Genomic DNA, 72,089 nt, shown 5'->3' with positions numbered 1-72,089 from the left:
ATAGCAGACCAGCTTTTTCTTTTTCCCAGACCATATGGCATAAAAATGGTTGCTGCCAACAGCTCTGAAGTGTACACTACTCAGCATAAGAAAGCAGCCAGAGTGGGCTGAAATCTCTTAGTCTTGATTCCAATTTTCTGAGGAAGGACTATGATAGACCGTGGGTCTAAGGGGGTCATATAACCTGAACACTCTACAGTAACACTGGGATAAACTGATAGGAAGAGAAACTCCCAGGAGAAGGAGGATGTTTTTCAAAGGAGAATTGCAAGTACTATATTTCTGTGCATGAACTGGAATGCAGAGAATGGTAGGAGATAAGGTTGGAGAAGAGACAGGTTATAAAGAGTATTATGTAGCTTGGAGTGTATTCAATAGGCTCTGAGGGTAGGTTTGAAATGATTTTAAGCAGGCAGGAATTTAGTAAGGTTTGCATTTTAAGATAACTCATTCAAGAAGCAGTGTGGAAGATGGTTTGGAGGAGAAGTAAGAGTGAAGGCAAGGAGCCCAATTAGAAAGTTGTTGAAATAGTTCTAAAAAAAGATCAGGCCTAAACTAAGGCAAAATTGGTGGCAGTGCAAGTGTAAAGGAAAGATGGATATGAGCGGTATTTAGGAGATAGAATCAACAGGGTTTATTAACGTAATTAGATGTGGTGGAGGTTGGGAGGTAAAAGAGTCTAAAGTGACTTCTAAGTTTCTGGCTCATGAGACAAGGCAAAGAGTTTCACGTGCTCTTTATTCACCATTTAATATATAACGCCAAACAAGATCCAGGTATTACCCACTATCCTTCCAACCTTTTTGGAGTGGAGCTGGCATTGTTCACTCAGAGACTGGAGATAAACCTCCTCGGAGTTTTGTCTATAGCAGACATCTGAGCCCCTGGAAAAACTAACTGCCAATTGACTGTTCCAAGTGATAGATGAAGTGTTTTTATCCTTCCTGATCCTTTTTCTTTACTTCCCATGGACAGAAATCTGGGTGAAATGCAGCTACAATTTCCTTTCACTTTATTTTAAATACAAAAAGGACACATTCTTTTCTAATCTATCGACATATATATTCTGCTACAGTCTAGCAGAATTCCTAAATGAAGGCTCTTTAAGCAGGGGATATGTGTATTCATTCATTTATTGAGGGATTACTATGCCCCAGGTACTATTCTAAGTACTGGAGATACAGCAGTAAACAAAACAGACAAAAATCCCTGACCTCATGGAGCTTACTTTTGAGTAATACAACTTATTATTCCTTGGTGCATATATGCAGTATATTTTTCAGGAAAAGGTACAGCAGTCTTGACATAATGCACATAAAATGGCCATAATCTAGTCATTTCATCTGTTTCTGCAAGAAGGTAAACTTATTGTGCTATAATAACACAATAACAGGGTTTCCCTTTGGCGAGTTATTTTGGGATCTCCCTTAACAAGGAAGAAGAATATATTAGCATGGGAAGATGATGAATTCAGTTATGGACAAAATGAATTTGAATTGTTTGGGGGTCATCCAGGTGAGGATGTCTAGTAGACAGTTGGATCAGGAGGGAGGTCTGAACTAACAATATAGATTTGAAAGTCAGCCATGTATAGGTAATAGAGTGTGGAGAGTAGAACAAAAGAAATAGGCCATAGACAGAACCATAGAAGAACATAAACATTTAAGAGATAGGTAGAAAAAGAGGAATCCATGAAACTTACATCAGTGAGAAAGCTAAAGAGGAAGAATAAGAACAAGGAGAATGTGTGTTTGGAAGTCAAGTGAGTAGATAACTTCAAGCAAATCGAAGTAATCAACACAATCAATGTGGCAGTGAGGTTCAAAAGAAAGGGGCTTAAAAGTGCCCATTGCATAGAGAAAGTTATCAGTAATTCACAAAAGAGGTTTCAGTGGAGACATATAGGTGAGATCAATGGTTTAAAGGTGAGTTGGAAATGAAGGAATGGAGGCAGTAAATGTAAACCACTTTTGAGACCTCTGGGTCATAAGGAAAGGTGATAGGATAACAGGAGACACTTCAAGAATACTAGAGGAAGCTCTGGGTAAAAGGAAAGTGTTTCTTTTAAGGATGAAAGAGGCTTGAGTACGTTTATCGGCTGAGGAGAATGTCAGAGAGGGAGAGGTGTAAGGTACTGAAGACAGAAAAAGTGATAAAGCAAGATCTCTGAGGAACTGGGTGAGACAGGATCAGGAGCTCAGATGGAAGATGTAGTTTTACACAGTCTATGTGAGGCTGAAGGGATTGAAGTGTAATATGGGAGCAGATGCAGGTGAGAAAAACACCTAATAGCTTCCATTTTTTAAGGAAGGTTGGTGGGTGGGTTTGACAGGTGGGTGAAGTGTGTCAGTCATAGTGGAGAACGGTTAGGGTTTGGAATGACAGCTGAGGAGAACTGGAGAGGGACTGACCAAGAAAAAGTGAAAGATTGCCAAGTGGTGCCAAGTATTGAGATGAGAAACTAAATCTGTGACAACATCAATTTACACTAAAAGGTCAGAGTGATTTTCTTCAGAAAAGCTGGAATGGAAACAGGGAACAGAGGTGGGGGGGTGTAGAACTACAGCACTGGTTACACAGAGTTCAAGTATTTGGAATTACAGGTGCTACTCCAATAAAGGACACCCCTTATGTTTTAGTTCAAGAAGGAGTTTCCAAGGAGCTTTCTCAGAAACTTCATCCAGTTTCCAAGGAGCTTTCTCAGAAACTTCGTCCAAAGACTATTATTCCTAATCTATTCCCTAAAATATATCTATTCCCCTAAAATACATCTGTCAACTTATGGTATTTCATTTATGCTAATTGTTTTCTTGCCTTCTTGCATCCATTAGATTATAAGCTCTTTGGGGCTGGAGCACTATCTAATATTTGTGCCGGACCCCCAAGCAAGTATTAGTACATGGCCCTATTTTAGCCATCAGATATAGACCTTTTCCAAACTCTCTGGCATGGCATTAAAGGCATTTCACAATCTGTCTCCAACCTACTTCTCTATACTCAACTCCATTACAGTCTTATGCTGCTCAACCGCTAAATACAGACATATAGTATGTGTAAGTCAAACTTTTCTACTTTCACTGAACATACCATGCACTTTCACATTTTCTGGATCTTTGAATATACTTCTTCCTTTGCATGGACTATTCTTATCCCCTTCTGGAAAACTCCTACTCATTCGTCAACATCCAGAGAAATGCTACCTCTTCTGTGACTTTCTTATTTATTTAAGAAAGACTTCCTCGGGCTTCCCTGGTGACGCAGTGGTTGAGAATCCGCCTGCCAATGCAGGGGACATGGGTTCGAGTCCTGATCCGGGAAGATCCCACATGCCGCGGAGCAACTAAGCCCGTGTGCTACAACTACTGAAGTCTGCGCGCCTAGAGCCTGTGCTCTGCAACAAGAGAAGCCACCACAGTGAGAAGCCCGCACACCGCAAGGAAGACACAACACAGCCAAAAATAAATAAATAAATATATTAAAAAAAAAAGACTTCCTCATAATCTACTAGGTGCCATCTACCTTACCAACACAGAGCTCTGTTTTTGAATTGTAAATAAAGGTGAGTAAAGGACAAAGAGGTTATTTTCCTCCTCTTCACTTCTTAGAGTGTCTTTTGTGGGGACATAGTGGATCTGAATCCTCTCTCTAACTTTTGGAATGTAAATAAATCTCTCCAGGGACTAGAAAGTCTCAGTCTCCAGTTTTATAATGTAGAAATGTTTCCAAGGTCATGAGCCATATTCCCTTTGGAAATGTAAAGACAGTGTTAATGTGGGAGCGCATCTGCAGGTGTAACCATTTGCCTTCCAGGAAGATTCAAGGTGTCTTTTGGGGAGATAAGAGAAGTTTTATTATTCTTTTGGAGGAAGTCAATTAACTAAACAAATAGCTGCCTCAATTCCCAATTAAACTTTGTATTTGCTTTACTATGTAAGCTGTGTGGAACTTTATCCTGACTTTGCAGTCTCTTAAGGGTTACTGTGTTGTGCTTACTCAATAATAAATGTTTTATTTCTTTCCATATTGATGTGGATAGGTCTCTCTTTGTTGATAGTCAAGTTTTTACTTCACCAGCATAACAGAGACAGATATAGTGCTGTGCGCGAGAGCTCAGATTTTATATTGAAACCCCAGGAAAACTATTGAAGGAGCTTAACTGCAGCAGTAACACAGTTCTGTATCTAGAAAGGTATATGGGAGAATTAAAGGTGATTATTTATTCATCTGTTTCACTGTAAGCATAATAAATGTGTGCTATAGAATATTATGAGTTCAATAAGTGAATAGAGAATAAAGATTTTATGTGACTAAATACAGATTTTAGAAGATCGAAGCAAGTTCTCTTAGAAGTCTGCTTCTGCGACTTGTTGACGGCCCTTGCAAAAGGCGGAACGCTAAGCAGTTGTCTTCCTTTGAACCTGAAAGGCACGTCTGTATCATACAAAAGTAAAGGTATGATCTGTGTGAGAACTCCATCCAAGCTCACTGCCATATTCACATTTGTAATACATATTCCCTGTTATGATCTTCCCTGTTGATTAGTTTGTTGATTATTTCCATTATTTCCACTCTTTGTCACCTTTCCAACTGTTCTTCTATTTCTTCAGTATTTTCTGGCTGTCTGGTCCTCATAAAGTTTCATTTTAATCTTATATTCTGTTTGAGATTACACTAATGTTTCATTAGCAATTCTTCTGGGGTCTCTCAAACTTCTTACACATGTTACAGCTATTTTTACACTTACTAAAATGTTTCAAACTTTTATTAAATAAACATCCAGAAGGGCACAGGATGTTTGTAAATACGTTTATGCATTGTATTGATATTAAGTTCAAAATTGGTGATATTTCTGTCATTACACATTACAGAAACTCTAAGCCTAATTTCAAAAAGATCAAGTAAATAAGCCCCCAGAAAACCACACAATTTTTGTAAAGAGTCACTATCTACATGTCAATTCTCAGTGTCAATATTTTAACATTAACATGTGTAATTTGGGAAGGACCACTGGATACTTACACGTTCACTAACTGGAGGGTTTGCATAGAATTCTTCCCTAGATGAACCTTTAGAAAATATATATAAGCACTTCATAGATCTAGATGTATCTCAAAAACTGCAAGGATTAGTCTGTTGCTGGGTGCCCAAGGGGGATTGAAAAGTAGCTAGGGCTAGAAAAATAGAGGCAGGATCTTAGAAGACCTTGAATGCTAAGCTAGGGAGTTCGTATTTTATTATAGGCAACAAGACCTACTGAAAAATAGCTCTAATTTTTATTGAATGCTTACTCTGTGACAGAGTAAGTTATGTATGTTAAGTGCTTTACATGTACTCTCTTAGTTAATCCTCAAAACCAGTCTATAGGTGCTATAATTAACTCCATGAGGAAACATATTCAAAGAAGTTAAGCACCCTAGCTCAAGGAAACATAGCTACTCGGTTTTGAGGCAGAATTTTAAAACTGGCTCTAACTCCAAAGCCCATTCTCTAAACCAGAGGGAAGTGAGAGTAGATTTATGTTTTACAAAAATCAATCCGGTAGAAATATAAGAACGGATTTCAGGGAGACAAGCCTAAAAGCAGGGAGACCAGAGAGGATGCTGTTGCAATAGTGAAGAACGGTTAGGCCCTATTAAGGGGTCTGTCCCTTAACCACTGGAGTTATGCAGATGAGTGACATGGTCAGAGAAGTTATTTAGAAAATTCCTCTGGAAGCCCTTGTGAAGTATTGGATTGGAGGAAGCGAGTCTGAAGAATAAGTTAGGAGATTGTCGGGAGTGTTAGTCTCAATCATCAGTGAGCCTGTGGGGGGGCCGGGAGACGGTCATAACCTAAATTCTCCGGCCTCTTTCGATTTGCAGAATATCCTGCCCCTCTCCCCACCTCACCCCTACCTTGATGTCGCTCTATCCAGGCCCTAGGAAATGGGCTTTTGCGCACTTTTCTAGGTTGCTGACTGAGCCCCGACAGCGGCGCCAGCAGTGACGGCGGTCGCCAGCGGGGGCGGGGCGCATGCGCGCGGTTGCTAGGCGACAGCGGTCGGGGCGCCGAGGCTGTGTGTGTAGGCAGCGGCGCCAGGGAAGGAGGAGCACGAGGATGCCGCTGCGACCGCGGCCCCGAGAGGGAGCCGCCGCTGCTCTGTGGCCACGGTGGCTGAGGGACGGGAATTAGGCCTGGGGATCGCGTCCCTGAGGGGGCCGGGGGCGGCGGTCCCACCCGAACTCGGGCCTAGTACCCCGGGAGGGTCCGAGCCGCTGGGCGAGGGCCTCCCCCCCATTGCCTCCCCTCGCCCCTCCACGTCGATGGTGGTGAAGTTGGCGGCGCCAGGGAGCGCAAGGCACCAGACTACCTCCCTTGCACCCAGCTCCTCGTGGGGCGCGTCTCTAGTCCCGGCTCACGGACACCTGCTCCGCCGCTTCCTCTAGCCCGCTGAGCCCACCCCTGGCGGCGGGCGGGGGAGGGGCTCCCCCTGCAGGGGCTGTGTCGAGCTGGGCGACGACGGGGACCGTAGGAGAGTAGGGGTGAGTAGTGGCACCGCACTCGCCCGGTGCTGGGGAGCCTTTCCGGCCTCCGGGGCCCCGGGAGGCGACTGAAGCGCTGCTTTCTCCTGCAGAGATGCCACTCCTACATATCTGCTCGCGGTTCCCTATTCCCTTCGAGGTAGTTTTCCTTCTAAAAACATCACTTTCTGGTCTAAACCCGGGCGTCCAGGAACGAGGGGTCGGTGCTTAAGGCCTGGCTTTGCTTCTTAGATGCCATGGATGCTGATAATTCTACATACAATCATGTAGCCTGGTCCCTAATTCGGGGACAGACGTTTCCAGTGCAGTGCTCGCCCCTTTTTTCCCTCGCTCTCGCTCTCGGGAGGCTCAGCCTAACCGCAGGCTTCTCTAGAGCCAATTCTCAGGCTGCTGTGGCTCCATGCCTCAAGGCTTGAACAGGCAGCTGGCATGGCCCCTTACTTTACAGTTTTCTTGTTACTTATGTGCTGAGAGCTTCTGAAAGCCATGTGCCTGGTTTCTGACTCCTGAGGAAGTGTACAAGTTAGGAAGACAGTACTTATATTAAATAATACTAATAAAACAAACTAGCAAACACACACTCCACTTGACTTAGCAGAGTGGCATCAAACTTGAAGAGAAGTAGGAGAAGAGTGGCTGACTGATAACAGGACAAACAGGTTTTAGGAACTTATCCAGAATGACATACCTTAAAAAAAATAAGTATGATGAGGAAACCTAAAATGTCCCTAATAAAAGCGAGGATATGTTATGATCTGTGTGTTCATCCTAGGGTAGCCTGCAGTTGAGAATAGTTGCTCCAAACAGCATTGGCATGAAGAACCTGAAGTGATATTTTGCACAGGGTAATTACATGACGATCTAAAGTTGTAGGTACTTTTTTTTTAAATTAGCAATATTATCTTTGAGGAGTGAAGTTGTTTCTTTAAGAGCAAATGGTTGAAAAAAATTACAGTTCACAGTTGACCCCTTTCAAAAGCAGACAGAATTTAGATTAACTAGTAATTTTGATTGTAAGGTACTTCTGTGTGCAAACAATGAAAGATGGGTTCCTTCTTTTATTTGGCTCTCTTCCCTCCCTACTGGTTTTTAAGCAATTTCAGGCTTCTTTTTTTCAAAAAAGAAGAAATAAGTGAAAAAGAAGTGCAGTAATGGAAAAGCTAAATTTAGTTCTAGGTAAGCACTTTTAAGCTAAAGTTTTTTAAAAGGATATAGATGCCATTTGTGATTAGATAACTTTATCTAGTGAATCAGTCGACTGACAACTCCGATAGTTTTGGGTAAAATGCTTTGCTTTGGAAGCTTTCATGTTGTTTGAGGTTCTCTTGGGTATGATTTAAAGCACAATATAATTCTGGGTATCACTGCAAAATAATCTTGGACCTCAGCTAGTATTGTTTGTTTTGTGAACTGGCAAACTAATGTGTTTCTCCGTGCTAGATTCCAAAGTTAGAAATGTTTTTGTTTTGGAAAAGTTCTTGATGAATTCAAGTCTGAATTATTTGAAATAATAATGTACCATGTGGATACTTGCTGTTCACCTTCACATACTTTTAGAAACAGGCAGTAAGTTTAGAAAATGGCAGTAATTTGGATCCAATTTAAAATTCTATTGTAATGACTATGGCTATGAAGGGGCCACATACTCAAGAGTATCTATCTAGATTGTCATAGCCAAATTATAAGATAATATTAATAGTTCATTTTCGAGGCATTTGACCAGTGAACTCTGGAATGAGTTAGGTTTTTATTTTTTAAATAGACTTTAAACAAGCTTTTATTTTCTAGTTTCACTGAGTGCCCATTACTATACTAGGTACTGTGGAGAATAGACAGAAACAGGTTCCAGGAGTTAAATTGCTTACCCATTGGATAAAGAAAATACATACATGAGACATCATGGTCAACAAATGGAACATAGAATAGTACAGAATAAGAACTAAAAGAATTAAGAGTAAAAGGAGATCTTTGGAGGCTAGTGTTTGTCTAAGAAGGCATTAAAGAGAAGGTCAGACTTGATTTGGTTTTTGACAGAAGTATAGACTTTGTTGGAAGGGGAGGAGTTCAGCACAGCATGATTTCGAATATTTGTGAAAATTACTCTCTTGGATAAACCTAAAGGGGGAGAGGACTGTCAGTGGCAATTAACTACATTGCACTGGGCATAATTTATTTTATGACAAATTACATACCTTTATTAAATGTCAATAATTTTTCAAATGTAGATACTGTAGAAGTCAGACTTAAAATAATCCTATTTCCTGGGGCAAGTAAGAATGTTTTCTGAGCACATGTAGATAGAGTATTAGTTTCACATATTTTTATAACCTGTACATTTTTCACTGTCTCCTAAGACAGTTAAAATCTAAGTGTTTTGTACAAGACTGATCTGATTAGTACAACTTTAGATTATTAATATGCTCCAAAGACTAATTTTTAAAGTAAATTAGGGAAATTCTATAAACAACATGAATTTTGGTCCATTAAAATACATGATAGCTTAGTTTTTAGTACTGCTAATTAGTACTACTATTTCTGTTGTTTTCTGAAAACAAAGGGGGATATGTTAGAGTCCTGCAAATTGATGTCTGTCAAAGTTCTAAAATAATGTTATTAATAGCACATGTGTTAATAATGGGCAACTAACATCAGTGTTTAAACTGCAATTACAAACCTCTGCAGAACTTATAGTGCTTTTACAACAACTGTCTGCTGTGTTGAGAATCAGTTACATGACTAGTCTTCTGGGTTTTTGTCATCCATTGTAATTTGATGTCTGTATATAAAAAAATAACAACAAGAAAATATACTGCAAAATATGTAATAGTGTAAAATATACTTTTACATCAAAAAAGTCATGCCCGCTCCCAAAGAAACTTGCATATTTGAATTCCAAATACAAAGAATTTTCAAGTTAATTCACAGATTTACTCTAAGGAATAACATACCCAAGCTTAAATTTTTTTGAGGCTTCTATATATCATCTTATATCTTTCATTTAGTATCTTTCGCTTTCAGCAATAGTCTTCTCTGATTATAGTTATTACTGATAAACTTTAATTCAAAGTAGCTAATAATTGCAACAAATATAATTGTTTTGAGCATCCTTTACTTAGGATATCAGCTGTTAGTTAAATAACAATAGTTTATTAGTTCTAAATAGTTATTAGAGAACAGAATGGTCCACACAGACACAGTCAATGAATATCTGCTCATTGTTGGAAATTAACCAGTTAACAGGTAGCAAAATATTTTCAGAAGGCATTGGGGTTTCCTTTGCTAAGCATTATGGCACATTTCTGTTCTTAGCTGCTTATGCTGGTATCAAAAGGGAAGATCTTTGGAAAGAGAACTGGTGAATTTAAATGATAGAGAAACTGTTGAGGAAGTTAGAATTACCTTATATGTCAAGTTCTAAGTACTATGGTGGTATAAGGCAGGTACACATCTTAGGTGTATTGCTAAATCTCAGTGGCAGCAGCATGTGAAATAGGGTAAGGAATTGTTAGTTTTGTTACCGTATAAGAGATAACTCTCAATATTTTGACCACTGTGTGAAGGTAGAGCACTGAGTACCAATGATGTATCCATAAGTTATAATTTTCTTTAAATATGTAGTTTTAAAAGTGTTATCATATTCTTAAGTATGATCTTTATTATGTCAATTGATTGAAAAATTTCCCAGCTGAGTTCATCTCTAGATTTTATTATGGAAGCTTATGGGAAAAATGACTTTTACCCAACAATTATTTTTGGAGCATATTTTCTGGAACATAACATTTTTAACTAAGTGAAAAATACCCACAGCCAATTCAGTATAGGAAGAAAAGTGGAGAGTTGAGTTCCTTCTTAAAGTATGGTACCTACAAACAAAATAAAACATAAACCTTCATATATAAGATATAAACTAATATTCACAGGAACTGTCTCACACATAGTTATCATTCTTTTAGTATCATATCTTATATTATGAATTATTAACTCTCTTTGGACTGTTGGTACCCAAAAGTTTCCCTGTGGTCAGATTGATTCCTATTTTCTTAAGGACTAATGCACCTCAGGGATTTGATGGTGAGACTTTGTTACTGAAAGAGAAGCTTTTCGTAGCAATTTTAAAATGCAATAAATGTTAACTGAAAACCTGAAATTGAATTTTGATATGATTAATAATGAGAAAAATGGATGTTTTCTAACACTCTTCATTAAGCTACTTTGTACAGTATAATTTCTCCATAACCTTTCACAGTCCTGAATTATATGGCTCCTCATCATGTTCACTTTTTGTACCTCATTTCCACTTTTCCTAACCACTGTGGATATTGGTTTGTTTTCACTGTCAATTATGAGCTATTTCTGTGGCCCCAAAGTGAGTTTTACAAAATACATTTATATTTTTAAAAAGATATTCAGGAAAGATTTTCTGTCATAGTCTCAAAAGCTAGATCCATATCAGATAAGCTGCATTTGAAACTGGGTGATTTGACTGGAAGTAGCACCATGAAGAAGACTAGCCCAAGTTATTTTAAAACTAGCCCTGAGTTTACTGTGTCTAACTCAGGCAATTTTTGAATCACTAGATTTTTACTTCAAAAATAATTTTCTTTATTTTACGAAGGAAAAAGTCAGAAGTTAGTTACTTCTAGATTAAAAGTATGGATCCTTTCATTCAGATGATGATTCAGAGTTCTTCATTACATTTTTATCATCTAAACTGTGTGTGTGTGTGTGTGTGTGTGTGTGTGTGAATATAGGTTTTCCAAAATTTAGAATAAAAAGGAATATCTTCTCTATTTTTCCATTCTGTCTTATTGCTAGACTTTGTGTTTATACAGCATCTTTCAACTGAGGAATTCAAAGCATTCTTTTTACATTCTGTGACATTTCTTATCATCCACCTGGAATAACTTTTATTTTTCTTTCAAATTGAAAACTAGTTGATATATCAGGTGTGACACAAGTAATAAGTTTGATTCCACAGGTCATACATAAGCTAGTCTCATTACTTATTGCTGTTTGCCTTTTGCAGGGCTGGGCATATATCATATAGTAATTCATTTAATTGGTCTTGCTGAATTTAATCTCTAAATGTGCACACAGACTCTTATATTGTTTCTTTTCCTGTGTACTTTCAAGGCTATCATTATTATCTGGGTTGTTTTTGCTTATTATCAATAGTTTTAATTTATCATCGATTGTATTGTTATTGCTACCATATTGGTACAGATACTTGTGATTCTACAGAAGAAGGAAAAGAGTAGGGGTATAAGAAAATGGGTATTAGATTCCATATGTTTCAAATTTTTCTTAATTTGTAATAACTTTGGAACAATAGGTCTAAAATGGTTGAAGTTTTGAATTTTAGAATATTTTTTATGAACTGCAGTTTTTATGGCTTCTTTGTGCATGTAGTAACCAGGACTAGGTTAAACAAAGTACTACCCTTAGGAATTTTGCTTTAATAAACAGATGGGAATGATTTGTAGTTAGTATATCAATGAATTACGTGTAATGAGATATTTATAAAGTATTTAAAGGCGCTTGGAAGCACTTTTTCTTTTAAGTAGTTTAGTATCTTCTCTACTATCTTGTTTACACTATTAGTTTGCTTATCAAACTCTTCTTAAATAATACTGAGGTCGATTTAATCTCAGCTCCTGTCTGAATTATCACAAATTCTGAATCATTGGGGTCCAAACTATAGTAAAATAAAATTTCCTTAATTCAGATCCCCCAATCAAAAACTTGTTATAGCCTGGATATAGTAGTCATGCTAAAAATAGCTTTGTTTACTGGCTATTAAAGCACTGATATTTAATTAAAATAAGTGCTAAGATGGGTGAATGTAGGAACATCTAGGTTTTATGTATTTTAAAGTATCTTCTAAGTGCTCTATTGAATATATGAGAGTTAGGATATTAATTGAATTGGGCTCTTTACAAGAAAAGGGATTTGAATCTCTGTTAATAGTTTAAACAAAATTAGGGCAATAGTTGTGGTGAACTGCTTTCAAATGTTTTAAAAACTGCAGTAGCAATATTATTTGCATGTAAATTATGTGATTTTACAAATTTTTCTTATTAATTCATCAGAGTAAGAAAGTAAAGTGTTCATTAAAAATTATACCGAGCATTCTTGATATGTTAATCGCATTGCAACAGCTCTGAAAATAGTAAAACTTCAGGAACTCCTTCACCAGTTCTGAATTAATAATCGTATAATGCATACATGCAAATGTATGATGCAGATTTGTTCTGTTTATATTATGATGCAATAGGCTCTAAGAAACAGCATTTCTTGTGTTAAGAAATGAAATTCTTCTAACGAGAAGCTGTAATGAATGTCAAAGTTAACCAAGGCAGAGCACAACTATACCCAATAACAGGGTTGCTAGAGGCTTCTTATTTACTATTGATTCTCTTTGGGAAGGGGAAAAAAAGCTAGTTTTCTGCTTCAATGCCTTTTACAATAATGATAATTTGTCTCTATTATGTAACTCATTGCTCTTCACTTATAGATCTTAGATTTTAGGAGTAAGAGCAAAGGAGGCAATAACACAGAGGTTATTGGATCAACTAGAATAAAAAATTAGCTCTCTGGAATTTTTTAACTAATTAGAACTCTCTCCATCTCCTGTTCCCTTTACCATTATGGATGAGACGAATAGAGACTGAGCATTCATGTAACACTTTTCTCATAGCCAAACATCCAATGCACAATAGAAACTAGTGAAATCTGTTTAATTATTAGTAGTCTGCACTAACAGAAGGGGGCAGAAGCTTAGAACAAATTTTAAAACCATTTGATTTTGGAAGGTAATTGTTGTATTTCCGTTGGATTATGAATGTTTTTAATCCAGGTAGTCCCAGAGACTTCAGTTAACTAAAGGCTATTGAATAAAATATCTTGGTTAATGAATTTTCTAATTAACTAAGGATTAATTCAAGTATGTAATGAAACTGGGGCAAGGATACTTTGCATAACATGTCTAGAGCTTTAAGTTGTGCATAATTTTGTTTGTTGATCACTGACCCAATTGTGTCCATCTTGATTAAGGATTGTTGGTTGTAAATAACAAAGATGTACATCAAACTAAGTGAAAACAAAAAAGGAATTTATATTAAAGATACAAGAGTCCAGGCACATGAGGGAGTATAACTAGGAATGAAAAGCTGTCAATGGCTATGGGAGCTTTCCACCCTCTTTCTCTCCTCCCTCCCCATCCCTGGAACCTAAGGGTCTCCTGTTTATCTCTGTTTCTTTCAGCTTGTATGCTTTATTCTTCTCACTCCCTCAGCACCTAGCCAAACAGGGCTTACCCTAGAGCTCCCAAATTTACATGTTCTAAATGCAGGCAATCAGCAGAGACACATTAGCATTTCTGAATCCCAGTTCCCATTTTTGATTGACCCAGTTTGGACCAGATGTCAACCCAGGATTTGATTATCTACAGCTGTAGGGGCAAGATCATGTGGTATACACATGGCTATTTGGCCCCAACCCTATGAAGGGACATAAAGTTCCTATAGAAAGGGAGGTTGTGGGGCTAAACAGAATCTCAAATGGAATCTACCATGGAGTATAATCAGAAATAGAGAACATTTGCCATATGCTTATCTTCATTCATAGAACAAGAAGGAACATTAGATATATTACCTAGTCTCTTCATATTAAGGAGAAGAAAACTGAGGCCCAGGGATGATTTTAAAAAATTATTGAAGGTCATATGCGAAGCTATGACTGAATCCTAGGTTTCTGGTTTCTAGTTGTTCCTAAATGTTACCAGCCAGGTAACCAGAGTATCCAATAAAATTTTAATACACTTAGAAAAACTCATAAAATATAAAGTAATATTTGATTTAATATTTTTGTCTAAGCGAAGTAAATATAGAGGAAAATCAAAATAATTCTCCCATGTCATTACAATGAAGCAGAAAACACCAGAAGTCCATGGGTTACACCCTTTTTTTTTTTTTCAAAAGTAACTTTTTAAAAGAAGCATAAAAACAGAGGGTGGTTTGGAAGAGTAAATAATTGGACTATATGGTTTAATGTTATTAGGCTTAAAGAAACAGTCATATAAATATGATATTTTGTCTGTGGAGAAATCTAGATTATAAACTGAATCTGTTTTTCCCCTTTTGATCTATTCATTCACTTAATGTTTATTTATTGAATATCTGCTATGTACTCAGCTCTGTTTTAGGCACTGGGGATATAGTGATGGACAGAACAAAGTTCCTACACTCAGTGGAGTTTGCATTCTAGAGGATGATGCAGGCAGTGAAAACAAATAATATATAATATATAACATCAGAGTAATAAGGACTGTGAGGTTGATAAACCAAGATAAATAAGGAGATAAAGAATACTAAATAATACTGTTTTAAATAACACTGGTCAGGGAAGGTGCGAGACATGAATGAAGCAGGACATGTGAATATCAAGAAGAAGAGCATTTCAGGCAGAGAGAACAGAATTTGCAAAGGCCCTGATGTGGGAGCTTGCTTGACATGTTCAAGAAACAGCAAGGAGACCAGTGTAATGTGTGTATGTGTGTGTGTGTGTACACACATGTGTACATATACACATATTTTTGAAATACTTTTAGATGCATAGGAAGTTGCAATAAATGTAAAAGGAGACCCTGTGTACCCTTCACCCAGCCTCCCCCAGTGCTATGGTGCATAATTATAGTACAATATCAAAACCCAGAAAACTGACATTGATCTTATTCATATTTCTCCACTTATATAAGCACTTGTTTGTGTATGTGTATGTGCAGCTTAATGTAATCACTGCCACATCAAAATACTTAACTGTAGCATCACAAGGCTCTCTCATTCTAACCCTTTACAAAGCCACACTCACCTCCTTTGCCCTTTTCCCTAACCCTGACCTCTAATCTGTTCTCTATCTCTATAATTATGTTATTTCATGAATGCGGTATAATGTTCCTTTTTATTCCTACTAATTTTCCTTGCTCTGATGTCTACTTTATGCAAAAGTGCTTTCTTAAACAGTCATGCTTCAATAGTATACCTTTTTTTCCCATCCATTTACTTTCAACCTACACATGTCTTTGTTTGAAGTGAATTTCTTGCAGACAGCATATACTGGACCATGTTTTTTTTAATCCACTTTGCCAATCTCTGTATTTTAATTGGTGAATTTAAGTTTTTTATATGTTAAAATAATTATTGATATGTTAGGACTACTTCTTCAATTTTTAAAAATTGTGGTAAGATACACATAACATGAGATCTACCCTCCCAACAAAATTTTAAGAGTTCAGTATTATACAGGCTATCTCTAGAACTTTCTCATCTTGTATGACTGAAACTCTGTACTCATTTAACAGTAACTCCCTATTTTCCCCACCTCCGAGCTGTTGGCAACCACCATTCTACTTTTTGTTTCTGTGAGTCTGACTACTTTGGACTACTTTAGATACCCTATATAGGTAGAAACATGCACTATTTGTCTTTCTGTGACTGGTTTATTTCATTTAGCATAATGTCCTTAAGATTTGTCAATGTTGTAGCACATAACAGGGTTTCCTTATTTTTTAAGGCCAAATAATATTCCACTGTATGTATTTACCATATTTTCTTTATCTGTGTATTCATCAATGGACATTTAGGTTGTTGCCACCTCTTGAATATTGTAAATAATGCAGCAGTGAACATGGGAGTGCAAATATCTCTTAGTGATCCCATTTTCACTACTTTTGGACAAATACCCGGAAGTGGGATTGTTAGATCATATGGTAGTATTCAAAAAAAGTTTTAGGGAACCTCCATGCTGTTTTCCTTAGTAACTGTACTGTTTTACATTCCCATCAACATGGTACAAGGGTTCTAAACATTCTCTCCAACAATTGTTATTTTCCTTTTTTTTTCTTTTATTATGATGGCCATCCAAACAGGTGTGAGGTAATATCTTCATGTGGTTTTGGTTTGCATTTCCTTGATAATTAGCAATGCTTGACCATCTTTTCATATACATCTTGGCCACTTGTATGTCTTCTTTGGGAAAAATGTTTATTCGGGTCATTTCTTTGTTTTTTAATTAAGATTAATTGATGGATTGATTACTATTGAGTTGTAGGAGTTTTTTATATATTTTGGAAATTAACCCCTTATCAGAAATATGTCTTGCAAATATTTTCTCCCATTCCATATGTTGATTTTTCACTCTGTTGATCATCTGTTTTTCTGTGAATCTGCTTTTTAGTTTGACATACTCCCATTTGTCTATTTTTGCTTTTGTTGCCCTGTACTTTTGGTGTCATATCCAAGAAATCATTTATAAGATCAATATTATGAAGCTTTTCCTCTATGTTTCCTTTTAGGAGTTTTATGGTTTCAGGTCTTACATTTAAGTCTTTAATCCATTTTGAGTTGATTTTTGTGTATGATATGTGATAAGTGTCCAGTTTCATTCTTTTGAATATGGACATTAAGTTTTCCAATATCATTTATTGAAGAGACTGTCCTTTCCCCATTGTGTGTTCTTACTACCCTGTCAAAGACGGTTGACAGTATATAGGTGAGTTTGTTCCTGGGCTCTCTGTACTCTTCCATAGGTCTATATGTTTGTCTTTATGCTATACTGTTTTAATTAGTGTAGCTTTGTAATATGTTTTGAAAACAGGAAATGTGAGGCCTTCAATTTTGTTCTGTTTGCTGTAAAAATGCCACTGGGATTTTGATAGGTATTGTATTCAATCTGTAGATTGCTTTGGGTAGTGTGGACATTTAAACTATATTAAGCCTTCCAATCCATGAACATAAGATGTCTTTCCAATTATTTATGTAATCTTTAATTTCTTCCAGCAATGTTTTTTGTTTTCAGTGTACAAGTCTTATGCTCCTTGATTAAATTTTTCCTAATTATTTTATTCTTTTTGATGCTGTTGTAATTGCAATTATGTTCTTAATTTTCTATCAGATTGTTCATTGTTAGTGTATGGAAATACAGCTGATTTTTTAATGTTGATTTTGTGTCCTGAACTGATAAATTTAAATTTTAAATTTCTTTTCCTTGCCTAATTGATCTAGCTAGTAGTAGTCTTCAATACTATGTTGAATTTACGTGGTGAACGCGGGCATCCTTGCCTTGTTCCTAAACTTCGAAAAAAAGCTTTCAGTTTTTTTACTCTTGAGTGTGATGTTACTGTGGGATTTTTATATACAACCTTTATTATGTTGAGGTAATTTCCTTCCATTCCTAATTTGTTGAGTATTTTTATAATAAAAGAGTGTTGAAATTTGTCAAATGCTTTTTCTGCATCTATGAGATAATCATATTTTTTTCCTTTGTTCTGTTAATGTGATATATCACATTGATTTTCCTCTGTTGAACTATCCTTGAATCCCAGGGATAAATTCCACTTGTTTATGGTGTATGATCCTTTTAATGTTCTATTGAATTCAGTTTGCTAATACTTTGTTTAGGATTTTTGCATCTGTATTCATCAGGGATATTGGTTTTCTTTCTTCTAGTATCTTTTTATGCCTGTGGTATCATGGTAATGCTGGCCTCATAAATTGCGTTTGCAAGTGTTTCCTCCTTTTTGATTTTTTGAAAGAGTTTGAAAAGGACTGGTGTTCTTTAATGTTTGGTAGAGTTCATCCATGAAACCATCTGGTCCTAAGCTTTTCATTGTTGGAACATTTTTGATTACTCATTTACTCTCCTTACTAGTTATAGGTATGTTCAGATTATCAATATATTCCTGATTTAGTCTTGGTAGGTTGTATGTTTTTAGCAATTTATCCATTTCTTCCAGGTTATCCAGTTTGTTGGCATGTTATTATTTATAATAGTCTGCTGTGATCTCTTGTAATACTTTTAATTTATGTGATATCAGTTTTGGTTGTAATGTCACCTCTTGAATTTCTTTTTTTATTTATTTGATTCTTCTTTCTATTTTCCTTAGTTACTCTAGCTGAAGGTTTTAAAATTTTGTTTTCATTTCAAAAGAACCAACTCTTAATTTTTTTCTATTCTCTGTTTCATTTATTTCTGCTTTGATATTTATTATTTACTTCCTTCTTCTAACTTTGGGCATAGTTTGCTCTTTTTATGGTTCCATGAGATGTAAAGTTATGCCGATTATTTGAAATCTTTCTTCTTTTTTAGTGTCGGTGAATACTGGTATAAAATTCTCTCTTAGTACTGCTTTTACTGAATCTCACGTTTTACTATGTTGTGTTTTCATTTTCATTTGTCTTAAGATACTTTCTTATTTCCCTTTTTTCACTCTTAAAACCATCTTAAGTTTGTTTTTTTAATTGAAATATAATTGGCATATAACACTGTGTAAGTTTCAGTTGTACAACATGTTGATTTGATAGATTTATATGTTCAATATGATTATTACCATAGGGTTAGCTAACACCTATATCATGTCACATAATTACCATTTTTGTGTGTGTGTGTGTGGTGGGAACAATTAAGATCTAGTCTCTTAGAAACCTTGAAGTTTATAATATAATATTGTTGATTATAATCACTATGCTATATATTGGCACTCTAGGACTTATTTATTCACTTGTTCCCAGTTTGTACCCTTAATAAATGTATCCCCAACTTGCCTACTGCTAGCCTCTGGGACCCATGATTCTACTCTGTTTCTATGAGGTGGCTTCTTTAGATTCTACATGTAGGTGATATCATACAGTATTTGTCTTTCTCTGTCTGACTTATCTCACTTAGCATAATGTCCTCAATGTCCATTCATGTTGCTGCAAATGGCAGGATTTCCTCCTTTCTCATGGCTGAATAATGTTTCAATGTGTGTGTGTGTGTGTGTGTGTGTGTGTGTGTGTGTGTGTGTGTGTGAGTATATGTGTGTATGTATTGATATATATTTATAGCTTCTATATCCAGTAACCTGTTAACAGATACTTAGGTTGTCTCCATATCTTGTCTATTGTGAATAATGCTGTAGTAAACATGGGAGTGCATATATTTCTTTAACATCTTGTTTTCATTTCCTTTGGATATATACTCATTAGTGGACTTGAAATGGTAGTGCGATTTTTAATTTTTTGAGAAATCTCCATATTACTTTCCATAGTAGCTGAAATAAATTATGTTCCTACCAACAGCGTACAAAGGTGCCCTTTTTACCACATCCTCGCCAACATCTCTTATCTTCTTGATGGTAACCATTTTATTAGGTGTGAGGTGATATCTCATGGTTTGGATTTGCATTTCCCTGATGATTAGTGATGTTGAACATCTTTTCTTGTACCTGTTAGCCATTTGTATGTCTTCTTTGGAAAAATGTCCATTTAGTTCCTTTGCTCATTTTGTATTGCATTTTTTTACACTGAGTTGTATGAATTATTTATATACTTTAGATGTTAACTCCTTATTTGGTATATGCTTTGTAAATATTTCTCCCACTCCTTAGGTTGCCTTTTCATTTTTTTGATTGTTACTTTTGTTGTGTAGCTTTTATATTTGATGTAATTCTATTTGTTGATTTCTGCTTTTGTTGCTTGTGCTTTTGGTGTAATACCAAAAAACATTGACCAGTCCAATGTTAAGGAGTTTCCTTCCTATGCTTTCTTCTAGGAGTTTTATGGCATCAGGTCTTATGTTTAAATTTTTATCCCATTTTGAGTTAATTTTTGTGAGTGGTGTAAGATAGGGATCCAGTTTAATTTTTCTGCATCTGATTATCCAGTGTTCCTAATACCATTTGTTGAAGAGACCATCCTTTCATCATTGAGTGTTCTTGGCACCCTTGTCAAATATTGGTTGAACATATATGTGGGGTTTATTTCTGGGCTCTCAATTGTATTCAGTTGCTCTGTGTGTCTATTTTATGCCTGTCAGTCCCATACTGTTTTGATTATTATAACTTTGTAGTATAGTTTGAAATCAGGAAGTGTGATGATTCCAACTTTGTTCTTTTTTCTTATGATTGCTTTGGCTATTTGGAGTCTTGTGGTTCCATGCAAATTTTACGATTGTTTACATTTTCTTTCTGGTTAAAAAATGCCGTTGGAATTTTGATAAGGATTCCATTTAATCTACAGAAGGCTTTGGATAGTTGGGCATTTTAATGATATTAATTCTTCGGATCCATGAACACAGGATGTCTTTCCATTTGGTTGTGTCTTTTCAATTGTTTTCATCAAGGACTTGTAATTTTCATTGTACAGATATCTTCTAAAGACAGTTGACCCTTGAACAACATGTGTTTGAATTGTGCTGGTCCACTTATACATGGATTTTTTTTCAATAGTAAATACTACAGTATTACATAATCCACAATTGGTTGAATCTGTGGATGTGGAATGGGGGGTACAGGGAAACCACATACATGGAGGGCATATAACTATAAGTTATATGCAGATTTTTGGCTGCACAGAGCATCAGCTCCCCAACCCCCACTTTGTTCAAGGGTCAACTGTATTTTATTGTTTTTGATGATGTTGTGAATGGCTTAGTTATCTTTTTTCCAGATGTTTTGTTGTTAAAGAAAAAAAAAACTGATTTCTGTATGTTGATTTTATATCCTGCAACTTTACTGAGTTTGTTGATTAGTTCCAATATTTTTATGGTTGACTCATTAGACTTTTTCTTAGTATCAGATCATATCATCTGCAGATAATGACAATTTTCCTTTTTCCTTTCCAATTTGGATGTTTATTATTTATTTATTTTTCTATTCATTTATTTATTTTTGTCTTGCTAAATTGCTCTCTAGTGAGGACTGACAGTACTATGTTGAATAAGAGTGGTCTGAGTGGGAATCCTTGGCTTTTTCCTGATCTTAGAGGAAAAGCTTTCAAATTTTCACTGTTGAGTATAATGTTAGCTGTGGGTTTGTCATATGGCCTTTATTATATTGAAGTATGTTCCTTCTATACCCAGTTCATTGAGGGTTTTAGTTTTGAACACATATTGTATATTGACAAATGCTTTTTCTGCATCTTCAGGGATAATCATATATTTTTTTCTTTTCTGCTAATATGGTGTATCACCTTTATTGCTTTGCATAATTGAACCATCCTTGCATTACAGGGATAAATCCCACTTGCTTATGATGTATAATCCTTTTAATGTATTGTTGACATCAGTTTGCTAATATTTTGTTTAGAATTGTTGTGTCTGTATTCATCAGGGATATTGGTCTATAGTTTTATTTACATGTAGACTCCTAATCTAGCTTTGGTATCAGCATAATGCTGGCCTTGTAAAATGAATTTAAAAGTGTTCCTTCCTCTTCAATTTTTTGGAAGAGTCTGAGAAGGATTGGTATTAATTTTTCTTTTAACATTTGGTAGAATTAACCAATGAAACCATCTGGTCCTGGGGTTTTCTATGCTGGGCAGCTTTTGATTACTGATTCAGTCTCCTTAATAATTATTGGTCTGATCACATTATCTGTTTCCTCCTGAGTCAATCTTGGTAGGTTGTATATTTGGGGAAATTTATTTGTTTCTTATATGTTATCCAATTGTTTGGCATATACTGTTCCTAGTAGTATCTTATGATCCTATGTATTTCTTTTTTTTTTAACATCTTTATTGGAGTATAATTGTTTTCCAATGTTGTGTTAGTTTCTGCCATATAACAAAGTGAATCAGCTATACATATACATATATCCCCATATCCCCCCACGCTTGCATCTCCCTCCCAACCTCCGCATCCCACCCCTTTAGGTGGTCACAAAGTACCGAGCTAATCTCCCTGTGCTATACAGCTGCTTCCGACTAGCTATCAATTTTACATTTGGTAAGGTATATATGTCAGTGCTACTCTCTCACTTCATCCCAGTTTACCTTCCCCCTCCCCATGTCCTCAAGTCCATTCTCTACATCTGTGTCTTTATTCCTGTCTTGCCCCTAGGTTCTTCAGATCCATTTTTTTTGATTCCATATATATGTTTTAGCATACAGTATTTGTTTTTGTCTTTCTGAATTAACTCACTCTTTATGGCAGTATCTAGGTCCATCCAACTCACTAAAAATGACTCAATTTCATTTTCTTTTATGGCTGAGTAATATTCCATTGTATATATGTGCCACATCTTCTTTATCCATTCATCTGTTGATGGACATTTAGGTTCCTTCCATTTCCTATGTATTCTAAATACAGCTGCCATGAACATTGTGGTATATGACTCTTTTTTAATTATGGTTTTCTCAGGGTATATGCCAAAGAGTGGGATTGCTGAGTCATATGGTAGCTCTATTTTAGTATTTTAAGGAACCTCCATACTGGTCTCTATAGTGGCTGTATCAATATACATTCCCACCAACAGTGCAAGAGGGTTCCCTTTTCTCAACACCCTCTCCAGAAATTATTGTTTGTAGATTTTTTGATGATGGCCATTTTGAACAGTGTGAGATGATATCTCATTGTAGTTTTGATTTTCATTTCTCTAATGATTAGTGATGTTGATCATCCTTTTATATGTTTGTTGGCCAGCTGTATATCTTCTTTGGAGAAATGTATATTTAGGGCTTCTGCCCATTTTCGGATTGGGTGGTTTGTTTTTTGGATATTGAGCTGCATGAGCTGTTTGTATACTTTGGAGATTAATCCATTTTCAGTTGCTTCATTTGCAAATATTTTCTCCCATTCTGAGGATTCTCTTTTCATATTGTTTATGGTTTCTTTTGCTCTGCAAAAGCTTTGAAGTTTCATTAGGTCCCATTTGTTTATTTTTGTTTTTATTTCCATTTCTCAAGGTGGTGGGTCAGAAAGGATCTTGCTGTCATTTATGTCTAAGAGTGTTCTTCCTATGTTTTCCGCTAAGAGTTTTATGGTGTCTGGCCTTCCATTTAGGTCTTTAAACAATTTTGAGTTTATTTCTTGTATGGTGTTAGGGAGTGTTGTGATTTCATTCTTTTACACGTAACTCTCCAATTTTCCCAGCACCACTTATTGAGGAGACTGTCTTTTCTCCATTGCATATTCTTGCCTACTTTATCAAAGATAAGGTAACCATATGGCATTGGTTTACCTCTGGGCTTTCTATTCTGTTCCAATGATCTGTATTGCTGTTTTTGTTCCAGGACCATACTGTCTTGATTACTGTAGCTTTGTAGTACAGTCGGAAGTAAGGGAGTCTGATTCCTCCAGCTCCGTTTTTCTTTCTCAAGATTGCTTTGGCTATTCAGGGTCTTTTGTGTTTCCATAAAATTGTGAAATATTTTGTTCTGGTTCTGCGAAAAATGCCACTGGTAGTTTGATAGGGATTGCATTGAATCTGTAGATTGCTTTGGTTAATATAGCCATGTTTACAATGTTGATTCTTCTAATGCAAGAACATGGTATAATCTCCATCTGTTCGTATCTTTTTTTTTTTTTTTTTTTGCGATACACGGGCCTCTCACTGTTGTGACCTCTCCCATTGCAGAGCACAAGCTCCAGACACACAGGCTCAGCAGCCATGGCTCATGGGCCCAGCTGCTCCACGACATGTGGGATCTTCCCAGACCGGGGCACAAACCAGTGTCCCCTGCATTGGCAGGCGGACTCTCAACCACTGTTCGTATCATTTTTAATTTCTTGCATCAGTGTCTTTTAATTTTCTGCATACAGGTCTTTTGTCTCCTTAGGTAGGTTTTTTCCTAGGTATTATATTCTTTTTGTTGCATGGTAAATGGGAGTGTGTCCTTAATTTTTCTTTCAGAGTTTTCATCATTAGTGTATAGTAATGCAAGAGATTTATGTACATTAATTTTGTATCCTGCTACTCTACCAGATTCATTGATTAGCTCTAGTAGTTTTCTGGTAGCATCTTTAGGATTCTCTAAATATAGTATCATGTCATCTGCAAACAGTGACAGATTTACTTCTTCTTTTCAGATTTGGATTCCTTGTATTTCCTTTTCTTCTCTGATTGCTGTGGCTAAAACATCCAAAACTATGTTGATAAATAGCGGTTAGAGTGGGCAACCTTGTCTTGTTCCTGATTGTAGAGGAAATGCTTTCAGTTTTTCACCCTTGGGAATGAAGTTGGTTGTGGGTTTGCCATATATGGCCTTTATTATGTTGACATATGTTTCCTCTGTGCCTTCTTTGTGGAGGGATTTATCATAAATGGGTGCTGAATTTTGTCAAAAGGTTTTTCTGAACCTATTGAGATGATCATATGGTGTTTATCATTCCATTTGTTAATATGGTGTATCACATTGATTGATTTGCATATATTGAAGAATCCTTGCGTTCCTGGGATAAACCACACTTGATCATGGTGTATGATCATTTTAATGTTATGCTGGATTCTGCTTCCTAGTATTTTGAGGATTTTTGTATCAACGTTCATCAGTGATACTTGCCTCCAGTTTTCTTTTCTTGTGACATCTTTTTCTGGTTTTGCTATCAGGGTTATGGTGGCCTCATAGAATGAGTTTGGGAGTGTTTCTCCCTCTGCTATATTTTGGAAGAGTTTCAGAAGGATAGGTGTTAGCTCTTCTCTAAATGTTTGATAGAATTTGCCTGAGAAGCCATCTAGACCTGGGCTTTTGTTTGCTGGAAGATTTTCATCACAGTTTCAATTTCAGTGCTTGTGATTGGTCTGTTTATATTTTCTATTTCTTCCTGGTTCAGTCTCAGAAGGTTGTGCTTTTCTAAGAATTTGTCCATTTCTTCCTGGTTGTCCATTTTATTGGCATAGAGTTGCTTGTAGTAATCTCTCATGATCCTTTGTATTTCTGCAGTGTCAGTTGTTACTTCTCCTTTTTCATTTTTAATTATATTGATTTGAGTCATCTCCCTTTTTTCTTGATGAGTCTGGCTATCAATTTTATCTTCTCAAAGAACCAGCTTTTAGTTTATTGATCTTTGCTATCATTTCCTTCATTTCTTTTATTTCTGATCTGATCTTTATGATATCTTTCCTTCTGCTAACTTTGGGTTTTTTTGTTCTTCTTTATCTAACTGCTTTTGGTGTCAGGTTAGGTTGTTCATTTGAGATGTTTCTTGTTTCTTAAGGTGGGATTGTATTGCTGTAAACTTCCCTGTTAGAACTGCTTTTCCTGCATCCCATAGGATTTGGGTCATCGTGTTTTCATTATTTGTTTCTAGATATTTTTTGATTTCCTCTTTGATTTCTTCAGTGATCTCTTGGTTATCAAGTAGTGTATTGTTTAGCTTCCATGTGTTTGTATTTTTTACAGATCTTTCCTGTAATTGATATCTAGTCTCATAGCGTTGTGGTCGGAAAAGATACTTGATATGATTTCAATTTTCTTAAATTTACAAGGCTTGAGTTTTGACCCAAGATATGATCTATCCTGGAGAATCTTCCATGAGCACTTGAGAAGAAAGTGTATTCTGTTGTTTTTGGATGGAATGTCCTATAAATATCAGTTAAAACCATCTTGTTTAATGTATCATTTAAAGCTTGTGTTTCTTTATTTATTTCCATTTTGGATGATCTGTTCATTGGTGAAAGTTGGGGGTTAAAATCCCCTACTAGGATTGTGTTACTGTCGGTTTCCCCTTTTATGGCTGTTAGCATTTTCCTTATGTATTGAGGTGCTCCTTTGTTGGGTGCATACATATTTACAATTGTTATATCTTCTTCTTGGATCGATCCCTTGATCATTATGTAGTGTCCTTCTTTGTCTCTTGTAATAGTCTTTATCTTAAAGTCTATTTTGTCTGATATGAGAATTGGTACTCAAGCTTTCTTTTGATTTCTATTTGCATGGAATATCTTTTTCCATCCCATCATTTTCCGTTTGTATGTGTCCCTGTGTCTGAAGTGGGTCTCTTGTAGACAGCATATATATGGGTCATGTTTTTGTATCCATTCAGCCAGTCTATATCTTTTGGTTGGAGCTTTTAATCCATTTACATTTAAGGTAATTATCGATATGTATGTTCCCATTCCCATTTTCTTAATTGTTTTGGGCTTGTTATTGTAGGTCTTTTCCTTCTCTTGTTTTTCCTGCCTAGAAGAGTTTCTTTAGCGTTTGTTGTAAAGCTGGCTTGGTGGTGCTGAATTCTCTTAGCTTTTGCTTGTCTGTAAATGTTTTAATTTCTCTGTCAAATCTGAATGAGGTTCTTGCTGGGTAGAGTAATCTTGGTTGTAGGTTTTTCTCCTTCATCACTTTAAATATGTCCTGCCTCTCCCTTCTGTTTTGCAGATTTTCTGTTGTAAGATCGGCTGTTAACCTTAAGGGGATTTCCTTGTGTGTCTTTTGATGTTTTTCCCTTGCTGCTTTTAATATGTTTTCTTTGTATTTAATTTTTGATAGTTTGATTAATATGTGTCTTGGCGTGTTTCTCCTTGGACTTATCTTGTATGGGACTCTCTGCGCTTTCTGGACTTGATTAACCATTTCCTTTTCCATATTAGGGAATTTTTCACCAATAATCTCTTAAAATATTTTCTCAGTCCCTTTCTTTTTCTCTTCTTCTTCTGGGACCCCTATAATTTGAATGTTGGTGTGTTTAATGTTCTCCCAGAGGTCTCTGAAACTGTCCTCAGTTCTTTTCATTCTTTTTTCTTTATTCGGCTCTACACTAATTATTTCCACTATTTTATCTTCCACGTCACTTATCCGTTCTTGTGCCTCAGTTATTCTGCTCTTGATTACTTCTAGATTAATTTTAATTTCATTTATTGTGTTGTTCATCACAGTTTGTTTCCTCTTTAGTTCTTCTAGGTCTTGGTTAAACGTTTCTTGTATTTTCTCCATTCTATTTCCAAGATTTTGGATCATCTTTACTATCATTATCCTGAACTCTTTTTCAGGTAGACTGGCCATTTCCTCTTCATTTGTTAGGTCTGGTGTGTTTTTCCCTTGCTCCTTCATCTTCTGTGTGTTTCTCTATCTTCTCATTTTGTTTAACTTACTGTGTTTTGCCGTCTCCTTTTCCCACACTGCAGGTTCGTAGTTCCCGTTGTTTTTGGTGTATGTCCCCAGTGGCTAAGTTTTGTTCAGTGGGTTGTGTAGGCTTCCTGGTTGAGGGGAATAGTGCCTTTGTTATGGTGGATGAGGCTGGATCTTGTCTTCTGGTGGGCAGGTCCACATCTGGTAGTGTGTTTTGGGGTGTCTGTGGCCTTATTATGATTTTAGGCAGCCTCTCTGCTAATGGATGTGGTTGTGTTCCTGTCTTGGTAGTTGTTTGGCATAGGGTGTCCAGCACTGTAGCTTGCTGGTCATTTAGTGCAGCTGGGTCTTGGACTTGAGATGGAGATCCCTGGGAGATTTTTTTCTGCTTGATGTTACATGTAGCTGGGAGGTCTCTTGTGGACCAGTGTCCTGAACTTGGCTCTCCCATCTCAGCAGCACTGCCCTGACCCCTAGCTGGAGCACCAAGAGCCTGTCATCTACATGACTCAGAATAAAATGGAGAAAAGAAAGAAAGAAAGAATGAACGAAAGAGGAAGATAAAATAAAGTAAAAGTTATTAAAATAGAAAATAAAAAATAATTATTTTAAAACAATTTTAAAAAGTAATAAAAAATAAAGAAAGAAAGAAAAGAGCAACCAAACCGAAACACAAATCCACCAATGATAACAAGTGCTAAAAACTATACTAAAAACAAACAAACAAACAAAAAATGGACATAGAGAACCCGAGGACAAATGGTGAAAGCAAAGCTATACAGACAAAATCACAAACAGAAGCATACACAGACGCACTCACAAAACGAGAAAAAGGGAAAAATATATATACATCGTTGCTCCCAAAGTCCACCTCCTCAATTTGGGTGATTTGTTGTCAACTCCGGTGTTCCACAGATGCAGGGTACATCAAGTTGATTGTGGAGATTTAATCTGCTTCTCCTGATTCTGCTGGGAGACATTTCCCTTTCTCTTCTTTGTTCGCACAGCTCCTGGGGCTCAGCTTGGGATTTGCACCCGCCTCTGCATGTAGGTCACGTGAGGGCATCTGTTCTTCACTGAGACAGGACAGGGTTAAAGGAGCAGCTGATTCAGGGGCTCTGGCTCACTCAGGCCAGGGTGAGGGAGGGGCACGGGATGTGGGGCAAGCCTGCGGCAGCAGAGGCAGGGGTGACATTGCACCACCCTGAGGCATGCCGTGTGTTCTCCCGGGGAAGTTGTCCCTGGATCACGGGACCCTGGCAGTGGCGGGCTGCACATGCTCCCAGGAGGGGAGGTGTGGATATTGACCTGTGCTTGCACACAGGCTTCTTGGTGGCTGCAGCAGCAGCCTTAGCATCTCATGCCCACCTCTGGGGTCCATGCTGATAGCCGTGGTTTGCACCCGTCTCTGGAGCTCTTTTAAGCAGCGCTCTTAATCCCCTCTCCTCACACACCTGGAAACAAAGAGGCAAGAAAAAGTCTCTTGCCTCTTCGGCTGCTCTAGACTTTTTCCCAGACTTCCTCCTGGCTAGCTGTGGTGCACTAACCCCTTCAGGCTGTGTTCACGCAGCCAACCCCATTCTCTCCCTGGGATCCTATGGTAGTCGGAGCCTGAGTTCCCAGCCCCCACTCTTCCCAGAGGGTAAGCAGACAAGCCTCTCGGGCTGGTGAGTGCTGGTCAGCACCGATCCTCTGTGTGGGAATCCCTCCACTTTGCCCTCCACACCCCTGTGTTGCGCTCTCCTCTGTGGCTCTGAAGTTTCCCCCTCCACCACCCCCAATCTCCGCCCATGAAGTGCCTTCCTAGTGTGTGGAAACCTTTCTTCCTTCACAGCTCCCTCCCACTGGTGCAGGTCCCCTCCCTATTCTTTTGTGTCTCTTTTTTCTTTTTTTTTTGCTCTACCCAGTTACGTGGGAGAGTTTCTTGCCTTTTGGGAGGTCTGAGTTCTGCCAGCGTTCAGTAGGTTTTCTGTAGGAGTTGTTCCACATGTAGATGTATTTCTGTTGTATTTGTCGGGAGGAAGGTGATCTCCACATCTTACTCTTCCACCATCTTGAAGCTCCTCTGAATGTTCTTAATGGCGTCTAGAATCGTGAATCCTTTCCAGAGGGCTTTCAATTTGCATTTCTTAGTTCCATCAGAGGAATCGCTATTTATGGCAGCTATAGCCTTATGAAATGTATTTCTTACATAACAAGACTTGAAAGTTGAAATTACTCTTTAATCCTCGGGCTGCAGAAGAGATATTGTGTTAGCAGGCATGAAAACAATGTAAATCTCATTGTACATCTCCAGCAGAGCTCTTGGGTGACCAGGTGTATTGTCAATGAGCAGTAATATTTTGAAAGGAATCTTTTTTCTGATTAGTATGTCTCAATATTGGGCTTAAAGTATTTAGTAAACCATATTGTAAACAGATGTGCTGTCATCCAGACTTCGTTGTTCTGTTTATAGAGCACAGGCAGAGTATATTTAGCATAATTCTTAAGGGCCCTAGGATTTGGGGTATGGTTTCAACTTAAAGTCACCAGCTGCATTACCCCTTATGACAGTCAGCCTGTTCTTTGAATCTTTGAAGTCAGGCATTGACATCTCCTATGTAGCTATGAAAGTCCTAGATGACATCTTCCAATATAGAGCTGTTTTGTCTACATTGAAAATCTGTTGCTTAGGGTAGGTAACCACCTTCATTCAGTATTTTAGCTAGATCTTCTGGGTAACTTGCTGCAGCTTCTCCATCAGCACTTGCAGCTTCACCTTGCATTTTGATGTTATGTGGATGACTTCTTTCCTTAAACCTCATGAACCTCTGCCAGCCTCAAATTTTCTTCTGCAGCTTCCTTACCTCTCTCAGCATTCATAGAATTTTAGAGAGTTAGGGCGTTGTGCTGGATTAGGCTGTGGCTTAAGGAAGCTTTCTTCACATCAACAATAAGGTTATTTCACTTATCCATGTGTTTACTGGAGTAGCACTTTTTAATTTGCTTCAGGAATTTTTCCTTCACATTCACAACTTGGCTAACTGTTTGTCACAAAAGGCCTAGCTTTTGGCCTATCTCAGTTTTCAACATGCCTTCCTCACTAAGCTTAATCATTTCTAGCTTTTGATTTATAGTGAGAGATGTGCAAGTCTTCCTTTCACTTAGAGGCCATTGTAGGGTTATTAATTGGCCTAATTTAAATATTGATATGTCTCAAAGAAGAGGGAGGCATGAGGAGAGGAAGAGAAATGGAGGAACAGCTGGATGGTAGAGCAGTCAGAACACACACATTTACCAGTTAACTTCTCTGCCTTATGTGGGTGCAGTTTGTAGTGCTCCAAAACAATTACAATAGAAACAATCAAAGATCACTAATCACAGATCACTGTAAAAAATACAGTAATCATGAAAAACTTTGAAATATTGCAAGAATTACCAAAATGTGGCACAGAGAAACAAAGTGAGCAAATGCTGCTGGGAAAGTGACACCAATAGGCCTGCTCAATGCAAGGTTGCCACAAACCTTCAGTTTGTAAAATACACAGTATCTGCAAAGTGTCATAAAGTGAAGCACAATAAAATGAGGTATGCCTGTATTCGTTTTATGTATTTGGATGTCCAGTTCTCTCCCCAGGTTTGGGAAGTTCTTGACTATTACTTCTTTAAATAAGTTTTCTGCCCCCTTCTTCCTCTCTTCTTAGGATTCTTGATTATTCTAATATTTGTTCTTTTACTGGAATCCAATATACCATGTAGGCTTTCCTTGGTCTTTTTCATTCTCTTTTTCTTTGTTCACCTCTAACTGGGTAAATTAAAAATTCCTATCCTCTAACTAACTTATTCAGGATTCCATTTGCTCTACTGTAATGCAGATGCTCTCTATTGCATTTTTAATTTCATTTATTGTGTACTTCAGCAGCAGAATTTCTATATGGTTCTTTTATATGTTTCCCATTTCATTTTGATCAAGTATGTTTTCAACACCTTGTTGAATTGTTTTTCTGAGTTTTCTTGTAGCTCATTTTTTTAAATTAAAAAAATATTATTATTTAACATCTTTATTGGAGTATAATTGCTTTACAATGGTCTGTTAGTTTCTGCTTTATAACAAAGTGAATCAGTTATACATATACATATGTTGCCATATCTCTTCCCTCTTGCATCTCCCTCCCTCCCACCCTCCCTATCCCACCCCTCTAGGTGATCACAAACCACCGAGTGGATCTCCCTGTCCTATGCGGCTGCTTCCCACTAGCTATCTATTTTACGTTTCGTAGTGTATATATGTCCATGCCACTCTCTCACTTTGTCACAGCTTACCCTTCCCCCTCCCCATATCCTCAAGTCCATTCTCTAGTAGGTCTGTGTCTTTATTCCCGTCTTACCTCCAGGTTCTTCATGACCTTTATTTTTTCTTAGATTCCATATATATGTGTTAGCATACGGTATTTGATTTTCTCTTTCTGACTTACTTCACTCTGTATGACAGACTCTAGGTCCATCCACCTCACTACAAATATCTCAATTTCATTTCTTTTTATGGCTGGGTAATATTCCATTGTATATATGTGCCACATCTTCTTTATCCATTCATCTGATGATGGACACTTAGGTTGTTTCCATGTCCTGGCTATTGTAAATAGAGCTGCAATGAACATTTTGGTACATGACTCATTTTGAATTATGGTTTTCTCAGGGTATATGCCCAGTAGTGGGATTGCTGGGTCGTATGGTAGTTCTATTTTTAGTATTTTAAGGAACCTCCATACTGTTCTCTATAGTGGCTGTATCAATTTACATTCCCACCAAAAGTGCAAGAGTGTTCCCTTTTCTCCACACCCTCTCCAGCATTTACTGTTTCTAGATTTTTGATGATGGCCATTCTGACCGAGTGAGATGATATCTCATTGTAGTTTTGATTTGCATTTCTCTAATGATTAATGATGTTGAGCATTCTTTCATGTGTTTGTTGGCAATCTTTATATCTTCTTTGGAGAAATGTCTATTTAGGTTTTCTGCCCATTTTTGGATTGGGTTGTTTGTTTTTTTGTTATTGAGCTGCATAAGCTACTTGTAAATCTTGGAGATTAATCCTTTGTCAGTTGCTTCATTTGCAAATATTTTCTCCCATTCTGAGGGTTGTCTTTTGGTCTTGTTTGTGGTTTCCTTTGTTGTGCCAAAGCTTTTAAGTTTCATTAGGTCCCATTTGTTTATTTTTCATTTTATTTCCATTTGTCTAGGAGGTAGGTCAAAAAGGATCTTGCTGTGATTTATGTCATAGAGTGTCCTGCCTATGTTTTCCTCTAAGAGTTTCATAGTGTCTGCCCTTATATTTAGGTCCTTAATCCATTCTGAATTTATTGTCGTGTATGGTGTTAGGGAGAGTTCTAACTTCATTCTTTTACATGTAACTGTCCAGTTTTCCCAGCACCACTTATTGAAGAGGCTGTCTTTTCTCCACTTTTCTCCACTTGCCTCCTTTATCAAAGACAAGGTGACCATATGTGCGTGGGTTTATCTCTGGGCTTTCTATCCTGTTCCATTGTTCTATATTTCTGTTTTTGTGCCAGTACCATACTGTCTTGATTACTGTAGCTTTGTAATATAGTCTGAAGTCAGGGATCCTGATTCCTCCAGCTCCATTTTTCTTTCTCAAGTTTGCTTTGGCTATTCGGGGTCTTTGGTGTTTCCATACAAATTGTGAATTTTTTTGTTCTAGTTCTGTGAAAAATGCCAGTGGTAGTTTGATAGGGATTGCATTGAATCTTTAGATTGCTTTGGGTAGTAGAGTCATTTTCACAATGTTGATTCTTCCAATCTAAGAACATGGTATATCTCTCCATCTATTTGTATCACCTTTAATTTCTTTCATCAGTGTCTTATAATTTTCTACATACAGTTCTTTTGTCTCCTTAAGTAGGTTTATTCCTAGATATTTTATTCTTTTTGTTGCAGTGGTAAATGGAAGTGTTTTCTTAATTTCACTTTCATATTTTTCATCATTAGTGTATAGGAATGCCAGAGATTTCTGTGCATTAATTTTGTATCCTGCTACTTTACCAAATTCATTGATTAGCTCTAGTAGTTTTCTGATAGCATCTTTAGGATTCTCTATGTATAGTATCATGTCATCTGCAAACAGTGACAGCTTTACTTCTTCTTTTCCGATTTGGAATCCTTTTATTTCTTTTTCTTCTCTGATTTCTATGGCTAAAACTTCCAAAACTATGTTGAATAATAGTGGTGAGAGTGGGCAACCTTGTCTTGTTCCTGATCTTAGTGAAAATGGTTTCAGTTTTTCATCATTGAGGATGATGTTGGCTGTGGGTTTGTCATATATGGCCTTTATTATGTTGAGGAAAGTTCCCTCTATGCCTACTTTCTGCAGGGTTTTTATCATAAATCGGTGTTGAATTTTGTCGAAAGCTTTCTCTGCATCTATTGAGATAATCATATGGTTTGTAGAATATTGAGTTTCTTAAAGAAGCAGCACTTTTGAATTCTTTATCAGCTAGATCACAAAATTTCATGCCTTTAACTCTGTTATTGGGGAATTATTACTTTCCTTTTGTGATGTTATATTTCCTTGATTTTTCACATTCCTTGTACTTTTGTTTTGCTGCTTTTGCATTTAAAATAGAAGATATATCCTTAAATCTTTACTAGTTACTTTCAGGGTGCAGTATTCTGTTTGATGGTGTTGTTATTATCTTGGGTTTTCTCCCTCTTTGTATCAGTACACCTGCTCCACTCTTCTTGCGCCCTCTTGTGGCAGCATCTTAAGTTTTATGTCTTCTCTGACTCTTGCAACTCATCAGGCTGGCTACTGGAAACCTGTCTTTAATTTTCCAGAAAGTGACACTATACCTCAAGTTTGTGCTTTCTCCCTTGCCCATAGACTGGGGCCTGTTTTCTGTTGTGCTCCCTTGTTTTTTGGAGCTCTCTATCATGCACCACACATGGAGGCACACACAGGAATTGACCTCAGAGTGGGAAGAGGTGTGGGTTTAGCACTCTGCATGTTGGGGGCCTGAGGATCCAGAAGAGAGATCCCTGGGTGTGGTACTCCCAAAGGCTCATGGGCGGGCTTGCTGCTGAGCTTCCTTTTATGCCCTTTGAAATTCTTATTTGCCTCTTTCCCAATATCCTTCCTCCCCCCCAGTCTCACCTCAGTACTTTGCGTGCTCTTGGAGAAAAATGAGTTTCACCAGCTGCATCCCACAAAACTGGGGAAGCCAGTCACTCACTCACTGTTCTCCTTTTCCCCTGAGGGAGAAATCACTGCAGCCAGATAAATCAGCCCCATGCAGTATATCTTTGGTGGGGGGAACATTTTTTTTCCTCCAATGACATGCTAGAATCTCCCCTCAGGAAGGATGGACTTCTGCAAATTCTCTCTTGTGAGTGGGAATCTGTCCAGTTCAGCATCTCCAGGTTTTTTCCTAAACATGGTGAGAGTAACCTGGGCAGGTTTGCTGTTTTCTGGCTCTGCAGGTTCCAAAGTCTGTACCAAGGTCTGTCTGCCTATTACCAGATGCACAGGTGGGTGAGACTCCTCCTGGGTCAATTGGTATATGGTGCTAGATCCTACAACAATTCTTTTATTCATGGATAGGTGTCTAATTCATTGTCAGAAAGGGGGGTTAATAAGCGAAACTTCTTACACCACATGATGCTCTAATTTCCCTTTTGATTTATTCTTTGACACATTGATTGCTCAAGAATGTGTTGATTAATGTCTACATATTTGTGAATTTTCCAACTTTCTTTCCGCTATTCATCTCTTATTTCATTCCATTGTGGTAAGAATAGATACTTGATATGTTTTCAATCTTCTTAAACTTATTAAGACGTGTTTTGTCACTTAACATGTGATTTACCCCAGAGAATGTTCCATGTGGGTTTTATATATGTCTGACAGGTCCACAGTGTTCTAAAGTGGCCTATAGTGTTGTTCAGGTTCTGTGTTTCCTTATTGGTCTTCTGTATGGATGTTCTATTTATTAGTGTTGAAAAATCCTAGTATTGTTGTGTTGCTATCTATTTCTCCTTTCAATTCTGTCAATATTTGCTTAATATATTTGGGTGCTCTGATGTTGGGTCCATATATATTTATAATTGTTGTATATTTCTATAGAATTGACCCTTTTACCATTATAAATGTCCTTCTTTGTCTCTTATGACGGTTCTTAACTTAAAGTCTGTTTTGTTTGATACAAATATGGCTACCTCTACTCTTTTTGTTACCATTTGGATGGAACATATTTTTGCATTCTTTCACTTTCAGCCTGTATGTAGCCTTAAATATAAAATGAGTCACTTGTAGACAGTATATATTGGATTGGGGGTTTTTTAAAATGCATTCAGCCACTCTGTTATTTTGATTGTAGAGTTAAATTCATATATATTTAAAATAATTATTGATAGGGAAGGACTTACAATTGCTGTTTTGTTCACTGTTTTCTGTCTACTTTGTAGCGCTTTTGTCCCTCTTTCCTCTTGCTATTTTGCTTTGTGTTTACTTGACTTTTTATAGCGACATGATTTCATTCTTTTCCCATTTTCTTTTGTGCATTTTTATAGTTATTTTTTTGTGATTTCCATTGGGATTATATAAAATATCTTATGGCTATAGCAATCTATTTTAAGTCAAAAACAATTTCAATTGCATCCACAACCTCTACACTTTTACTTCTTCTCCCCCTACACTTTATGTTATTGATGTCACAAATTACATAATTTGTATTCTGTATCCATTAACACATTTTTATAGTTATATTTTTTATACTTTGATCTTTTAAATTCTATACCAGAATTAAGTGATTTACATACCACCATTAGAGTATTATAATATTCTGTTTTGTTTTTATATTTACCTTTGCCAGTGAACTTTATGCTTTCATGTTCCTTTCTAGTATTCTTATGTTTCATATTGAAGGACTCCCTTTAGCAATTATTCTAAAGCAAGTCTAGTGGTAATGAACTCCCTCTGCCTTTGTTTATACAGGAAAGTCTTTATTTATCCTTCATTTTTGAAGGACAGTTTCTCCAGAAGTAGTATTCTTGGTTGGCAATTTTTGCCTTTCAGCACTTTGAATATATCATCCCACTGCCTCTTGTCCATCAAGGTTTCTGCTGACAAATCCACTGATGGTTTTATAAGAGCTCCCATTGCCTAGGTTTCTTTTCTCTTGATGGTTTCAAAATATTTGTCTTTTTGATATTTGAAAATTTGATTATAATTTGTCTCAGGGTGATTACATTGACTTCATCATAATTGGAATTCACCAGGTTTCTGACTGTAGATGTCCATTTCCTTCCTTAGATTTGAGAAATTTTGCCATTCTTTCTTTTTTTAAACATCTTTATTAGAGTATAGTTGCTTTACAATGGTGTGTTAGTTTCTGCTTTAAAACAATGTGCATCAGCTATACATATACATATATACCCATATCTCCTCCCTCTTGCATCTCCCTCCCATCCTCCCTATCTCACCCCTCTAGATGGTCACAAAACACCGAGCTGATCTCCCTGTGATATGCAGCTGCTTCCCACTAGCTATCTATTTTACGTTTGGTAGTGTATATATATCCATGCCACTCTCTCACTTCACCCCAGGTTACCCTTCCCCCTCCCCATGTCCTCAAGTCCATTCTTTACGTCTGCATCTTTATTCCTGTCTTGCCCCTAGGTTCTTCAGAACCATTTTGGTTTTTTTAGATTCCATATATATGTGTTAGCATATGGTATTTGTTTTTTCTTTCTGACTTACTACTTCACTCTGTATGACAGACTCTAGGTCCATCCACCTCACGACAAATAACTCAATTTCATTTCTTTTTATGGCTGAGTAATATTCCATTGTATATATGTGCCACACCTTCTCTATCCATTCCTCTGTCGATGGATACTTAGGTTGCTTCCATGTCCTGGCTGTGGTAAATAGAGCTGCAATGAATATTTTGGTACATGACTCCTTTTGAATTATGGTCTTCTCAGGTTATATGCTCAGTAGTGGGATGGCTGGGTCTTATGGTAGTTCTATTTTTAGTTTTTTAAGGAACCTCCATACTGTTCTCCACAGTGGCTGTATCAATTTACGTTCTCACCAACAGTGCAAGAGGGTTCCCTTTTCTCCACACTCTCTCCAGCATTTATTGTTTGTAGATATTTTTTTTCCTGTGGTACGCAGGCCTCTCACTGTTGTGGCCTCTCCCAGTGTGGAGCATAGGCTCCAGATGTGCAGGTTCAGCGGCCATGGCTCACAGGCCTAGCCGCTCTGTGGCATGTGGGATCTTCCCAGACTGGGGCACAAACCCGTGTCCCCTGCATCGGCAGGTGGACTCTCAACTACTGGGCCACCAGGGAAGCCCTGTTTGTAGATTTTTTGATGATGGCCATTCTGACTGGTGTGAGGTGATACCTCATTGTAGTTTTGACTTGCATTTCGGTAGTGATTAGTGATGTTGAGTATCCTTTCATGTGTCCGTTGGCAATCTTTATATCTTCTTTGGAGAAATGTCTATTTAGGTCTTCTGCCATTTTTGGATTGGGTTGTTTGTATCTTTGATATTGAGCTGCATGAGCTGCTTGAAAATTTTGGAGATTAATCCTTTGTCAGTTGCTTCATTTGCAAATATTTTCTCCCATTCTGAGGGTTGCCTTTCCATCTTGTTTATGGTTTCCTTTGCTGTGAAAAAGCTTTTAAGTTTCATTAGGTCCCATTTGTTTACATTTGTTTTTATTTCCATTTCCTGGACATGGGTCAAAAAGGATCTTGCTGTGATTTATGTTATAGAGTGTTCTGCCTATGTTTTCCTCTAAGAGTTTTATAGTGTCTGGCCTTACATTTAGGCCTGTAATTTATTTTGAGTTTATTTTTGTGTATGGTGTTAGGGAGTGTTCTAATTTCATACTTTTACATGTAGCTGTCCAGTTTTCCCAGCACCACTTATTGAAGACGTTGTCTTTTCTCCACTGTATAATCTTGCCTCCTGTATTAAAGGTAAGGTGACCATATGTGCATGGGTTTATCTCTGGGCTTTCTCTCCTGTTCCATTGATCTATCTTTCTGTTTTTGTGCCGGTACCATACTGGCTTGATTACTGTACTTTGTAGTATAGTCTGAAGTCAGGGAGCCTGATTCCTCCAGCTCCATTTTTCTTTCTCAAGATTGCTTTGGCTGTTCGGGGTCTTTGGTGTTTCCATACAAATTGTGAAACTTTTTGTTCTAGTTCTGTGAAAAATGTCAGTGGTAATTTTAGAGGGCTTGCATTGAATCTTTAGATTGCTTTGGGTAGTAGAGTCATTTACACAGTGTTGATTCTTCCAATCCAAAAACATGATATATCTCTCCATCTATTTGTATCATCTTTAATTCCTTTCATCAGTGTCTTATAATTTTCTGAATACAGGTCTTTTGTCTCCTTAGGTAGGTTTATTCCTAGATATTTTATTCTTTTTATTGCAATGGTATATGGAAGTGCTTTCTTAATTTCACTTTCAGATTTTTTATCATTAGTGTATAGGAATGCCAGAGATTTCTGTGCATTAATTTTGTATCCTGCTACTTTACCAAATTCATTGATTAGTTCTAGTAGTTTTCTGATAGCATCTTTAGGATTCTCTATGTATAGTATCATGTCATCTGTAAACAGTGACAACTTTACTTCTTCTTTTCCGATTTGGAATCCTTTTATTTCTTTTTCTTCTCTGATTGCTGTGGCTAAAATTTCCAAAACTATGTTGAATAATAGTTGTAAGAGTGGGCAACCTTGTCTTGTTCCTGATCTAACTGGAAATGGTTTCAGTTTTTCACCATTGAGGACAATGTTGGCTGTGAGTTTGTCATATATGGCCTTTATTATGTTGAGGAAAGTTCCCTCTATTCCTACTTTCTGCAGGGCTTTTATCATAAATGGGTGTTGAATATTGTCAAAAGCTTGCACTGCATCTCTTGAAATGATCATATGTTTTTTCTCCTTCAATTGGTTACTATGGTGTATCATGTTCATTGATTTGCATATATTGAAGAATCCTTGCATTCCTGGAATAAACCCCACATGATCATGGTGTATGATCCTTTTAATGTGCTGTTATATTCGGTTTGCTAGTATTTTTTTGAGGATTTTTGCATCTATGTTCATCAGTGAAATTGGCCTGTAGTTTTCTTTCTTTGTGACATCTTTGTCTGGTTTTGGTGATGGTGGCCTCGTAGAATGAGTTTGGGAGTGTTCCTCCCTCTGCTATATTTTGCAAGAGTTTGAGAATGATAGGTGTTAGCTCCTCTCTAAATGTTTTATAGAATTCGCCTGTGAAGCCATTTGCTCCTGGGCTTTTGTTTGTTGGAAGATTTTTAATCACAGTTTCAATTTCCGTGCTTGTGATTGGTCTGTTCATATTTTCTGTTTCTTGGTGGTTCAGACTTGACAGGTTGTGCATTTTTGAGAATTTGTCCATTTCTTCCAGGTTGTCCATTTTATTGGCATAGAGTTCCTTGTACTAATTTCTCATGATCCTTTGTATTTCTGCAGTGTCAGTTGTTACTTCTCCCTTTTCATTTCTAATTCTATTGATTTGAGTCTTCCCCGTTTTTTCTTTTTTGATGAGTCTGGGTAATGGGTTATCAATATTGTTTATCTTCTCAAAGAATCAGCTTTTAGTTTTATTGATCTGTGCTCTCATTTCCTTCCTTTGACATTTTTTTGAGATCTGGTCTTTATGACTTCTTTCCTTCTGCTAACTTTGGGGGTTTTTTTGTTCTTCTTTCCTAATTGCTTTAGGTGCAAGATTAGGTTGTTTATTTGAGATGTTTCTTGTTTCTTAATGTATGCCTATATAGCTATAAAGTTCCCTGTTAGAACTGCATTTGCTACATCCCATAGGTTTTGGGTCATTGTGTTTTCATTGTCATTTTTTTCTAGGTATTTTTTGATTTCTTCTTTGGTTTCTTCAGTGATCTCTTGGTTATTAAGTAGTGTGTTGTTTAACCTCCATGTGTTTGTATTTCTTACAGATTTTTCCCAGTAATTGATATCTCATTTCATAGCGTTGTGGTCGGAAAAGTTACTTGATACAATTTCAGTTTTCTTAAATTTACCAAGGCTTGATTTGTGACCCAAGATATGACCTATCCTGGAGAATGTTCCATGAGCACTTTGGAAGAATGTATTTTCTGTTGTATTGGGGTGGATTGTCTTATACATATCAATTATGTCCATCCTGTTTAATGTATCATTTAAAGCTTATGTTTCCTTATTTATTTTCATTTTGGATGATCTGTCCATTGGTAAAAGTGGGGTGTTAAAGTTCCCTACTATGATTGTGTTACTGTCGATTTCCCCTTTTATGGCTGTTAGTATTTGCCTTATGTGTTGAGGTGTTCCTTTGTTGGGTGCATTAATATTTACAACTGTTATATTGTCCTCTTGGTTCGATCCCTTGATCATTATGTAGTGTCCTTCTTTGTCTCTTGTAATAGTCTTTAAAGCCTATTTTGTCTGATATGAGAATTGGTACTCGAGCTTTCTTTTGATTTCTATTTGCATGGAATATCATTTTCCATCCCCCCACTTTCAGTCTGTATGTGTCTCTAGGCCTGAAGTGGATCTCTTGTAGACAAGCATATATATGGGTCTTGTTTTTGTATCCCTTCAGGCAGTGTGTGTATTTTTGTGGGAGCATTTAATCCATTTACATTTAAGGTAATTATCAATATGCTGCATGAGCTGCTTGAAAACTTCCTATTCCCATTTTCTTAGTTGTTATGGGTTTGTTATTGTAGGTCTTTTCCTTCTCTTGTGTTTCTTGCCTAGAGAAGTTCCTTTAGTATTTGTTGTAAAGCTGGTTTGGTTGTGCTGAACTCTCTTAGCTTTTGCTGGTCGGTAAAGGTTTTAATTTCTCCATCAAATCTGAATGAGATCCTTGCTGGGTAGAGAAATCTTGGTTGTAGGTTTTTCTCCTTCATCACTTTAAATATGTCCTGCCACTCCCTTCTGGCCTGCAGAGTTTCTACTGAATGATCAGCTGTTAACCTTATGGGGATTCCCTTGTGTGTTATTTGTTGTTTTGCCCTTGCTGCTTTTAATATGTGTTCTTTGTATTTAATTTTTGATAATTTGATTAATATGTGTCTTGGTGTGTTTGTCCTTGGATTTATCCTGTATGGAACTCTCTGCTTCCTGGAGTTCATTAACTATTTCCTTTCCCATATTAGAAAGTTTTCAACTATAATCTCTTCAAATATTTTCTCAGTCCCTTTCTTTATCTCTTCTTCTTCTGGGACCCATATAATTCAAATATTGTTGCATTTAATGTTTTCCTAGATGTCTCTGAGACTGTCCTCAGTTCTTTTCATTCTTTTTTCTTTATTCTGTTCTGCAGTAGTTATTTCCACTCTTTTATCTTCCAGGTCACTTATCCGTTCTTCTAAATTATTCTACTTTTGATCCTTTCTAGAGTATTTTTATTTTCATTTATTGTGTTGTTCATCATTGCTTGTCTCCTCTTTAGTTCTTCTAGGTCCTTGTTAAATGTTTCCTGCATTTTCTGTATTCTATTTACAAGATTTTGGATCATCTTTACTATCATTATTCTGAATTCTTTTTCAGGTAGATTGCCTATTTCCTCTTCATTTGTTTGGTCTGGTGGGTTCTTATCTTTCTCCTTCATCTCCTGTATATTTCTTTGTCTTTTCCTTTTTCTTAACTTACTGGTTCGGGTCTCCTTTTCACAGGCTGGAAGTTCATCGTTCACATTGTTTTTGGTGTCTTCCCCCATTGGTTAAGGTTGGTTCAGTGGGTTGTGTAGTCTTCCTGGTGGAAGGGAGTGGTGCTGATGTTCTGGTAGATGAGGCTGGATCTTGTCTTTCTAGTGGGCAGGATCGTTTCTGGCTGTTTGTTTTGGGTTTTTGTGAACTTATTATGATTTTAGGCAGCCTCTCTTCTAATGGGTGTGATTGTGTTCCTCTGTTGCTAGTTGTTTGGCAAAGGGTGTCCAGCACTGTAGCTTGCAGGTCGTTAAGTGGAGCTGGGTCTTAGCATTGAGTTGGAGATCTCCTAGAAAACTTTTGCCATTTGATATTACATGGTGCCGGGAAGTCTGTGGTGCAACAATGTCTTGAATTTGGTGTTCCCACCTCAGAGGCTCAGGCCTGACATCTGGCTGCAGCACTAAGACCCTATCAAACACACAGCTCAGAAGAAAAGGGAAGAAAAAGAAAGAAAGAAAGAAAGAAAGAAAGATAAAATAAAATTATTAAAATGAAAAATAATGTATTATTAAAATTAAAAAATAATTATAAAAAAGAAGGAAAGAAAGAAGAGTGCAACCAAACCAACAAACAAATTCAGCAATAATAACAAACACTAAAAACTATACAGAAGGAAAACAAAAAATCAACAGACCGAATCCTAGGACAAATGGTAAAGGCAAAGCTATACAGACAAAATCACACAAAGAAACATATATATACACACTCACAAAAGGAGATCAAGGAAAAATATAAATATGGAAAAGAAAAGTAAGAGAGCAACCAAATCAATAAACAAATCTACCAATGATAATAAACTCTAAATACTGAACTAAGATAAACATAAAACCAGAAACAATTTAGATGCAGAAAGCAAACCCCAAGTCTACAGTTGTTCCCAAAGTCCACTGCCTCCATTTTGGGATGACTCCTTGTCTATTCAGGTATTCCACAGGGGCAGGGTACATCAATTTGGTTGTTGAGATTTAATCCTGTGCTCCTGAGGGTGCTGGGAGATAGTTCCCTTTCTCTGGTGTTCTCACAGCTCCTGCGGTTCAGCTTTTTATTTGTCCCCACCTCTGTGTGTAGGTCGCGTGATGCCGTCTGTTCCCTGCCCAGATGAGACTGGGTTAAAGGAGCAGCTGCTTAGGAGGCTCTGGCTCACTCATGCCAGGGGGAGGAAGGGGTCCGGAATGCAGGTGTGCTTGCAGTGGCAGAGGCCAGCATGACGTTGCAGCAGCCTGAGGCACGACGTTTATTATCCTGGGGAAGTTGTCCCTGGATCACGGGACCCTGGCAGTTGCGGGCTCCACAGGCTTCTGTGAGGAGAGTTGTGGATAGTGACCTGTGCTTGCACAGAGGCTTCTTGGTGGCTGAAGCAGCAGCCTTAGTGTTTCACGCCCATCTCTGGTGTCCACACTGATAGCTGTGGCTTGAACCCTTCTCTGGAGCTCGTTTAGGTGGTGCTCTGAATTCCCTCTCCTCATGCACCCCAAAACAATGGTCTCTTGCTGCTTAGGCAGTTCCAGACTTTTCCCTGGACTCCCTCCCTCCTAGCTGTGGCACACTAGTCCCCTTCAAGCTCTTTTAACACAGGCAAACCCAGTCCTCTCCCTGGGATCTGAACTCTGAATCCCAAAGCTCAGCTCCCAACCCCCACCCATCCCGGCGGGTGAGTAGACAATCCTCTCAGGCTGGTGAGTGCTGGTCAGCGCCGATCCTCTGTGCAGGAATCTCTCCTCTTTGCCCTCTGCACCCCTGTTGCTGGACTCTCCTCCATGGCTCCAAAGCTTTCCCACTGCCTACCCGCCATATCCACCAGTGAAGGGTCTTCCTAGTGTTTGGAAACTTTTCCTCCTTCATAGCTCCCTCCCAGAGGTGCAGGTCCCATCTCTATTCTTTTGTGTCAGTTTTTTTCTTTTGTCCTACCGAGGTACGTGGGGAGTTTTTGCATTTTGGGAAGTCTGAGGTCCTCTGCCAGCGTTCAGTAGGTGTTCTGTAGGAGCTGTTCCACATGTAGATATATTTTTGATGTATTTGTGGGGAGGAAGTTGATCTCCACGTCTTACTCCTCTGCCATCTTGAAGCTACCTCAAGCCTAACTGATGTAACAGAAAAAAAAATGTCCAATTCCCCATTACCATCTTGTGCCACCTAAGTGTAGGATAAAACTGAAGGATTTGTTAAGTTTATAGTGCAGGTATACAGGCTCACAAAGATTGAGACCAAATCATAGAACTATAGAACTCTTCCCCTCCCACCACTTTTCTAACATATTAATAAAGGTGTTACCACAGTTCCTTTTATCCAGTACATCATGTCTAGTTTTTAATAAAAAATGATGAGGCATACTAAAAGGCAAAAAATAACAGTTTGAAAAAACAGAGCAAATATCAGAGTCCTATATGGCAGGAATACTAGTATTAATATACCAGCAATTTAAAATAATTTTGATTTTTGGGGGGTATAGTAGTTTTAAAATTTTGTTAGTTTCTGCTGTACAGCAAAGTGAATCAGCTATATGTATACATATATCCCCTCTTTTGGGGATTTCCTTCCCATTTAGGTCACCACAGAGCACTGAGTAGAGTTCCCTGTGCTATACAGCAGGTTCTCATTAGTTATCTATTTTATATATATTAGTACATATATGTCAATACCAATCTCCCAATTCATCCCACTCCACCTTTCCCTCCTTGGTGTCCATATGTTTGTTCTCTACATCTGTGTCTCTATTTCTGCCTACCAAACAGGTTCATCTGTACCATTTTTCTAGATTACACATATATGCGTTAATATACGATATTTGTTTTTCTCTTTCTTACTTCACTCTGTATGACAGTCTCTGTGCCCATCCACGTCTCTACAAATGACCCAATTTCGTTCCTTTTTATGGCTGAGTAATATTCCATTGCATATATGTATGCTAAGGGCTCCAGTGGAAAAAGTAAGCAACATGTAAGTACATGTGAGTGATGCAAGAAGAGAAAAGGAAATTCTAAAAAAGAATCAAAAAGAAATGCTAGAGTAAAAAGCACCGTGACAGAAATGAAGAATGCTTTTTTAATGGGCTCATTGATAGACTAGACACAACTGAAGAAAGAGTCTCTGAGCTTGAGTATATGTCAATAGAAACTTCCAGCTCTGAAAAGCAAAGCGACGAGAAAAGAAAACTGAAAAAAAGAAGAAGAACAGAATGTCTAAGAACTGTGGGACAAGTACAAAAAGTGTATCATATATGTAATGGTAATATCAGAGGGAGAAGAAAGAAAAGAAAAGAAATATTTAAAGCAATAATGACTGAGACTTTCCCCATATTAATATAAGAAACCACACCACAGATCCAGGAAGCTCTGAGAACACCAAGCAAGATTAATGAAAAACAAAGACAAAACCAAAACAACAACAAACCTCCCCCATATCCCTACATGTAGGCATATTATATTCAAACTGAAGAAAATCAAAGATAAAGAAAAACTCCTGAAAGAAGCCCAAGGAAAAAAACACCTGACCAATAAAGGAACAAAGATAAGAGTTCTAGTCAGAATCAATGGAAACAAGAAGAGAGTGGATTTAAATCTTTAAAGAGTTTAGAGAAAAGAAAAACACCAATCTAAAATTCTGTATCCTGCAAAATTGTCCTTCAAAAGTTAAGGAGAAATAAAGACTTTCTCAGATAAACAAAAATCGAGGAAGTTTGTTGTCATTAGCTCTGCCTCGTAAGAAAGGCTAAGAGAGAAGGAAAATGATATAGGTTAGAAACTTGAATCTGTATAAAGTAAGAGCAATGGAGAAGAAATAAATGAAGGTAAAGTAAAAACTTTTTCTTATTACTTTATCTAACAAATAAGAGTTTGCTCAAAATAATATCAATGATGTATATGATGATTATAGCTTGTTAAGCAAAATGGTTAAGCAAAATGAATAACAACAATGATACAAGGAATAAGAGGGACGAATTAGGAATACTTTGTTATTACTCACTAGAATGGAGAAAGTAGTATGAAATCACAGCAAAATTCTAGAATGAATTACTAAATAGATGGTGTGCTACCTGTAATGCCATATAGTGTTATTTGAAAAGTGGACTTAGATTAGTTATAAATGTACATTGCAAACTCTGGGGCAACCACTAAAAAAAAAAGTTAATCAATAGGCTAAGAAAGGAGAGAAATAGAATCATATGAAGACACATATAGATTAAATATAAAGGAATGGAGAAAGATGCACCATGCTAACACTAATCGAAAGAAAACTGGAGTAGGTATATTAATTTTAGACAGAGCTGACTTGAGAGCAAGGAAAATTATCAGGGATAAAGTGGGGCATTACATAATGATAAAGGGATCAATTCCCCACAAAGGCATAAGAATTCTTAATGTGTATGTGCCTAACAACAAAACTTCAAAATGCATGAGACAAAGTGCAAGACAAATCAACAAATTTTAATGTGATAGAACAATAAAAGGCCATTGAGCCCAGTGAAGAAACATTCACATGACTTACCTTCTGTCCTGGTCCCAGAGCCTATAAAGGTGAACCCACTGGAGCTGGCTGGGTGAGAAGAGGAAAGTTTATTCCAAAAGGAACTATCTGAGGGATCATAAGTATTTCTAAACATGGGAAAGGGAAAAATAATCATGTGTTGAAAAATCAATTTTACATTTTTTCAGGTCTGAAGAAAGAACAAGGCACATGTAATAGAACTCAACTGTTGGAGGATATCAAAAGGGAATTTTCAGGTTATTTCTTATACAACCTAGCTGTTCAAATTATCATACAATCATTTCTACTTTTTCTAAATAAAAAGATTTTTAACCTTCAAAAAAAGGTAATTGATATAGTTAAGATTCCACATTGCAACGAACCTTTAAGAAACTATCATTTGTTGAATTTTGGTATAGCATCAAAGATTATCCAGGACTATCTGAAAAGGATATTAAAATATTCCACCTTTTTCCAATTACATATCTGGAATTTTCTTCATAAATTTCAACCCAAACAACATTTTGCAGCAGATTTGAATGCAGAAGCAGATATGAGAATCCAGCTGTCTTCTATTAAGCCATACCTTAAAGAGACTTGCAAAAGTATAGAACAGTGCTATTCTCGTTATTTTTTGTTTTGTAAAATACAGTTATTTTTAAAGGTGCTTATTTTTTTCATAAAAATGTAATTTATATTAACATGTAATGGGTTTATTATGGTTATTTTAAATATATTAAAACTTTAAAAAATTTTTCAGTCCTAATATGGTTACTATTGGTAGAATCTACATTTTAAAAAGTTCTGAGGTTCTCTAAACTTTTCAAGAATGTAAAGGGGTCATGAGACCCAAAATATTGAGAACCATTGTACTACATCATGTTGCCTTATGCATCCTTCTAGCCATCCAACTCAGATTTTGTAAGTATCTCATTTGTCCATAAATTGTTGTTAAAATTATTGACGAAAAAAGGCCAAGAATGGAGGCCTTACTGGTGTGTTCCTAGTTACTTTTTTCCAAGTTGATATCAATTTATTAATTATATTATTTTCTTTGGATTCTGCCAGTTACAAATCTACCAAACTGCTCTAACTTTGGGGTGTCATGAGAAATTTGTCAAATATTTAACTGAACAAGATACACCATAATTCTGGCATATCTTTCAGTCTAATAATCCAACCAGTAGAATTTGATTTGGAAATACTAGTTTTATTGGATTTTTAAACACTAATTTTCTTTCTAGGTTATTCATGAACCATCTGTTTAGTAATTCATTCTAGAATTTTGTGGGACTTCATATTACTTTCACCTTACTAGAGTTTATAATGTTTTTGGTTTTTATCTCCCTCCTTTTTATAAAACCAGAAAACCATATATCCAGTGTTCCAGCACCTCTTCTATTTTCAGTCCAGTAGTTTATTTCGGTGTCCTAGTTTATAATGTGTCTGGTTCTGGAAGTTTGATTTATTTTACAACAGCTAGCTGTTCTCTTACTCTTTCCTCACCTATCATAATGCACTTCAGTTCTCTCATAACCATGTTTGTCTGCTCTATCTAGCTTGATAATAATTCTTCTTTGAAGAGAAAATGTAACAAAATAGAACTTAGTAGTTCTGCTTTTTTAATCTGATAATATGATACCGTAGGCCCAAAAGAGTGAACCCATTACTTATGTGGATTTTTTGTTGTTGTTCTGATCTTACCTTTAATAAGTCATTTTGTATTGTCATTAGCTGTATGAGCTGTTTGTATACTTTGAAGATTAATCCTTTGTCAGTTGCTTGGTTGCAAATATTTTTTTCCCATTCTGAGGGTTGTCTTTTCATCTTGTTTATGGTTTCCTTTGCTGTGCAAAAGCTTTTAAAATTGATTAGGTCCCATTTGTTTATTTTTGCTTTTATTTCCATTTCTCTAGGAGGTAGGTCAGAAAGGATCTTGCTGTGATTTATGTCATAGAGTGTTCTGCCTATGTTTTCCTCTAAGACATTTATACTGTCTAGACTTCCATTTAAGTCTTTAATCCATTTTGAGTTTACTTTTTTATAAAGTGTTAGGGAGTGTTCTAATTTCATTCTTTTCCATGTAGCTCTCCTGTTTTCCCAGCAGCACTTATTGAAGAGGCTTTCTTTTCTCCATTGTATATTCTTGCCTCCTTTATCAAAGATAAGGTGACCATATGTGTGTGGGTTTATCTCTGAGCTTTCTATCCTGTTCCGTTGAACTATATTTCTATTTTTGTGCCAGTACCATACTGCCTTGATTACTGAAGCTTTGTAGTATAGTCTGAAGTCAGGGAGCCTGATTCCTCTAGCAGCATTTTTCTTTCTCAAGATTGCTTTGGCTATTCGGGGTCTTTTGTGTTTCCATACAAATTGTGAAACTTTTTGTTCTAGTTCTGTGAGAAATGCAATTGGTAATTTGATAGAGATTGCATTGAATCTGTAGTTTGCTTTGAAGACTATAGTCATTTTCACAATGTTGATTCTTCCAATCCAAGATCATGGTGTATCTCTCCATCTGTTTGTATCAACTTTAATTTCTTTCATCAGTGTCTTATAGTTTTTGCATACAGGTCTTTTGTCTCCTTAGGTAGGTTTATTCCTAGGTATTTTATTCTTTTTTTGCAGTGGTAAATGGGAGTGTTTCCTTAAATTCTCTTTCAGATTTTTCATCATTAGTGTATAGGAATGCCAGAGATTTCTGTGCATTAATTTTGTATCCTGCTACTCTACCAAATTCATTGATTAGTTCTAGTAGTTTTCTGGAAGCATCTTTAGGATTCTCTATGTATAGAATCATGTAATCTTCAAAAAGTGATAGTTTTATTTCTTCTTTCCAATTTGGATTCCTTTTATTTCTTTTTCTTCTCTGATTGCTGTGGCTAAAACTTCCAAAACTATGGTGAATAATAGCAGTGAGAGTGGGCAACCTTGTCTTGTTCCTGATCTTAGAGGAAATGGTTTCAGTTTTCACCATTGAGAACGATGTTGACCGTGGCTTTGTCATATATGGCCTTTATTATGTTGCGTTAAGTTCCCTCTATGCCTACTTTCTGGAGATTTTTTATCAGAAATGGGTGTTGAATTTTCTTGAAAGCTTTTTCTGCATCTCTTGATATTATCATATGGTTTTTCTTCTTCAAATTGTTAAGATGGTGTATCACATTGATTGATTTGCATATATTGTAGAATCCTTGCATTCCTGGGATAAACCCCACTTGATCATGGTGTATGATCCTTTTAATATGCAGTTGGATTCTGTTTGATAGTATTGTTGAGGATTTTTGCATCTATGTTCATCAGTGACATTGGCCTGTAGTTTGCTTTCTTTGGGACATCTTTTTCTGGTTTTGGTATCAGGGTGATTGTGGCCTAATAGAATGAGTTTGGGAGTGTTCCTCCCTCTGCTATATTTTGGAAGAGTTCGAGAAGGATAGGTGTTAGCTCTTCTCTACATGTTTGATAGAATTCACCTGTGAAGCCATCTGGTCCTGGGCTTTTGTTTGTGGGAAGATTTTTGAACACAGGTTCAATTTCAGTGCTTGTGTTTGGTCTGTTTATATTTTCTATTTCTTGCTGGGTCAGTCTCAGAAGGTTGTGCTTTTCTAAGAATTTGTCCATTTCTTCCAGCTTGTCCATTTTATTGGCATATAGTTGCTTGTAGTAATCTCTCATGATCTTTTGTATTTCTGCAGTGTGAGTTGTTACTTCTCCTTCATCATTTCTGATACTGTTGGTTTGAGTCTTTTCCTTTTTTTTCTTCATGAGTCTGGCTAATGGTTTATCAATTTTGTTTATCTTCTCAAAGAGCCAGCTTTTAGTTTTATTGATCTTTGCTATTTTTTCTTTCATTTCTTTTTCATTTATTTCTGATCCTGTCTTTATGATTTATTTCCTTTTGCTAACTTTGGGGTTTTTTTGGTTCTTCTTTCTCTAATTGCTTTAGGTGTAAGGTTAGGTTTCTTATTTGGAAAGTTTCTTGTTTCTTGAGGTAAGATTGTATTGCTATAAACTTCCCTCTTAGAACACCTTTTGCTGCATCCCACAGGTTTTGGGTTGTCGTGTTTTCATTGTCATTTGTTTCTAGGTATTTTTTGATTTTCTCTTTGATTTCTTCAGTGATCTCTTGGTTATTTAATCGTATATTTTTTAGCCTCCATGTTTTTGTATTTTTTACAGTTTTATTTTCCTGTAATTGATATCTAGTCTCATAGTGTTGTGGTCAGAAATGATGCATGATATGATTTCAACTTTCTTAAATTTACCAAGGCTTGTTTGGTGACCCAAGATATGATATTTCCCATAGAATGTTTCACGAGCACTTGAGAAGAAAGTATTCTGTTGTTTTTGGATGGAATGTCCTATAAATATCAATTAAGTCCATCTTGTTTAATGTATCATTTAAAGCTTGTGTTTCCTTATTCATTTTCATTTTGGATGATCTGTCCATTTGTGTAAGTGTGGTGTTAAAGTCCCCTACTATGATTGTGTTACTGTCGATTTCCCCTTTTATGGCTGTTAGTATTTGCCTTATGTATTGAGGTGCTCCTATGTTGGGTGCATAAATATTTACAAATGTTATATATTCTTCTTGGATTAATCCCTTGATCATTAGGTATTGTCCTTCTTTGTCTCTTGTAATAGTCTTTATTTTAAAGTCTCTATTTTCTGATATGAGAATTGCTACTCCAGCTTTCTTTTGATTTCCATTTATATGGGATATCTTTTTCCATCCCCTCACTTTCAGTCTGTATGTGTCCCTAGTTCTAAAGTGGGTGTCTTCTAGACAGCATATATATGGGTCTTGTTTTTGTATCCATTCAGCCGGTCTGTGTCTTTTTGCTGGAACATTTATTCCATTTATGCTTAAGGTAATTATCAATATGTATATTTCTATTACCATTTTCTTAATTGTTTTGAGTTTGATATTGTAGGTCTTTTCCTTCTGTTTCCTGCCTAAAGAAGTTCCTTTAGCATTTGTCATAAAGCTGGTTTGGTGGTGCTGAATTCTCTTTTGCTTTTTTGTACAGGTTTTAATTTCTCTTTCTAATCTGAATGAGATCCTTGCTGGGTAGAGTAATCTTGGCTATTGGTTTTTCCCTTTCTTCACTTTAAATATATCCTGCCACTCCCTTCTGGCTTGCAGAGTTTCTGCTGAAGGATCAGCTGTTAACTTTATATGGATTCCTTTGTATGTTACTTGTTTTTCCCTTGCTGCTTTTCATATTTTTTATTTGTATTTTATTTTTGATAGTTTGATTAATATGTATCTTGCATGTTTCTACTTGGGTTTATCCTGTATGCGCTCTCTGCACTTCCTGGGATGGATTGACTATTTCCTTTCCCATGTTAAGGAAGTTTTCAATTATAATCTCCTCAAATATTTTCTCAGACCCTTTCTTTTTTTCTTCTTCTCTTGGACCCCTATAATTCAAATGTTGGTGCGTTTAATTTTGTCCCAGAGGTCTGTCCTCAATTCTTTTCATTCTTTTTTGTTTATTCTGCTCTGCAGTAGTTATTTCCACTATTTTATCTTCTAGGTCACTTATCCGTTCTTTTGCCTCAGTTTCTGCTCTTGATTCTTTCTAGAGAGTTTTTAATTTCATTTATTGTGTTGTTCATCATGGTTTGTTTGCTCTTTAGTTCTTCTAGGTCCTTGTTAAACGTTTCTTGTATTTCCTCCATTCTATTTCCAAGATTTTGGATCATTTTGCTATCATTACTCTGAATTCTTTTTCAGGTAGACTGCCTATTTTCTCTTCATTTATTTGGTCTGGTGGGTTTTTACCTTGCTTCTTCATCTGCTGCATATTTGTCTATCTTATCGTTTTGTTTAACTTACTCTGTTTGGAGTCTCCTTTTTTCAGGCTGCAGGTTTGTCAATCCCATTGTTTTTGGTGTCTGTCCCCAGTGGGTGAAGTCAGTTCAGTGGGCTGTGTTAGCTTCCTGGTGGAGGGGACTGGTGCCTGTGTTCTGGTGGGTAGGGCTGGAACTTGTCTTTGTGGTGGGTAGCACCACATCCAGTTGTTTGTTTTGGTGTGTCTGTGAAGTTATATGATTTTAGGGAGCCTCTCTGCTAATGGGTGGTGTTGTGTTTCTGTCTCACTAGTTGTTTGGCATGCAGCATGCAGCACTGGAACTTGCTGACTGTTGGGTGTAGCTGGGTCTTAGCATTGAGACGGAGATCTCTGGCAGAGCTCTCACTGTTTGATATTACGTGGGGCTGGTAGGTCTCTGGTTGTCCTGTGTCATGAACTTGGCTCTCCCACCTCAGAGGCTCAGGCCTGACACCAGGATGGAGCACCATGACCATGTCAGCCACATGGCTCAGAAGAAAAGGAAGGAAAAAAGAAAGAAAAGTAAATATATTTTTAAATTATTTAAGTTTAATAATAATTTAAAAGGGAAAACTGGAAAGGAAAAAAGAAAGTAAAGAGCAACCAAATCAATAAACAAATTCACCAATGATAGCAAGTGCTAAAAACTATGCTAAGATAAACATAAAAATCAGAAACAGATCAGCCACAGACAGCAAGCCCCAAGTCTACAGTTACTCCCAAATTCCACTGCCTCAATTTTGGGATGATTCATTGTCTATTTAGGTATTCCACAGGTGCAGGGTACATCAAGTTGACTGTGGGAATTTAATCAGCTGCTCCTGAGGCTGCACAGCTTCTGGGATTCAGCTTTGGTTTTGGCCCCACCTCTACATGTAGGTTGTCTTTAGGCCTCTGTTCCCACCCAGACAGGAAGGAGTTAATGGAGAGGCTGATTAAGGGTCTCTGGCTCACTCAGGCCAGGGGGAGGGAGGGGTACAGTAGCTATAATTAGAATGTGGGGCGAGCCTGCGGTGGCAGAGTCCAGCATGACATTGCAACAGCCTGAGGTGCACCAAGTGTTGTCCCAGGGAACTTGTCCCTGGATCACAGGGCCCTGGCAGTGGCGTGCTGCACGGCCTCCTGGGGAGGTGTGGGTAGTGACCTGTGCTTACACACAGGTTTCTTGGTGGCTGCAGCAACAGCGTTAGCATTTCATGCCCGTCTCTGGGTTCCAGGCTGATAGGCGCAGCCCATGCCTGTCTCTGGACCTTGTTTAGGCAGTGCTCTGCCTTCTGGGGGCAGACAGGGAAGGAATCCCCTCACCTCACACACCCCAAAACAGTGGTCTCTTGCCTTTAGGCAGGTCCAGATTTTTCCCAGACTCCATCCCGACTAGCTGTGGTGCACTAACCCCCTTTAGGCTCTGTTCACACAGCCATCTCCAGTCCTCTCCCTGGGATCTGACCTCTGAAGCCCGAGCCTCAGCTCCCAGCCCCCAACTGCCCCAGCGGTGAGCAGACAAGCCTCTCAGGCTGGTGAGTGCTGGTCGCCACTGATCCTCTGTGCGGGTATCTCTCCACTTTGCCCTCTGCACCCCTGTTGCTGCACTCTCCTGCATGGCTCTGAAGCTGCCCTCCCAAGCCCCGAGTCCACCATTTAAGGGGCTTCCTAGTGTGAGGAAACGTTTCCTCCTTCACAGCTCCCTCCAGAGGTGCAGGTCCCATCCCTATTCTTTTGTCTCTGTTTTTTATTTTTATTTTTTCTTTCGCCCTACCCAGGTACGTGGGGATTTTCTTGTGTTTTGGGAAGTCTGAGGTTTTTTTGCCAGCATTCAGTAGGTATTCTCTATGAGTTGTTCCACAGGTAGATGTATTTTTCATGTATTTGTGGGGAGGAAGGTGATCTCCACATCTTACTCCTCTGCTGTCTTGAAGTTCTCCCCCTGCATGTGTGTTATTGAATTATGGTTTTCTCTGTCTATATGCCCAGGAGTGGGGTTGCCATGTCATTTTTAGTTTTTTAAGGAACCTCCATACTGTTCTCCACAGTGGCTGTATCAATTTACATTCCCACCAACAGAAGAGGATTCATTTCTCTCCACATCCTCTCCTGCATTTGTAGTTTGTAGATTTTTTGATGATGGCCATTCTGACCAGAGTGAGTTGATACCTCACTGTGGTTTTGCTTTGCATTTCTCTAATGATTAGCGATGTTGAGCATCTTTCCATGTGTTTGGTGGCCATCTGTATGTCTTCTTTGGAGAAATGTCTGCTGAGATCTTCCACCCATTTTTTCATTGGATTGTTTGCTTTTTGATATTGAGCTGCATGAGCTTTTTGTGTATTTTGGAGATTAATCCTTTGTAAGTTGCTTCATTTGCAAATATTTTTCCCATCCTGAGGCTTGTCTTTTCATCTTGTTTATGGTTTCCTTTTGCTGTGCAAAAGCTTTTAAGTTTAATTCAGTGCCATTTGTTTCTTATTGTTTTTATTTTCATTACTGTAGGAGGTGGGTCAGAAACGATCTTGCTGTGATTTATGTCAAAGAGTGTTCTTCCTATGTTTCCTCTGAGACTTTTATAGTGTCTGCCTTTATATTTAAGGCTTTAATCCATTATGATTTTATCTTTGTGTATGATTTTAGGGTTTGCTCTAATTTCATTCTTCTGCATGTTGCTGTCCGGTTTTGACAGCACCACTTATTGAAGAAGTTGTCTTTTCTCCATTGTATGTTCTTGCCTCCTTTGTCATAGATTAGCTGGCCATACGTGTGTGGGTTTATCTCTGGCTTTCTGTCCTGTACCATCGATCTATATTTCTGTTTTTATTATAGTACCATACTCTCTTGATTACTATAGCTTTGTAGTATGGTGTGAAGTCAGGGAGCCTTATTTTGTTAGGTCCGTTTTTCCTTCTCGAAATTGCTTTGGCTCTTCAGCATCTTTTGTGTTTCCATATAAATTGTAAAATTTTTTTGTTCTAATTCTGTGAAAAATGGCATTGGTTATCTGATAGGGATTGCATAGAATTTATAGATTGCTTTGAGCAGTATAGGCATTTTCACAATATCAAATCTTCCAATCCAAGGACATGGTATACCTCTCTATCTTTTTATGTCATCTTTGATATTTTCATCAGTGTTTTATAGTTTTCTGTGTACAGGTCTTTGCCTCCTTAGGTAGCTTTATTCCTAGGTATTTTATTCTTTTTGTTGCAGTGGTAAATGGAGTGTTTCCTTAATTTCTCTTTCTGGTCTTTTGTTCTTAGTGTATAGAATGCAAGAGTTTTCTGTGCATTAATTTTGCATCCTGCTACTTTACCAAATTCATTGATTAGTTCTTGTAGTTTTCTGTTGGCATCTTTAGGATTTTCTATGTATAGTATCATGTCATCTGCAAAGAGTGACAGCTTTACTTCTTGGTTTCCAAATTGGATTCCTTTTATTTTTCTTTTCTGATTCCCATGGCTAGGACTTTCAAAACTATGTTGAATTAGAGTGGCAAGAGTGGAGATCCTTGTCTTTTTCCTGATCTTAGAGGATATTATTTCAGTTTTTCACTACTGAGAATGATGTTTGCTGTGGATTTGTCTTATATGGCCTTTATTTCGTTGAGATAGGTTACCTCTGTGCCCACTTTTTGGGGAGTTTTTATCATAAATTGGTGTTGAATTTTGTCAAACCCTTTTTCTCCATCGATTGAGCTGATCATATGGTTTTTATTCTTTAATTTGTTAATATGGTGTACCACATTGGTCGATTTGCATATGTTGAAGAATCATTGCATTCCTGGGGGAAATCCCTCTTGATCATGATGTATGGTCTTTTTAATGTGTTGATGGATTCTGTTTGCTAGTATTTTGTTCAGGATTTTTGAATCTATGTTCATTAGATTTTTTGGACTGTAATTTTCTTTTTTTGTGATATATTTGTCTCGTTTCAGTATCAGCGTGATGGTGGACTAATAGAACAAATTTTGGAATCTTCTTCCCTCTGCAGTTTTTTGGAACTGTTTGAGTAAGATAGGTGTTAGCTCTTCTCTAAATGTTTGATAGAGTTTGTCTGTAAAGCCATCTGGTCCTGGACTTTTGTTTGTTCGAAGTTTTTAAATTATAGTTTAAATTTCATTACTTGTGATAGTTCTGTTCATATTTTCTAATTCTTCCTGATTCAGTCTTGGAAAGTTGTACCTTTCCAAGAATTTGTCCATTTCTTCAAGGTTGTCTGTTTTATTAGCATATAGTTGCTTGTAGTAGTCTCTTATGATCCCTTGTATTTCTGTGTTGTCAGTTGTAATTTCTCCTTTTTCATTTCTAATTTTGCTGATTTGAGTCCTCTCTCTCTTTTTCTTGATGAGTCTGGCTAAAGGTTTATCAATTTTGTTTATCTTTTCCAAGTACCAGCTGTTAGTTTTACTGATCTTTGCTATTTTTGCTTCATTTCTATTTCATTTATGTCTGCTGTGATCTTTATGATTTCTTTTCTTCTAACTTTAGATTTTCTTAGTTCTTTCTCTATTTGCTTTAGTTGTAAGTTTAGATTGTTTATTTGAGATTTTTCTTGTTTCTTGAGGTGAGATTTTATTGCTGTAAACTTACCTCTTAGAACTGTTTTTTCTGTGTTCCATAGGTTTTGGGTCATCATGTTTTCATTGTCATTTGTTTCTAGGTATTTTTTATTTCCTCTTTGATTTCTTCAGTGATCTCTTGGTTGTTTAGCAGCACACTGTTTAGCCTCCTTGTGTTTGTGGTTTTTTTTTACAGTTTTTTTTCCTGTAATTGATTTCTAATCCCATAGTGTTTTGGTCAGAAATGATTCTTGATACAATTTAAGTTTTCTTAAATTTTCTGATGATTGATTTGTGACCTAAGATGTGGTCTATCTTGGAGAATGTTCCATGTGTGCTTGAGAAGAAAGTGTATTCTCTTGCTTTCAGATGGAATGTCCTATAAGTATCAATTAAATCTATTTGGACTATTGTGTTATTTAATGATTGTGTTTCCTCATTAATTTTGTTTCTGGATGGTCTGTTGATTGGTGTAAGTGGGATGTTAAAGTTCCCCACTATTATTGTGTTACTGTCAATTTTCCCTTTTATGGCTGTTAGCATTTGCCTTACATATTGAGGTGCTCCTCTGCTAGGTGCTTAAATATTTCTAATTGTTATATTTTTTTCTTGGATTGATCCCTACATCATGTTTTAGTTTCCTTCCTTATCTCTTGTAACAGTCTTTATTTTAAAGTCTATTTTATCTGATAATAGTATTGCTACTCCAGCTTTCTTGTATTTTCTATTTGCATGGAATATCTTTTTCCATTTCCTCACTTTCAGTCTGTATGTGTCTGTAGGTCTGATGTGGGTCTCTCATAGACAGCATATATACAGGTCTTGTTTTTGTATTAATTCAGACAGTCTGTGTCTTTTGGTTGGAGCACTTATTCCATTTTCATTTGAGGTAATTATCAATATGTATATTCCTATTACCATTTTCTTAAGTGTTTCAGGTTTGTTTTTGTGGATATTTTTCTTCTCTTGTGTTTCCCAGCTAGAGAAGTTCCTTTAGCATTTGTTGTAAAGTTGGTTTGGTGGTGCTGAATTTTCTTATCTTTTGCTTGTCTGCAAAGTTTTTGTTTTCTTCTTTGAATCTGAATGTGATCCTTTCTGGGTAGAGTAATCTTGGTTGTAGGTTTTTCCCTTTCATCACTTTAAATATATCCTGCCACTCCCTTCTGGCCTGCAGAGTTTCTGCTGGAAAAGCAGCTGATAACCTTATGGGATTCCCTTGTATGTTATTTATTGATTTTTCCCTTGCGGCTTTTAATACTTTTTCTTTGTATTTAATTTTTGTTAGTTTGATTATTATGTGTCTCAGTATTTTTCTCCTTGGGTTTATCCTGCCTGGGACTCTCTGCACTTCTTGGAGTCGGTTAACTATTTTCTTTCCCATGTTAGGGAATTTTTGACTATAATTTCTTTCAATATTTTCTCAGACACTTTCTCTTTCTCTTCTTCTTCTGGGACCCCTATAATTTGAATATTGATGCTTTTAATATTGTCCCAGAAGTCTCTGAAGCTGTCCTCAATTCTTTTCATTCTCTTTTCTTTATTCTGCTCCATGGCAGTTATTTCCACCATTCTATCTTTGAGCTCACTTATTCGTTCTTCTGCCTCAGTTATTCAGCTGTTGATTCCCTCTAGTATATTTCTCATTTCAGTTATTGTGTTATTCATCACTTTCTGTTTGTTCTTTAGTTCTTCTAGTTCTTTTTAAAATATTTGTTGTATTTTCTTTATCCCTGCCTCCATTCTATTTCCGGGATCTTGGGTCATCTTTACTATCATTACTCTGAATTCGTTTTCAGGTAGGTTGCCTATTTCCTTCTCATTTATTTGATCTTGTAGGTATTTACCTTGCTCCTTTGCCTGTAACATATTTTTTGGGCATCTCATTTTTTTTAATGGGTGGGACTGTGTTCCTGTCTTACTGGTTGTTTGGCTTGAGGTATGCAGCACTGGAGTTTGTGGGCAGTTGGTTAGAGCTGGGTCTTGGTGCCGAGATGAGGACCTCCAGGAGACCTCACTCAATATTTCCTCTGGTCTGAGGTTCTCTCTTAGTCCAGTGGTTTGAACTCAGCACTCCCACCACAGGAGCTCAGGCCTGACCCCTCGTCTGGGAACCAAGGTCCTGTAAGCCATGTAAAGTGGCAAAAAAAAAAGGAGCAGTGCAATAACAAAGAATAAAAAATAAAGTTAGAAAAATTAAAAAATATATTAGAAAAAGTAAAAATATAAGTGAAACAACCACAAGGTAAAACAAACAAAAAAAAATGGAGGGGAGAACAAACCAGAAGGAGCACAACAGTAACAAAGAATAAAAAATAAAATAACGTTAGAAAAAAAAATTATTGGAAAAAATATAAATGACACAACAAGGAACACAGAACCATAGCCTAAAAGTTTTTTTAAAAAGGGCCAGAAAAAGCCTTGGCTTTTGGGGTGGAGGTTAGGCAGGGTGGTGCTTAGGCAGGTGTGGGGTTTAGGCAGGGGCTGGGCCTAGGCTGAAGACCCTCAGTCGAGAAATGGCTCCAGGACAAGAGGGGGCCTCAGAGTGTTGAGTGCAGTGATAAGGCCGTATGTGGGGGTTGGGGGCAGGATTAGGCTTAGTGCAGCCAGAGTGGTTCTCAGAGTGTGGAAGATCAGTCCTGGGACCTCAGCAGGCTCTTGAGGGCCCAAGTGGGTGGGGGAATCTCTGACCAAGTTCCCTTCTAATCCCCCATCCCCCGAGGGTCTCTTCCTCTCCCAGCTAATCCCCTCACTTTGGGTGGGCCCGTCTCGAGAATGGTAACCCCTCCCCTCCCCTCACCCCCCCTCAGGGACACTGGTCCCATCTCGCCTCCACTTCTCCTCCCCCCTCCCTCCACCCACATCCTACCGGTTTGTTCCTCCCATCCCCTTAGGTGTCCATGGGCCCCCAGCAGTGCCTGGTCTATTTTAAATTTTAGGTTCAACATATAAATGAAAACATACAATACTTATCTTTCTCTGTCTGATTTACTTTATGAAGCAAAATACCATTGAGTATATATCACAGCTTCTTTATCCATTCATCAGTTGATGGGCACTTAGGTTGCTTCCATATCTTGGCTGTTGTAAATAATGCCACTGTGAACTTTGGAGTGCATATATCTTTTTGAATTAGTATTTTTGTTTTCTTTGCATATATATACAGGAGTGGAATTTCTGGATCAGATGGTATTTGTACTTTTAATTTTTTGAGGAACCTTTTTTTTTTTTTGAGGAATGCTGTTTTCCATAGAGGCTATACAAATATACATTCCCACCAACAGTGTACTAGGGTTCCCTTTTCTCCACATCCTCACTAGCACTTGTTGTCTCTTGTCTTTTTTATAATAGCCATTGTAACAGGTTTAAGGTGATACCTCACTGTGGTTTTTTAAAAATTAATTTTTATTGAACTATAGTTGATTTACAATGTTGTGTTAGTTTCAGGTGTACAGCAAAGTGATCCAGTTAAACATAAGGGTGTATCTATTTTTTTCAGATTCTTTTCCATTGTAGGTTATTACAAAATATTGAGCATAATTTCCTGTGCTATACAGTAGGTCCTTGTTGGTTATCTATTTTATACATAGTAGTGTGTATATGTTAATCCCAAACTCCAAATTTATCCCTCCCCCCACTTCCCCTTTGGTAACCACAAGTTTGTTTTCTATGTCTGTGGGTCTGTTTCTGTTTTGTAAATAAGTTCATTTGTATCACTTCTCTTGATTCCATATATAAGCGATATCACATGATATTTGTCTTTGTCTTGCTCACTTCACTTAGCATGATAATCTCTGGGTCCATCAATGTTGCCTCAAATAGCATTATTTCATTCTTTTTTATGGCTCAATAATATTCCATTGTATAAATGTCACCCTGAACACGCCCCAACTCATCACTGTGGTTTTCTTTGAATTTCTCTGATAATTACTAATGTTGAGCACCTTTTCATATATATTTCATGTTGTCTGTTTAAATATATTCTTTGGAAATATGTTTATTCAGTTCCTTTGCCCATTTTAGTTGGATTATTATTTTTGCTATTGAGTTGTATGTGTTCCATATATATTTTGAATATTAACCACTTATACATGTATTTTGCAAATATTTTCTCCCATTCAGTTGTCTGCCTTTTTATGTTTGTGATTGTTACTTTTGTCTTTTATGTTTTTGATTGTTACTCTTGCAGAAGGTTTTTAGTTTGATGTAGTTCCCATTGTTCACTTTTGATTTTGATTTTGTTGCTTTTGCTTTTATGTGTCATATCCAAATTATCACCGACAAGACCAATGTCCAGAAACTTTTTCCTCTATGTTGTCTTCTAAGAGTTTTATGGTTTCAGGTCTTAAATTTAGGTGTTTAATCCATTTGGAGTTAATTTTTTGAGTGGTATAAGATAGGGGTCTAATTTCCTTCACTTGCATGTGAATATCTAATTTACTCAGCACCATTTATTGAAGAGATTATTTTTCTCCAGTGAGCATTCTTGGCTCCTTGACAAATATTAAATGGTCATATATGATTGGGTTATTTATCAGATCTCAATTTTGTTCCGTTGGTGTATGTGTCTGTTTTTATGCTTGTACTGTGCTGTCTTGATTACTATAGCTTTATAATATAGTTTGAAATTAAGAGGTGTGATGCCTCCAGCTTGGTTCTTCGTTCTCAGGAATTCTGTGTCTATTCAAAATCTTTTGTGCTTGACAATGAATTTTAGGATTTTTTTTCTATTTATGTAAAAATTGCCATTGGAATTTTGATAGGGTTTGCTTTTAATCTGTAAATGGCTTTGGGTAGTATGGACATTTTAACAATATTATTTCTCCCAGTCCATGAATACAGAATATCTTTTCACTGTTTGTGTCTCCATTTCTTTCATCAGTGTCTTACTGTTTTCAGTGTATAGCTCTTTCACGTGGTTAGATTTATTTCTAAGTATTTCCTTCTTTTTAATGCTACTACATTTGAGACTTATTTATTTCAGTTTCAGATAATTTGTTGTTAATGTACTGAAATACTACTGATTTTAGTTTTTTCTTTCACATTCAGTTTATTTTTTTTTTTCTTGCCTGATTTCTCTGGCTAGGACTTCTAGTAAAATGTTAAATAGGAGTGGTGAGATTAGGAACCATTGTCTTGTTTCTGATCATAGAGGAAAAGCTTTCAAGCTTTTAACATTGAGTTTGATGTTAATTGTGGGTTTGGTTTATATGGCCTTTATTATATTGAGGTTCATTCTTTCTACAACCAATTTGTTGAGACTTTTATCATGAATGGATGTTGAACAAAATATTTCTTCCTAGATGCCAGGGTGGTTGTTACCTGCCCTGGGTCTGTCACATTGCTTGGTGCTAGGCATCCTTTGTGTTTATATATCCTTGCATCTATTAAGATGGTTATATTTGTCTTTCATTGTGGCAATGTGATGTACCACATTTATTGATTTTGCCTATGTTGAGCCATCCTTGCATCCTAGGGATGAACCCACTTCATCATGGTGTATTATTCTTTCAGTGTGCTGGTGAATTCAGTTTGTGAGTATTTTCTGAGAATTTTTGCGTCTATATTCATCAGGGATATTGGCCTGTAGTGTTCTTACCTGGCTTTTGTATCAGGATAATACTGGACTTGTAAATTGAGATTGGAAGTGTTCCCTTCTCTTCAATTTTTTTGGAAGAGTTTGAGAAGATTTGGCATTAATGCTTTTGTTATTTTTAAAAATTTTTATTGGAGTATAGTTGATTTACAATGTTGTGTTTGTTTCAAGTGTACAGCAAAGTGAATCAATTATACATATATCCACTCTTTTTTAGATTCCTTTCCCATCTAGGCCATTACAGAGTATTGAGTAAGAGTTCCCTGTGCAATACAGTAGGTCCTTATTAGATTAATGCTTCTTTAAATGTTTGTTGGAATTCACCAGTGAAACTATCTGCTCCTGTGCTTTTCTTTGTTGGAAGGATTTGATTACTAATTCAGTTTCCTTACTTGTTATTGGTCTATTTATATTATCTATTTTTTCATCATTCAGTCTTGGTAAATTGTATGAGTTCTAGGAATTTACCCATTTTCTACATTATCCAGTTATGCTGACATAAAATTGTTCATAATAGTTGCTCCTGATCATTTGTATTCCTGAGGTATAAGTTCTAATGTCTCTTCTTTCATTTATAATTTTATTTATTTGGATTCTCTCTTGGTTAGTTTAGTGAAGGGTTTGACAATTTTGTTTATCTATTAAAAGAACTGACTCTTACATTTGTTAATTTTTCCTACTGGTTTCTTATTTCATTTATTTCTGCTCTAATTTTTTTTTGTCTCTTCTAATTTTGGGCTTAGTTTGTTATTACTTTTCTATTTTCTTGAATTGTAAAGCCAGGTTGAGATTTTTTCATTGATGTATGTGTTTATAACTATAACCTTTCCTTTTAGAATGGCTCTAGCTGCATCCCATACATTTTGATATTTAGTGTTTCCATTTTTGTATCAATATTATTTAAATTTCTCTCTTCATTTTTTCTTTGATCCATTGGTTGTTCAGCAGCATGTTAATATCCATGTGTTTGTGAATTTTCCAGCTTTCGGACTGTTATTACTTTCTTGTTTTATACCACTGTGGTCAGAAAAAACATACTTGGTATGATTTCAGTCTTCTTAAATCTGCTAGCATCTGTCTTTTGACGTAACCTATGATCCTACAAAAAGTTCCATGTGTACTTGAAAAGAATGTGTATTCTTTTGGTAGTGGACAGAATGTTCTATATCTGTCTTTTAGGACCATTTTAGTCTATAAGTGTTGTTCAAATCCATTCCTTATTGATTTTGTATCTTGATGATCTATACATGTTGAGAGAGGTGTATTGAAAGTCCCCAGGAGGAGCTGCAAGATGGCAGAAGAGTAAGACACGGAGATCACCTTCCTCCCCAAAAATACATCAGAAATACACGTACATGTGGAACAACGCCTACAGAATGCCTGCTGAACACTGGCAGAAGAGCTCAGACCTCCCAAAAGGCAAGAAACTCCCCACGTACCTGGGTAGGGCAAAAAAAAAAAAAGGGAAAAACAGAGACAAAAGAATAGGGATGGGACCTGCACCAGTGAGAGGGAGCTATGAGGGAGGAAAGGTTTCCACACACTAGGAAAGCCCCTCGTGGTTGGAGACTGTGGGTGGCAGAGGGGGGAAGCTTTGGAGCCACAGAGGAGAGCGCAGCAACAGGGGTGCAGAGGGCAAGCTGGAGAGATTCCCGCACAGAGGATCGGTGCCAACCAGCACTCACCATCCCGAAGGCTTGTCTACTCACCAGCCGGGGTGGGGGGTGTCTAGAAGCTGAGGCTCGGGCTTCTGTCGGATCCCAGGGAGATGACTGGGGTTGCCTGCATGAACACAGCCTGAAGGGGGCTAGTGTGCCACAGCTAGCCGGGAGGGAGTCCAGGAAAATGTCTGGAGCTGCCGAAGAGACAAGAGACTTTTTCTTGCCTCTTTGCTTCCTGGTGTGCAAGGAGAGGAGATTAAGAGAGCCACTTAAAGGAGCTCCAGAGACGGGCGCAAGCCGGAGCCATCAGCGCAGACACCAGAGACGGGTATAAGATGCTAATGGTGCTGCTGCAGCCACCAAGAAGCCTGTGTGCAAGCACAGGTCACTATCCACACTGTTCTGCCCGGGACCCTGTGCAGACCGCCACTGCCAGAGTACCGTGATCCAGGGACAACTTCCCTGGGAGAACGCACAGCGTGCCTCAGGCTGGTGCAACATCAGGCCTGCCTCTGCTGCTGCAGGCTCGCCCCGGACTCCGTACCTCACCCTTACCACAGCCTGAGTGAGCCAGAGCCCGCGAATCAGCTGCTCCTTCAACCCCGTCCTGTCTGAGCGAAGAACAGATGCCCTCAGGTGACCTATACGCAGATGTGGGGCCAAATCCAAAGCTGAACCCCGGGAGCTGAGCAAACAAAGAAGAGAAAGGGGAAATTTCTCCCAGCAGCCTCAGGATCACAGGTTTAAACCTCCACAATCAACTTGATGTACCCTGCATCTGTGGAATATCTGAATAGACAAAGAATCATCCCAAATTGAAGAGGTGGACTTTGGAAGCCACTATATATATATATATTTTTCCCTTTTTGTGAGTGTGTATATGTATGCTTCTGTGTTACATTTTGTCGGTATAGCCTTGCTTTTACCATTTGTCCTAGGGTTCTGTCTGTCCATTTATCTTTTAATACTTAAAAAAAGTTTTTTCTTAATAATTATTTTTTATTTTCATAAATTTACTTTATTTTATTTAACTTATTTTATTTTACTTTATTTTATCTTCTTTCTTTTTTTGTTTTTCTTTTGCAGTACATGGGCCTCTCACAGTTGTGGCCTCTTCCATTGTGGAGCACAGGTTCTGGACATGCAGGCTCAGTGGGCCTAGCCGCACCGCAGCATGTGGGATCTTCCCAGACAGGGGCACGAACCCGTGTCCCCTGCATCAGCAGGGGGACTCTCAACCACTGCGCCACCAGGGAAGCCCTTCTTTCTTTATTTCTTCTTTTCGCCCTTTTATTCTGAGCCATGTAGAGGACTGACTCTTGGTTCTCCAGGCAGGTGTCAGGGCTGTGCCACTGAGGTGGGAGAGACAAGTTCAGGACACTGGTACACAAGAGACCACCCAGATCCACGTAATATCAAATGGTGAAAATCTCCCAGAGATCTCCATGTCAATGCCAAGACACAGCTCCACTCAATGACCAGCAAGCGACAGTGCTGGACACCGTATTCCAAACAGCTAGCAAGAGTGGAACACAAACCCATCCATTAGCACAGAGGCTGCCTAAAATCATAATAAGGCCACAGACACCCCAACACACACCACCAGAGGTGGACCTGCCCACCAGAAAAACAAGTTCCAGCCTCATCCACCAGAACACAGGCACTGGTCCCCTCCACCAGGAATCCTACACAACCCACTGAACCAACCTTAGCCAATAGGGACAGACACCAAAAACAACAGAAACTACGAACCTGCAGCCTGTGAAAAGGAGAACCCAAACACAGTAAGATAAGCAAAATGAGAAGATAGAGAAACACACAGCAGATGAAGGAGCAAGACAAAAACCCACCAGACCTAACAAATGAAGAGGAAATAGGCAGTCTAACTGAAAAAGAATACAGAAGAATGATAGTAAAGGTGATCCAATATCTTGGAAATAGAATGGAGAAAATACAAGAAACATTTAACAAAGACCTACAAGAACTAAAGAGCAAACAAACAGAGGTGAAAAACACAATAAATGAAATTAAAAATTCTCTAGAAGAGATCAATAGCAGAATAACTGAAGCAAAAGAACAGATAAGTGACCTGGAAGATTAAATAGTGGAAATAACTAGTGCAGAGCATAATAAAGAAAAAAGAATGAAAATAATTGAGGCAGTCCCACAGAACTCTGGGACAACATTAAATGCATCAACATTTGAATTATAGTGGTCCCAGAAGAAGAAGAGAAAAAGAAAGGGGCTGAGAGAATATTTGAAGAGATTATAGTTGAAAACTCCCCTAATATGGGAAAGGATATAGATAATCAAGTCCAGGAAGCACAGAGAGTCGCATACAGGATAAAGCCAAGGAGAAACATGCCAAAACACATATCAATCAAACTATCAAAAAATAAATACAAAGAACAAATATTAAAAGCACCAAGGGAAAAACAACAAATAACACATAAGGAATCCCCATAAGATTAACAGCTGATGTTTCAGCAGAAACTCTGCAAGCGAGAATATATAAAGTGATGAAGGAGAAAAACCTACAACAAAGGTTATTCTACCCAGCAAGGATCTCATTCAGATTTGATGGAGAAATTAAAAAACCTTAAGACAAGCAAATGCTAAGAGAATTCAGCACCACCAAACCAGCTTTACAACAAATGCAAAAGGAACTTCTCTAGTCAGGAAACACAAGAGAAGGAAAAGACCTACAATAATAAACCCAAAACAAGTAAGAAAATGGTAATAAGAACATACATATCGATAATTACCTTAAATGTAAAGGGATTAAATGCTCCAACCAGGAGATACAGATTGGCTGAAACAATACATAAAGAAGACCCATATATATGCTGTCTACAAGAGACGCACTTCAGACCTAGGGACACATACAGACTGAAAGTGAGGGGATGGAAAAAGATATTCCATGCAAAGAGAAATGAAAATAAAGCTGGAGTAGCATTTCTGATATCAGACAAAATAGACTTTGAAACAAAGACTATTACAAGAGACAAAGAAGGACACTACATAATGATCAAGGGATCAATCCAGGAAGATATAACAATTGAAATATTTGTGCACCCAACATAGGAGCACCTCAATACATAAGGCAAGTGCTAACAGCCATAAAAGGGGAAATCAACAGTAACCCAATCCTAGGAGGGAACTTTAACACCCCACTTTCACCAATGGACAGATCATCCAAAATGAAAGTAAAAAAGGAAACACAAGCTTTAAATGATACATTAAACAAGGTGGATTTAATTGATATTTTTAAGACATTCCATCCAAAAACAAAAGAATACACATTATTCTCATGTGCTCATGGAACCTTCTCCAAGATAGATCATATCTTGGGTCACAAATCAAGCCTTGGTAAGTTTAAGAAAATTGAAATTGTATTAAGTATGTTTTCTGACCACAATGCTATGAGACTAGGTATCAATTACAGGTAAAAATCTGTAAAAAATACAAACACATGGAGGCTAAACAATACACTACTTGACAACCAAGAAATCACTGAATAAATCAAAGAGGAAATTAAAAAATACCTAGAAACAAATGACAGTGAAAACATGACGACCTGAAACCTATGGGATGCAGCAGAAGCAGTTCTAAGAGGGAAGTTGATAGCAATACAATCCTACATTAAGAACAGGAAACATCTCAAATAAACAACCTAACCTTACACCTTAAGCAATTAGAGAAAGAAGAACAAAAAAACCCCCAAAGTTAGCAGAAGGAAAGAAATCATAAAGATCAGATAAGAAATAAATGAAAAATAAATGAAGAAAATGATACCAAGATCAATAAAACTAAAACGGGGTTCTTTGCAAAGATAAACAAAATTGGTAAACCATTAGCCAGACTTATCAAGAAAGAAAGGGAGAAGACCCAAATGCATAGAATTAGAAATGAAAAAGGAGAAGTAACAACTGACACTGCAGAAATAAAACGGATAATGAGAGCTTACAACAAACAACTATATGCCAATAAAATGGACAACCTGGAAGAAATAGACATATTCTTAGACTTGGACAACCTTCCAAGACTGAACCAGGAAGAAATAGAAAATATGAACAGATCAATCACAAGCAGTGAATTTGAAACGGTGATTAAAAATCTTCCAACAAACAAAAGGCCAGAACCAGATGGCTTCACAGGCGAATTCTATCAAATATTTAGAGGAGAGCTAATACCTATCCTTTTCAAACTCTTCCAAAATATAGCAGAGGGAGGAACACTCCCAAAGTAACTCTACGAGGCAACCATCACTCTGATACCAAAACCATACAATGATGTCACAAAGAAAGAAAACTACAGGCCAATATCACTGACGAACATAGATGCAAAAATCCTCAACAAAATACGAGCAAACAGAATCCAACAGCACATTAAAAGGATCACAGACTATGATCAAGTGGGGTTTATTCCAGGAATGCAAGGATTCTTCAATATACGTAAATTAATCAACGTGATACACCATATTAACAAATTGAAGGAGAAAAATCATATGATCATCTCAATAGATGCAGAGAAAGCTTTTGACAAAATGCAACACTCATTTATGATAAAAACCCTGCAGAAAGTAGGCATAGAGGGAACTTTCCTCAACATAATAAAGGCCATATATGACAAACCCACTGCCAACATTGTCCTCAATGGTGAAAAACTGAAACCATTTCCAGTAAGATCAGGAATAAGAAAAGGTTGCCCACTCACACCACTATTATTCAACATAGTGTTGGAAGCTTTAGCCGCAGCAATCAGAGAAGAAAAAGAAATAAAAGGAATCCAAATCGGAAAAGAAGAAGTAAATCTGTCACTTTTGCAGGTGACATGATACTATATATAGGGAATGCTAAAGATGCTACCAGAAAACTACTAGAGCTAATCAATGAATTGGTAAAGTAGCAGGATACAAAATTAATGCACAGAAAACTCTTGCATTCCTCTACACTAATGATGAAAAGTCTGAAAGTGAAATTAATAAAAGACTCTCATTTTCCATTGCAACAAAAAGAGTAAAATATCTAGGTATAAACCTACCTAAGGAGACAAAAGACCTCTATGCAGAAACTTATAAGACACTGATGAAAGAAATTAAAGATGATACAAATAGATGGGGAGATATTCCATGTTCTTGGCTTGGAAGAATGAACACTGTGAAAATGACTCTACTACCCAAAGCAATCTACAGATTCAATGTAATCCCTGTCAAATTACCACTGGCATTTTTCACAGAAGTAGAACAAAAAATTTCCCAATTTGTATGGAAACACAAAAGACCCCGAATAGCCAAAGCAATCTTGAAAAAGAAAAACGGAGCTAGAGGAATCAGGCTCTCTGACTTCAGAATATACTACAAAGCTACAGTAATCAAGACAGCATGGTACTGGCACAGAAACAGAAATACAGATCAATGGAACAGGATAGAAAGCCCAGAGATAAACCCATGGACATATGGTCACCTTATCTTTGATAAAGTATGCAAGAATATACCATGGAAAAAAGACAGCCTCTTCAATAAGTGGTTCTGGCAAAACTGGACAGCTACATATAAAAGCATGAACTTAGAATACTGCCTAACACCATACACAAAAATAAACTCAAAAAGGATGAAAGACCTAAATGTAAGGCCAGACACCATCAACCTCTTAGAGGAAAACATAGGCAGAACACTCTATGACATAAATCACAGCAAGATCCTTTCTGACCCACCTCTTAGAGAAATAGAAATAAAAACAAACATAAACAAATGGGACCTAATGAAACTTAAAAGCTTTTGCATGGCAAAGGAAACCATAAACAATATGAAAAGACAACCCTCAAAATGGGAGAAAATATTTGCAAATGAAGCAACTGACAAAGGATTTATCTTCAAAATATACAAGCAGCTCTTGCAGCTCAATATCAGTGAAACAAACAATCCAATCCAAAAATGGGCAGAAAACCTAAACAGACATTTCTCTAAGGAAGATATACAGACTGCCAACAAACACATGAAAGAATGCTCAGCATCATTAATCATTAGAGAAATGCAAATCAAAACTACAATGAGATATCATCTTACACTGGTCAGAATGGCCATCATCAAAAATCTACAAACAATAAATGCTGGAGAGGGTGTGGAGAAAAAGGGACCCTCTTTCACTGTTGGTGGGAATGTTAATTGATACAGCCACTATGGAGAACAGTATGGAGGTTCCTTAGAAAGCTACAAATAGAACTACCATACGACCCAGCAATCCCACTACTGGGCATATACCCTGAGAATACCATAATTCAAAAAGAATCATGTACCAAAATATTCATTGCAGCTCTATTTACAACAGCCAGGACATGGAAGCAACCTAAGTGTCCATCAACAGATGAATGGATAAATATGTGGCACATATATTCAATGGAATATTACTCAGCCATTAAAGGGAATGATGCTGAGTTTTTTGTAGTGAGGTGTATGGACCTAGAGACTGTCATATAGAGTGAAGTAATTCAGAAAGAGTAGAGCAAATACTGTATGCTAACACATATATATGGAATCTAGAAAAAAATGTCACGTAGAACCTAGGGGCAAGACAGGAGTAAAGATGCAGACCTACTAGGGAATCGACTTGAGGATACGGGGAGGGGAAAGGGTAAGCTGTGACAATGTGAGAGAGTGGCTTGGACATATACACACTACCAAATGTAAAATAGCTAGCTAGTGGGAAGTATCTGCATAGCACAGGTAGATCTGCTTGGTGATTTGTGACCACCTAGAGAGGTGGGATAGGGAGGGTGGGAGGGAGGGAGATGCAAGAGGGAAGAGATATGGTGATGTTTGTATATGTATAGGTGATTCACTTTGTTATAAAACAGAAACTAACACACCATTGTAAAGCAATTATGCTTCAATAAATGTGTTTGAAAACAAAAGTCCTGAACTATTATCATGTGTCTCTTTATTTCTCCTTTTAGTTCTGTTAGTAGTTGCTTTAGACATTAATGATGCTATGGTGTTGTGTGCATAAATAGTTACCTTGTTGATGGATTAACTGGTGTATTATTATATAATTACCTTCTATATCTCTTTTGAACATTTTTACCTTTAGTATAATCTGTCTGATATAAGTATAGCTACCTCTGCTTTGTTTTGGGTTTCATGTACTTTAAATATCTTTTTCCATCCTTTCACTCTCAGTCTATGTGTGTCTTTAAAGCTGAAGTGCGTCTGTTGTAGGCAACACGTTGTTGGATCTCTTTTTGTAAGCCATTCTTTGTCTTTTGATTGGAGAATTTAATCCATTTACATTTAAAGTAAACATTGATAGGTAAGAACTTAATATTATCATTTTGTCAGTTGCTCTCTGTTTTGTAGATCATTTGTTTCTTGCTTCTTATCTTTCTGTCTTCTTTTTTGATTTGGTGAATTCTTGTCATGGTATGGTTTCATTCCTTTGTCATGATCTTTTGTGTTATCTGCTACAGGTTTTTCCTTTGTTATTACCATGAAGATTACATAAGGTATCTTATATTTATGACAGCCTATCTTAATCTTAATTACAACTTAACTTTAATAGCATACATAAATCCATTAACCTCTCACATGTTGTTATTGATGTTGCAATTTACATATATTTATGTTGTATGTCCAATAACAAATTATTATACATATGGTTATTTTCAATGATTTTTTTAAACTTTCAACTAGAATTGTAAGTGAATTACACACCACCATTACAATGTAGGAGAATCTGTCTATATGATTAACATTACCATTGAATTTTACACAAATGATTTTATGATGTTAATTAGCATAAATTTATTTCTGCTTGAAGAATGCCATTTAGCATTTTTCATAATGCAGATATAGTGGCGATAAACTCCCTCAGTTTTGATTGCTTGGGAATGTCTTTATCT

General features: G+C 37.1%; 1 non-coding gene across 1 annotated transcript; it reads left to right on the top strand.

The window, feature by feature from the left end:
* Positions 1-46,547: 46,547 nt before the first annotated feature.
* Positions 46,548-46,673, top strand: LOC114906650. Its single transcript, XR_003796468.1, has one exon. It is a non-coding gene; the product is annotated as a small nucleolar RNA SNORD22 (small nucleolar RNA).
* The last annotated feature ends 25,416 nt before the right edge of the window (positions 46,674-72,089 follow it).

Source organism: Monodon monoceros, unplaced genomic scaffold, assembly GCF_005190385.1.
Source record: "Monodon monoceros isolate NGI ecotype Baffin Bay Population unplaced genomic scaffold, NGI_Narwhal_1 Super_Scaffold_22, whole genome shotgun sequence".
NCBI classification, from domain to species: domain Eukaryota; kingdom Metazoa; phylum Chordata; class Mammalia; order Artiodactyla; family Monodontidae; genus Monodon; species Monodon monoceros.
This window is presented reverse-complemented; position numbering and strand designations above follow the sequence as displayed.